At 31.3% G+C, this 72,089-nt stretch overlaps 1 protein-coding gene across 2 annotated transcripts; it reads right to left on the reverse strand.

Annotated features, from left to right (window-relative positions):
- Positions 1 to 14,943: 14,943 nt before the first annotated feature.
- Positions 14,944 to 42,908, reverse strand: LOC134707925 (LIM homeobox transcription factor 1-alpha-like). 2 transcript variants are annotated; one of them, XM_063568094.1, is made up of 9 exons: positions 42,724 to 42,908; positions 30,692 to 30,880; positions 24,303 to 24,520; positions 23,667 to 23,815; positions 23,110 to 23,187; positions 20,575 to 20,695; positions 19,497 to 19,532; positions 18,331 to 18,405; positions 14,944 to 17,516 (listed from the first exon to the last, which is right to left on the reverse strand). In XM_063568094.1, exons 2-9 carry the CDS (start codon positions 30,874 to 30,876, stop codon positions 17,332 to 17,334), a joined length of 1,047 nt encoding a protein of 348 aa, XP_063424164.1. In that variant the 5' UTR covers positions 30,877 to 30,880; positions 42,724 to 42,908; the 3' UTR covers positions 14,944 to 17,331. The 2 variants fall into 2 exon arrangements, with proteins under 2 accessions (XP_063424164.1, XP_063424165.1); XM_063568095.1 differs by having other exon boundaries at positions 23,667 to 23,803; positions 42,724 to 42,905.
- Positions 42,909 to 72,089: the final 29,181 nt, after the last annotated feature.

Genomic DNA, 72,089 nt, shown 5'->3' on the forward strand with positions numbered 1-72,089 from the left:
GTACTCAGAAAGAACACCAAGTTGAACCTTGAGCAGGGAAAATGGCGACCCCTGTCAATTAAGATCAAAATCAAAAACACCTCGCTCCGAACTTAAAACCTAAGAAGAAAAAAAAGGAAAACAACCAGAGATTTTTGCATAAATTATCCATACTAGGGAGATCATTCGTGATTTCCCAAATTTATAATTTGGTACCTGTTCCAATACCTGGCTGTATTCTCTGATACAGTGAAACCTGGCTAAACCGAATCCTGCATAAACCGAAAACCTGTATAAACCAAACATGTTTATATAAAGCACCGTATAAAACCGCACATCGGAGAAAACCGAACAAAATTTACAGGTTTCACTGAATGCGTTTTTCCATACTCGCACTTACGCACCGAGCCACTAGATGATTATTGCAATTGAGTGGTAACTGTCTATAAGCAGATGTCTCGACACTTTGATAATTATGATATTTTCAATGTCACCATGCACAAGTTTTATTAGCTGGCATACAAGCAGTTTAAGTCAAACTGCACTGTAAAAGTAGAAATTAAAGCAAAACATCTTACATTGCAAACAAAGGGACGAATTGGCGTAATAATCTATTATTATATCTGTGATATAAAGCCTTTTGTTATTAAACATGATTGACAAAGTTAACGTTTCAATGTGCACAGATTTATTGGAAATGTATGCAGAGAAAATATCAAAGAAGCATTTTCATATTAGATAATACATAATTCTAGTATTGCACGTTATTATTGCATATTATTTTCAGTAATTAAACCAAGAAGTAAAAAACATATCAAAGATTGATTCCAAATAACATGAAGACTCTAGATGAACCAAGTTATAAATCATTGTACGACGATTTATTTCTTTTGATTTTTACAATTTCTTACATCTCATTACTCTGACAAGCCAATACACAAGGGAAACCCGCCTCTCGTAAAATCACGCGGAGACTGTTTTGGCGTGAGATATCTCTTTTGTCATTTCCATATGTTTTTATAACGGCTCTCTAGCTTCACTATTTAAATTGATCCTTTAAGACAATCCACTTGAACATGTCGACTTGATAAATTATGTTCTTTCACAGAAAACAAAACATTATTTCACTCTCGATTTTTATAGAGCAGAAAAAGTATTTAATTGATTGTATTATAGCCGATTAGAAGTGGTCATTTGCATAAGGACAAATACGGGAGACTTAAAAAAACAGAAATGTCTTAAATAAATAGTTCAATTACCTCAGTTATTAGGACAATTATGTGTTTTGTTGAAAAAGCTATCACACGTGCAAAGTTTATCATTAAGTTCAAATTGTATGCTTTATGTGCTTCGTCTAGCAGACATAATTCTGCCAAAAACAAATGATGGTAGCTGATTTTCATTGAAACAAATATTTCAACGAACCGTTATGTTTTGAGGATAAAAGAAAATGTATCAAAACATTTTCGTCGTCATAAAGTAAAAGCTTGTCCAAAAAGAAGTACGTGCTATCAAAGTAATGTAAGGCATGAACATTGCAAGTAGTTATTTATTTTTTATGATGGCAATATAGTATCGCCTTACAGTGAAGCGTTACCCCTATACGTCAATAAGACTGTCGGTTTGTGTCTCAATAAAAATCATATCACATCTACTAATGTCTACAGTTATATATATATATATATATATGAACAAGTCTAAATTGACAACTACGTTCAAACCTATGCATGCGTTGGATAAAAACCGCAATTTTTAAACGTGTGCATGTAAAACAAATTTCGATGAAGAAGGGTCCAAATACAGCACATACAACATTTTCAAAAATACCACAAAAGTTAAAAAGTATATTTAAACAAAACGCATTTGACTAACAGGTCGAACAACTGATGTTCGTTAACCCTGCTGACTGCCATTGGCGATTGCCAAATAAAATTGATCACAAGATGTAACAAAATGGATTTTAATATAAATTTTAAATATGTATATAAGATCTAACTTGTTCACGGACTGGTTATCTCAACTCTGAAATGATCAAACTTACACTGATGTCCAGGTTAGCTCGTACGATATACTGGTGAACTCACATTAACGTATTTCGACAATGATATAAGTAAACTCAAACCAACAGACTCCTTAGCTCAACTCTAGGGTATAGTAAATGTATTCATAATACAATCTTGATGTTTGTATGATTCAAATTATTCATATTTTTTTTAACTCTACAGTAATAAAGAATCAACCAAGTTACTATCTTCTGTTTCTTTTTACTCAGGTACGCAACATATACTTTTATAAAATGGTCATTAAAAAGGTAACATATGGACATAAACTATAAATCATTTTACCCATCATACATCTGAAAATAAAGCAGTTGTCATGAATAAATTTTGAAAGACATTATTCTTGTCCTAATACGATTTTAAAGACATGGCACAAGACCTTAAATGCAAAGTAAATGAAGCGGAAGTGCTCGTCAAGATTTAAATACACAGCAATGCTACTGTTACGTGTCTCTTCAACACATCATTACAGAATAATTGTATGGAAATATCCAATTCAATAGACTTTTATTTTTTGAATAAGAATACGATTTAGAAATATAAATTATTTAATCGTTAGGGCTTGCATAGCGAACGGAATAGAAGGTCAATATGAATTTAATCCGGGTACTTCATTGTCATCCGGGCAATGGATTTGTCAGTTGTCATCAACAATGTATTGATCTGTTGACTTTCCATCAGTAGGTGGAACACAAATGTCGTCTGCTCAGTGAAGTAGTTCGGGTGCAGGGTAATTTTATTCATGTAACCAATTTGTGGAAGATACGTTGCAGCTGAAAATGCATACTTTTTGTGACGGAAAGCAAGAAAAACCACGAAGTGCGATTGTTTAAAAGAGTCTCATTTGATGAATATTAAATCAAATAAATTAGTAGTTTCTAATTTGGAAGCATATGATTCTAATTTTTTATCCGCTTTTAAGGGAAATCTTATAATGCTGTCTAAGTCAAAGGCGGTTTTGGTTTGTCAATAACTTTTGAAGAATTGTACTTTTTTTAACTTTTGGTCACAAGCACAAATTGGTATCGTTAGTGTATTAACTACAGCAGAGACGATACTGTTGCTTAAGCTTATATTGTTTTATATTTATCCGTGCTCGTACCCACCTGTCCTAAGTCACAAATATTATGTACAAATGTACAGTATTTGTCGTTTGTTTATGTAGTTTATACATGTTTCTCGTTTCTCGTTTTTTAATATAGATTAGGCCGTTGGTTTTCCCGTTTGAATGGTTTTACATTTGTAATTTTTGGGGCTCTTTATAACTTGTTGTTCAGTGTGAGCCAATGCTCCGTGTTGAAGGCCGTTCCTTGACCTATAATGGTTGACTATTATAAATTGTTATTTGGATGGAGAGTTGTCTCATTGGCACTCATACCACATCTTCCTATACCTATCTATACATTAGATTGTTGGTTTTCCCGTTTGAATGGTTTTACACTAGTCATTTTGGGGGCTCTTTATAGCTTGCTGTTCGGTGTGAGCCAAGACTCCGTGTTGAAGGCCGTACCTTGGCCTATAATGGTTTACTTTTATGGATTGTTACTTGGATGGTGAGTTGTCTCATTGGCACTCATACCACATCTTCCTCAGTATACCTACATGTATCTATACATTAGATTGTTGTTTTCCCGTTTGAATGGTTTCAAACTAGTCATTTTTGGGGCTCTTTATAGCTTGCTGTTCGGTGTGAGGCAAGGCTCCGTGTTGAAGGCCGTACCTTGACCTATAATGGTTGACAATTATAAATTGTTATTTGGATGGAGAGTTGTCTCATTGGCACTCATACCACATCTTCCTATACCTATCTTTACATTAGACTTTTGGTTTTCCCGTTTGAATGGTTTTACACTAGTCATTTTGGGGGCTCTTTATAGCTTGCTGTTCTCGGTGTGAGCCAAGACTCCGTGTTGAAGGCCGTACCTTTACCTATAATGGTTTACTTTTATGGATTGTTACTTGGATGGTGAGTTGTCTCATTGGCACTCATATCTTTAATTATCTATCTGATTGAAACAAATTGAAAGACCGGTGAATAAAGGGAAATGAATAAAACACAACTGCAGATGATAATTGTACACAACCATTATTTTGGATATACTAATGGTTATATAAAAACAAACCCCACTGGAGACCAAAGATTGTTCTCTTGCTCTGCAAAGTGCGTCCGTCTGGTAAAATTCAAATTATTTACACCTTAAGCAATGCTATAGATTGGGAAGGAAGTAACTGTATATATTTTGAGGTACATTTCGAATGAAATATTTGTTATCATAGAACCAGTTAAGATGTTCACACATTATTTCCCTTAAAATAATAACACAATTTCCATATTTTTATTCTGTTTGTTGTCATTTAGACGTTTTAATTGTTACTATAGTACAAAATTGGTTTTACAGTTCTCATACACGGTGATAATTGTATGTTTATGTTTCAAAACACCACGAACCATATAATCCTTTACAGAAGTATGGCAGATTCATTAATTATGCATGCATTAATCTCTTGGTTGTTTCCTTTTACATTTATAACTAATCGGAACCCAATGTTTAACAACTACCGGAAGTCGTCATCACAGAATTTTTCATTATAAATCATTGGAGAAAATATTTTCCACCGACATAAAAAGACTGGAAACGATCAATGCGCAGTACGTCTCTAGGAAATTTAGCAGTAATGACAATAGCTGCCATTGTCATCGAATCGTTTTACGACACTCACGTGCAAACTGTTAAGTATAAAAGCGATAAATATCGCAACCAAATCGATTATATCAACAATTACAAATATAAGTGAACCGATGGAAAATAAAATTATTTAGTTCGCCTGCTTTGACAAAAACAGTACTTTAAGTCTTAAAAATGTTTATGCAATTGTATATATTTGTGCCAATGCAAACAATTATAGTTTATAAATGAAACTTTTCGGCAATTTTAGATTGAAATTATATCATAACTAACCATATTGCAATTGATAAATTTTCTTCATAAACAATTTTTTCAAACCCGTAGAGTTTAAATATCTCATGACCATTGTTGTTTTTGGTAATTTTATCTCCATTTTGGTTTCAAGACTAACTTTGTCTGCATACATGTATATTCCTTTTAAGGTTTGCCCCGGAACGCACAAGAGAAACGATAATGATTTGATGTGGTGTATTTACTCGTAGATTGAGTACAATTTTCCTCCATTTTGACTTTGAGAGTCCGTGAAAGAAATAAATATAGCGCTCGCACTATTCTAAATCATAGCATACTTCAATAATGGTTAAACAAAAATAACAGAAAAAACGAAGAAAGAAAAAAAGAAAAAAGAAAAGGTGACTTAGAAAATATTTTTTTAAAGAAATGTGTACACGGTTTTATGAAAATGATTTCCAGTAAAGCCATTTTGATGATTACATTTGATAAGGCGACGATGATCTGTAGAAAGAATGTCTTATTCTTATATTCAATCGATATGCTCTGATGAAAAATTACTACCTAATTTTCATCAAAGTATAGTGTCTGTTATAATCCCGTGACAGCTCAACAAAAGGGTAGGTTTTAAATGGGTTCCATCAATTTATCCACTAACTCATCAAATCTATATTCTACCAAGGAAAAGATGAACATAGTTTGATCTCTGGATATGGTAAATCGATGTCGATCACCCCGGATCAGGCATATGTGACAGATAACAATAAAAACGATGTAGGAGAAACCACGAAAAGACTTGTGTCAACAAATATTTCGCATCAGTCATTTTAAACTAATAATAATTTAAGAATGAAGATGAAATTTTAAAATAATTTGTCTTTGTCTATCAAATACATTGCCGGGTTTGACCAAGGGCCAAATGGAATTTTGAAAAGCGCAAGTGTCCCATCATGGTCGTTGCATTTTCGTGTTGTGTCGTAAGTTTCCTGTTTTATCATCATTAACAATCCAATGTTCACACAGTTGTAGATAAAACTAACTTTTCATCCATTTTTCACTTTCAGGGATAAATAAAATCAATGTCAAAGGATTGAGAGATTTTCCTGCCGAGATATTGTTATAGGACAAAATTCGTCTTTTGTTTTATCGGCTAATATTATCATTTAACCCAGATACTTCCCGATAATAACAAATGGATTAAGAAGAAAAAGCAGGAATGTCCTTGTTTATTTCGATTTCACATATTTGCGCATTTAATTAATAATAAAAAATGTTTTCAGGTTTGATATCATTTGGCATGCGTTATATACCTCAATTTGGTATTTCTGGTTACCGGAAATGTAGGACATAATTTAGACTGTTTTATGCTATATTACAGCTTTTCTAATGCTTAAAGACGGCGAACAGTTAGTGTCGTCTGTCGTGCCTGTGGTTTGTCAATGGCAGTAAAATAAAGTTGATGAAGGTAATAAGCATGAATTCAATATTATAGTCCCCCCAAACATCAAAAGGATGGAGGACGAGACCAACGACTCGTGCATCCGAAGCACTTTCCTTGATCCACCTTCATCAGTAACGCGCAAAATACGCAGATCTATGCGTTAGGAAGTAACTATATTACATGAGTATAATTGAATTGTATTTAAAGTCGACATAGTCTATAAACAAGGACATAATGAAATCTGTATTGAGCTTTTAAACTTCATCAAATTCCCCTGAGTTTGCATGTTTATATTTTAAAGAATATTGAAGCACAAATTAAAGAACCACATAGATTTGTAGATTTTGCAATGATACATTATTTACAAATAAACTCATTTTGGATTGAAATGTTTTGTATATGATGATACATTTTTCGTGGTTATAATTTTCGGATTTATATACAAAAAAATATATATATTGAAAAGAATTTGATTTTTACAGTTTGATGGACTTCTCCTGGTTGAATATGCCTTCGAGTTCGGCATTTTTGTTATACTCTACTAAAATAATTGTAAGAAATTTCAAATTGAGTACAATGAACTTATCATAAATACTAATGTCTAAATCATCAGTCTTTTGTTTTCTGTTGCCAATCATTTCATTGTTTTTGTGTTTATCATCTTTACCGTAAATAGTTTTCTCGTTTTGATTGTTTCACAAATTTTCATTCTGGCCGTAACTGCTTTCTATACTGTTTCGGTTTTTTTAATTCACGTCCCAAATTTAAGCTCTCACCGTCATTGGCAATCTCACCACATTTCCTAATTTTTGTTTAATTAAATGTTTAATCACTTATTTTATTATTTATAATTTACACAGTGTCATTTCATAAATTCTGCAATTGTTTGAAATATTTGCCATATTTTGTCATAACTACTTCAATAAACTGACCATTTAACAGGTGTATTTGGTCATTCTTTTCAGCAACTGACCTTAATTGAGCGATAATTCTTGTCAATTTGGTGAATTAAGTCTCTTTTATGACCAGAGCTTATGAGAGAAGCTACAAGGTATAAAACACCAATATGTGTGGCCAGAAAGGCTGTATCTTAAAAGAAGTATAATAAAATCTGATTATATGCCCCGCTCATTTTATAAGTAGTAGGAAAACACTATCCGTCAAAATATCTTGTTAAAAATAAAATTGATTGTCAAATCATTTTATTTTACTTGCATCTATTGTTAAATTTCAAATAAAACTAGAATGCCCATACTGCATGAATTCATTTTTTTGGAATAAATTAAAAGATGTAAGACACATGCACATGGATCATACAAGCAAAATATAGACCACACAAGGACGCGAGCGTTCAGATGTGAAAACATCATGAAACGGGCGTATAATCAGCCTAAATGTCAATCAAAGGACTGTAACTTCACAAACTTTAAATAATTTCAATTTCAAATTCATGCTAATAGCATGGGAAGTAAACACTATACAAGAAATCATTCTGTGTAGCATTATTATCTCTTGAATACAACCCGTGTTTCGCTTCTATAATATGATGTAAATCCGGAATTATTTATTGGAAAAACCAACTGGTCCATAAGTTAGTGAATAGTGGTTTTCGTTTTTAAAGCGCACACCTGATCAACGCTTTCACTGAAAAGCTTTTCAGGTTTTTTAACTAACAATATCGGTAAAGAAGACTGTCTTAAGGATGAATCTGATTGTAACTTATTTACCAAATAATTGTATAAATATACTGATTATTAGCATATATTAACTATTCATTTCGTGACAAATACTCTATAGCAACTCTCAGCTCTTTAAATAAATTTCCTTTGAAGTTTTTCCCAATACACACCCATTGACAATTACTAAGATTGCTCGACAACATACGTAGGGGAAAACTAATTACTTGCTCTAAGCCATCAGTTTAAAGATTTGCTTTAAAAAAACTACTTTAGCTTCATGAGAATATTTCGTAGACTTTGAAAGTTACGTATCATTCGGCTTCGTTTTGTTTTTATTTTTGTTATTTCTTTTTGTGACCCATTAAGACTTATCGATGTACATGTACGGTGTACCTTCACATACGGTTGGTCTAAAGTAGGGACAAGCTTACTATACTAGAACGTATACATAAATATTATTTAATGCAAAGCTCCATAGGCTAAGGAAGTCGAGTATAAAACGATTTAACAGTTATTTAAATTGATAGGTTGTTGGTTGCTCAACGTACAGTGGCAAATATTTCATGCAAGTTCAGGATTTTTAGCTATTAGAATGATACTCGTTTAGACTCGAATATCCATCCTGTATGAGGGGAAGGGGATATTTTTTTTGCCATTCTCTGGACAATATAGTTTATAACTTTGATAGAAAAAAAATCTTTCTTTCCACTCAAAGGAACACGAATTTGTTTGGTTTAAACCATGCTGATATCACTTTTTGTTATTTTTGAACTTTGCTTCGTTTTGTGATTGAGTCCACGACAAATATATACTGAAAAATCATTTATTTTTTTTGTTAACAATAACTTATAACGTGGAGCAGGATCTGCTTACCCTTCTGGAGCACACGAGATCGCCCGCAATTTTCGGTGGGGTTCGTTTTTAGTTTTCTATGTTGTCTATTCATTATTTTTTCTTAGCCATGGCGTTGTCTTTGTTTTCGACATTTGAGTGTGAATGTTCCTATGTTATATTTTATATAAAGTACCTACCAGTGCATCTGACGCGTATCAAATAAGTGATATTGGGGATAAAAGTTTCATAGCGGGTAATAACCGTCTGTCAAACATCATGCATTTAGATACATTGAAAACACCAAAGACCAGAAGAAAAAAGGAAAAAAAGCATCATATACTGCATGCGTTCAAAGTGCTTTTCTAGATTTACATTCGCCGAATATTTGTAAGCCGGGGCTGTATGAGATGTTTAAGAGGAATTTGACCAAAAAGAACCTATAATAGTTTTGTTATGCTAAGACAAAACATGCCAATAAAATTAAATGGCATCTTGGTGTAAATCAGTTTAAAATATTTTTAAGCAACTGTTTCAGTTTTATTTGGTACGGGAAGTAGATGTTAATCGATACATTTTCGAATATGTCCATACTTGTACAGGAAAATTAATTATAAAAACTGGTATCACTTTTTATCTATTTATATAGACATGATAGTTGTTTGTCAAGCCCGGTAACATTGCTCGTGACATATCCTTATCGCATTGTATAGGTAACCAGTAACATCCTGATTACATGTTGTCATTTTATCATGAGGATATATATCTACTTTTATCTTTAATCAAATATATAACGGAACCTTCACCTCGTAAATACTAACCGATCCAAGGCGGATCTAAGTGTTTTGAAATGGGAGGTTCCCGACATGATGGAATTGCATCATGCACAAGCTAATTAATGAAAATTAAATGTCTTGAGGCAACTAGAGATCGCTCCAAGATCACAAATGTGCCCAACTTCACCTACTTTTGAAAAAGGATGTCATTTATTTACTGAATATGCTGTCTTATATATACTGAACTATATATACAATTGAAGTCAAAATTGAATTATACATATCTATAAAGAAATCAAAATATGTTCGTGTATAATAATTCATATTTTAATTCGCTATCAATACAATATCAACATTTTGAATAACTATTCTTACTTAAACAATTCTCTTAGAGTAAATGTTGAATTTTACTTTATCGATTGAAAATTGCAAAAATGAAAAAAATACAAAAACAGAAAAGTGCAAACATTTTCCTGGGCTGAACTCAATGTCATAAATTATTTAAAGCTTAACTTTTGATCTGATGTTTCTTGCATTTAACACGCATTCTCCGTGTTTGTATAGCACTTATACTGAGAACTAATAAATGCAACAAATCTTGAAATTTTAAGAAAACTACCGTACAAGTTAAACAGACAACCAACGCGAAATTCATAAACTTTCCAAAACACCACTTTTGTATTGAAGCTGTAATCAAAATTATGGATTCATAAACAAAATTAAAGAGGAGAAAACAAATAAAACATTCTCTTTGATGTTTATAAAAGCTTGATATATAAAATTTCATCTGTTCCTTATAATGTCTTTTTACATAAGGTGTTAACTTGAGGCACAGATAAACGTGAAATATATGAGCCCTTTTGTAATGATCCCGTCCTCTTAATAGCAATAATAAGGAAGAGTTCTTTGAAGTTTTAAAGTCTGTAGGTTAAGACGGATTTTTCTTATGTTTGAATAAGTATTATTTAGATAGATGACCCTATACCTTAACCAGGAAACAGAAATTTACGGTGAAGGAGCACGCCTGGTCACCTTGTAGTGTATACTTTATCGTAATGATATAATTTATGACTTTAATATTATTTTTGGCTTATTGATTTTCATTTGAAGTGATTCGAATTACCTTCGACTCTCTACTACAAATAGTGAAATTATTTTCAATAATATCTACTTTCATTTTCACTTTACTCATTGTCAAAAGTTTTTACGGTCGCCCGAATAATGATACACTTAGATTGAGCGTACAATGTAATAGATAATAATAACAAAATTTAAAAAAGTTCACGCTCGCTTTAGACATTGTTTTTTTTTTGCCTTTCTTCGACTTCTTTTGTTATGATATTTTTTCTTAACTTTTTGGCAGAGAAGTGGCAATAGCACAGCTCTAAACAAAAATACATAAAAAACGTACTAGATGTTGAATTAATTGGAAAAGCTTGTTTTGAGACATTTACATATATACATATATGACGTTACGCGCGATGTTCGTACCTCATTGGAAAATCGGTGTAGTTGACATAATGCAAATCCAAAATATCTTATTTTGTGATATCATATTCATTGCTATTGTACGCATTTTGGACAAAAGTGGGTTTTTTTAAATAAAAAATAAAAATATTTGTTGAAACTATGTTTTATGCTGCATGCGACAAGCTTCAGTTTCGAACTCAACTCAAATTTACGTCAATTGTTTGCTTATCAGAGCTCTTATAATGGTAGAATTTTATTATTTTTCAAAATGTTGTTTTTCTTAATTTTTCAAAAATCTAAAGTACATCAATTTTCGATAAGTAGTAAAAACGCGTCGTTGATTTTGCGGAGTCGCACATGCTTAAGTTACGAAATATTCGCGACGTTATGTTACGCTTACATGTACGAACATCGCGCGTAACGTCTATATATTTGAGTGTTATTAAATAAATATTTTATTTTCAATACAACATTTTGAATACAATATAATTTCACAATTGTGACAAATAGGATTCAGAAACAAGCAACAATATCATATAACAATATAACAAGCTTTCTCTATTTTTAACTGGATACTATACTCAAACATGAATTGCTTACACGTTTATTGTTATCAGGATCTATATATATTTCGTTGCCGTGTCTTCAGGTTGATTTATAGCGAAAGGAAAACAAGGGGAAAAATAAGTATTGGTACCCATTAAAACATGAAAACCCGCTGCAGTTGTTTGCACCTGTCAGGAATCTGATGTTCAGTAGTTGTCGTTCGTTGGTGTGGTTCAAAAGTATTTCTCGTTTTTCATTTTTTATAAAAATGAGACTGCTGTTTTCCCGTTTAAATGGTTTCATACAAGTCCTGTTTGGGGCCCTCTGTAGCTTTTTGTTCGGTTGAGCCAATGCTCCGTGTTGAAGACCGTATGTTTACCTATAATGGTTTACTTTAATTTACAAATTGTGACTTAGATGGAAAACTGTCTCCTTATCACTCATACCACATCTTCTTATATCTGTTGAACATGGCATGTCTGCGCTAAAGCACATAATGTATATTTTATTGAAAATTATCATCAGTATATGCAATGGAATGCAAGTTGGTAGATACTATTGGCTTGTCTTGGAAGAGACACATATAAAAGTTATAGCGGATATGAAATATTGACAAAAATGAAGAAAACAGAAATATTTTTGAAATAAAACATCGTATCCTGCATCAAGTGAATAACTAAAAGAATTATCAAACATGTCAATAAATGAAATGATCATGATTACATTTATATATAAATATTGTGAAATCTGTCTTAAAATTAAGATACATTGTTCAAATTTAGAAACTTAAAATCTTTCTTTTCACCTTAACACTAGATAATCTATCTAATCCACTTAAATAACCCTCTCGACGTGTGATTCAGAAAAATTGAGGGAAAGTTAATTTATCATGGGTATTCTTAAACCATTTCACATTTATGAATGAGAGAATAAATGAATAGTTCCGTTTCTGACAACCTATTTCAACTTAACATTCACCCCTTCCGTCAGAGGTGTTATAACTGAATAGGAGATTCATCCGCGTGAAAACAACGACGTGTCGTTGTACAAACATTACAAATCCTCCGCTAAAGTTTTGTATTGAAATAGATCAGAAGAGTCATTTATCTCTGCCACAGGCTTACAGGACGTAAGGCAATTCGGACGAATAAGATATGCATTATCTAAAATTCGCGTGTTGGTATGGACTTTTATCGATTAAAATAGTTCACCATCTCATGTCGCGTTCGACGATTGAGGTGTAAACGCATAATGGCCCTGACAAGTATTCAGCAATTAATTTCATAAACAAAACCCATAAGTAAAGCGAAAAAGATAGGTCAATATGTCACCCTCATGAATTAAATAAACTTTTCCGTAACTAGTTTACAAGTAATCTACAAGTTAAGACTGTATAACCATTTAGTTCGTGTTGATATAAGCAGACATAAAGGGAACAGGGTTCACTTGAATACCAAGAAAGAAAAGGTTTAACACATGTCAACGTGCCCGTCTAAAGTCAAGAAGTGTATTATGATAATGTTTGAATTTTAATTGAATAGGAAAAGTTATACCTTTGGTCCGATTCTTTTGTGGTCTTTACCACAAATATGTTTATTCTTAACCAAGTCAAACGCATGTAATTCTATGGTTGTGGTTCTTTGTTTGTCTCATAAATCAGGAGAGTTATGCACCTTGGAAATATCAATTATATGGAAACTTGCATTGTACACAAAACTGTGTTTTCTCTCATACCTTCCGTTTTCTTAAGATATATCTAAAAATTTAAAAGAAAAAACTAAATAGATTTAGTATTTAATTTATTATCTTTTAGACAGATATAAAATGTACGATGCAGGGATCATTGGAACTCTGTTCTTTTATATATATTTATATATATATACAACTCGTCTAAACATCAACCCAACAATGTTAGATCTGTAAATTTGCTTTCGCAAATTTTTGGTTCTTCCCTCGCCAGGATTCGAACCCATGCTACTGTGATATCATGACACCAAATCGCCTGCACTGCAAGACCACACGACCACCTGGGCTCTCAAAAAAGAGCTATCGGTGGGCATGTGTTACCTTTCCAAGTCAGTTTTAATCTAGCGGCGTACTACAGTACATGATATATAAGGCATGAAGATGTTATTGTTAAAATCAGCTAAATTATCTATAGTAAAGGATCCTACAAATTAATGTAAGATACAGTCACAGAAAATAATTATATTCATAAGTACGTCTGAGTCAGTGACAACCCTACAACAGATATATATATATATATAAGTACGTTGAGCCAGTGACAACTTCTCAACAGATTGATCCATCGGATCACCAGCAGTGATGGTGATACATGGCTGTGTACATTATGTTGCTCATGTTATAACAAATCCGGTAAAGTGTCTAATTCGGTAAGTCACATTCATGAAAAGGAAGGGGATTGTAGTTACGACGTAAGGAACATATCCGATATCATCTGTGATACGGTTATTCCATAACAGTCAAACAACTCGTGATGGCGTCCGTAAAATTTACGAAGGGATGATTTCAACTTCACCATTTAGAACTCTTGGTTTATGAGCAGCAACCCTCTATCAAGAAAATCATGATAGGAAATACAAGCACGGGAATATCGTTTCAATTGGAAGATATATACCCAATATGCAGGTGCTGTTGGAATGTTGCTACTTAGAAATGGAAAGTTCACAATTGGAAAGCTGAAATCATTGCTTTTGTCGTAAAATTTTGTTTTCAACCGACCCTCATTGTCAATTTCTAGATGTAAGTCAAGATAGGAGGCCGAGTTACAAATTGACAATTTACGAATTAACAATTTTGAAATTACAAATATACAAGTTACAAACTGACAATTTGCGCATTAAGAATTTTGAAATTACACAGTTACAAGTTACGAATGAAGAATTTTGACCCCATTCTTTATTCACCGTCAACTATGAATGTGCATGTCAAAAGTTTTGAATAAGGTTAACTAGACATGTATATTGTTTCATGCTTAATGCTTTCATTTCACGCAAGCGCGTGCAGGATCATGTCATAATTTTAAACTTTCATTACGATATAAAAGATCTTTCTCCAAATAATAATTCGTATTATAAACTGGCAATCTAAATAGAGCATCTTCCATCTTTATACCATATAATTTTTTAATGTGTGTGATGACTCTTTGATAATGTCTTTGCTAAATGGCATTCATGCATTTAAGATACCATGAAGGTCTTCGGGATAACACAAAAAGCATAATAAAATATCAATTCTTTATTCAAATTTTCGTGACAACATTTGTATAACAATATAAAATAAATAAAGCACAATATAATTTTTATTTTCCAACACATTAAAACAAACCATACAAAATTAAGTCATTGGTTTAATTCAATGTCAAATACTAAACAAAAATCAGAACTTATGAAAAGCAAATATAGGATATAACATTATTGATCTGTTAGCTCATTGTTGACGGGTCTAAATATATCTTGTAAATTTTGTCTAATTTATACCCTTCCAGATGCCAGTTCCCTCAAAGTATGAAATATTTTAAAATTGTTTAGGCAGCAATCATTTTACTTCAAAAGAGGGGAGGGCTCACGGTTTTTTGTTTGGAATTTTTATATATATGAAAAAAGTAAAACCGCGAAATGCATTTTTAACTTCCATAATGTGTTTGATAACATAATTATTAGTCGAATGTACAATATTAAACAAAATGAAAATGCGTAGAAAACAAACTTCCAGGAATGAGATAATGTACATGGAAATTGATTTGTTCTTTCTTAAATAAATTTCAATGTAGTATATAGAAACGGACACATTGACGGGCACAGTGGCAGTAACTGAGGCGGCAACATCTATTAATAAGGAAGGGCAGAGGGTGATGTTCAAATTCGTAAAAAGAAAAAGCAGTAAGGCCACACTTAAAAATATTTTGGTTTGCCCAAACCCTACCCAAGGTCGAGACGTTGAGACAGTGAGTAGGTAGAAAGGCATTTTCTTTTTTTTCTTCAAAAAAAGAAATTGAAGTATCAGGTGTTTATTAGTCTTCATGCATATTTGATCAAAAAAAACTTTCTTTAAATCAGGACAATAAAAGAATTTGAGCAGGCAGCTTTTTTCTGGGTAGGTAGCGTTTGGGCAAACAAACCTATTATTTATTATGGCCTAATTTATTATTTTTTCTTAATTCATTTTTAAAAAAGACAAACAATTTTCGCTACGTCCGAAACTGACATTTGAATCTACCTTTATCATGGTCGCTGATAGCCAGATGTTTGATAGCATTTTACGTACATATTTATGATTAGTTAAAATGATCTGAGATTATGAAATATGAATTTGTATGCTAGCATTGTTTTAAAGCTTAGCTTCTAATACACCAAATAAAAGTGTTTTTTTTAAACAGCAATTAAAGAAACGGTATTGTTTTTATGCTTCAATTATAATGTAAACGGGTACATTCAAATGTCAAGAATGGGCAAAATACCTATGGAGTCTACACTTCAATATTTTAGCACATGGTACATAATAATAAATTCATTTCTTTATATCAATTTACTGGTCTGGCTTATTTCATGAGAAACCTTCGCGGACTACCAAGCTATAAAAACATCCGAAGAAAACTTTGAAAAAATTATTACTGCATTGAACATTGGAAAAGAAAACCATTGGAAGTTGCACCTCTATTTTTTTATGATTAGAGGATTCCGAATATCTGGCAAAATTCAAAAACAAGTCAAGAGGAGCGAACATCCGCAAGCAGAATTGATCAGAGTTACAAAGAAGCTTATTATGTGCCTATTAAACAAACATACTAGTGATTTGATACCTTAATCAAATTCTCACCTACTTAAATCTGAAGGACTAAGGACAATCTCATTGTTCTTACACCAAAATGAAAATAACGTTACGTTTTTGGTTGTTTTTCGATTGTTCAGTACCTTTTTTTTTTTTAAAGCATATCGCAACGTGTTGGTGTATGCCTTTGGATATAATAACCAGCTAGAATGCAATAAGCTCTGAAACCGCCTATTCAAAACTAAAAATCTAATGAAAAATACATTGTTGGAAACATTTTTGACTATTAGATTGAACATTTATTTTTTTGCTGGACAATTTTATTTTGATACAAAAAACTAGGACCACAATTGTTCATATAAATATTAATATCTGATGGGCACTGGCGAAAACCACTTGCAGTTCCGAAATATTTGTCTTTCGATACGATATTATTTCGACTTTTTTAGTATATATCGTTTATCGGTATAGTTGCACACATCTTAATAGGCTAGTGCATACACAAAATGTATAATATTTATAAAAGCGTCAATTTAAGCGTACACCAAAAACGTTGTGATTGGCTAACAGCGTCTTAAACAATTGGAATTCAACCAACGACATGTCGTAATTTCCATTTTGGGGTAAAAACATTGAAAGTACCTACAATCCTTTTGAGACAGAATATATCACATAATTGCACATTAATATCAAGATCATTATATTGCTTTTAACTGAATAAATACCCCCAGTTCTATAAAAACACAGAATCATTTGTCTTTAAAATAGTAAACTCGGAAGTCAACTACATGTATCTTCTTTTACCAAACATACAAATATATATCTTATCACAGTTCCATATCATTCAACACTAAAATACGAGTTTTGCATTGAATATAGTTTGTCAATAGGATTTAAGACATTGCCGGTATCCATAGCCGAATGTCCGTGTGAATCGGTCATGAACATTTGATCGATGCAATTGATATTGTCTTCCATGGCTTGCCGTACACTCCTCGAATCGTCCATTTCATCAAATCTTGATTCTAAAAAAATAGATAAAAAAATGTCGTTTAATTCAAGAGAATAGGTTGAATTGTTTTTCCTTTCATGCCAAGTAAGACATCTGGTTTAATTCTGTCATATTTACAGTAAGTGTTAAATTTATGCAAATTCTGATTTTTTACTGACTGAAAGTGGAATTACTTGATACTATGATATGTTTTCATTCCGTGCAGTTTGAAAACTACCCCCGATCATATCTTTGTTAGTTCTGTCTACCTAATAAACATTTTACACTATTTTGTGTTGCCCCCAATATTATCTCCACCTCCGTAGTCAATACTTCGACACTGACGTAAGTAATAACATAACAATCTCTTTTTAATTAACCATTGATGAATTTATAATTTTTGACAAAAAACTAAAGTTCCAGCTCCCTCATGCAATTTTTATCTATTATTGTGATTGATTTTTTTTATGTAATTGGATGGAAAGTTGTCTCATTATCACTCATACCACATCTTCCTATATCTATTGGATATTATATTTTCATGTCCCTTTTGGCCATATAGATCTTCGATTGCTTCGGTACCTATCCATCCTTGACTTAAATAATTTTGTCTTTTGGCACTTCTGATGAAGGTAAACCGAGAAAAGCGCTTCGATTGCATACACATTATTAGTGTTATTTTCATATTTATTGGATGCAATGCAATAACTTCAAACACATACCAAAACGAAATTAATTAATTTTGTTTAAAATAGACTTTGTTTTTAGAATAAGATTCAATATCATTCAACAATTTTTTTTTATACTCTATCATAGTTTTTAATCACGACAAAATCTGATATAATTACCCTGATATTCGCTGGCAGGCAATGGTGATATTTGTTCTGCGTTACCATGGTGATGTTTGTCTGAACTCATTGATACTAAAATAAAATGAGACATTTGAGATACAAGAAAAAGAACTGGCGTTATTATAGTTGAACAATCTAATTTTAGTGTCTGAACATTCATAATTTTGTTTGTAAAAATATTCTTAATAATATGGTTGTTTTTGTCTTGTATTTTTAAATGACTGCTGTTAAATTGAGCATGATGGTAGAAAATACATGAAATTAAATTTTTATTAGTTTATCAAAAAGTACGTCAACTGTTCCATAATAAAATAACGCCTGTACCAAGTCAGAAATATGAAAATTGATATCCATTCGTTTGATGTGTTTGAGATTTTATTTTGCCATTTGCTTAAGGAATTTCCGTTTAGAATTTTGCTCGGAGTTCTATATTTTTGTTATTTACTGTCTCATTGTTTTAAAACCCAATGTTTCCTTTGCATGACTTATATATTATTTTGAAGAAACATAAACGTAAGAATCGCCGCACAGTTCTTACAGTTATTTCACTGTATTACTTTATGCGAACAATCTAAATGGACATCAAGTGCCGTTCGCCTAATGTTCAAAATTGGTTTATTTTTAATTAAAGCACATTAATCCCATGTCCAGCAATATTGATGTACTAGTACTATACTGTTTCAATTTATAAACTTGTATTCTATTAGTTAAATAGATATAAACAAGTGAAACTGCGAGCTACTGCTCACTGATGATACCCCCGCCGCAAGTGGATAATACTAATAGTGTAAAAATATGCAAGTGTTCGGTAAACAGGAATTTGTCAAGTGATCAATCTGAAAACGCATCTCACGGTATAGCTGACTTAGATAAACCCTGAAACCAAATTTCAGAAATCCTTGTATTGTAGTTCCTGAGAAAATGCGACGAAAAATATTCATGGGACGGACGGACTGACGGAAGGACAGACAGCGGTAAAACAGTATATCCCCCTTTTTTTTTTAAAGCGGTGGTATAAAAAGAAGATGTGGTATGATTGCAAATGAGATAACTCTCCAAAAGAGACCAAATGACACAGAAATTAACAACTAAAGGTCACCGTACGGTCTTCAACAGAGTTCCTTTATTTTTGTTAACTTAATCCTGTAATTTGAGTTTCTTACCTATGGAATCAACGTCACACAGTCGACCATTACTATCTGTGTAAAATAAAAATAAATAGTTTTAGAGATTATCATTTAAGCAGATGCATAAAACAAAATTAATAATAATAATGATAATTTTAGGAATGAAATTAGTAAAAACAAATCAAATACTATTGAAATATTTAGTTTCTACCTGAATGCAGTTGTTATAATGCTTTAATCACGACTAATTCCCTATCACACTAGGACTTCTTTCCCTTTTTACATCCTGACAAATTTTGGAAGGCTTAGAAAGGTCACAGTGAGGACGTACCGAGGTCGACGTGGTCATGGAAGTCCACGAAGGACCAACTTTGAACATGCTTAAAACATTCGTAGACAAGTCGTAGCCAAAACTAGTCGTATTAGAAGCGTATTAAGGTCGTAGAAAAATCAGGGTGAGCGTAGAAGTATTGTTTGGGAAACATATGGCAAAAGTCACATGCAATTGGAAAGACAATAGAGGAGATTTCAGTGAAAACGCTGTATAGTTGTAGTTCGATCGTAGTAGACTAGTATCGAGATAGTAATGCGATCGAGAAGGTTTTGGTAGACGTGGGCAAAGATCATGTAAGTCGTTCTAATGACTTATAGAAGCAAAATTGTGACAATATCGTAACTAGAACGTGTTACTATCGTAGTGGAATGGGCTTGGTCTAGTGTGATTGGAATTTAACATAGCTTTATGGAGGTTTAAGTGCTTATAAACAAGTTTCCCCCGTTTGTGTATATAATCTAAGCAGGGGAACGAGGTCCAACGTTGTAGTTGGTTTCTGTCTGGCACGAACAGATGAAGAACTAAAATGACATTTTGCACCATTTTGAGTCTATCTACTACGTAGCAACTTTCCTTTTTAAGTGGGATTCGTACTGCTATTTTTGTTTTTAATTTTGTCATTGGTTTGTGTTTTTGTCAATAATTTTTTTGACATGGCGTTTTTGTGTTAGTTTTAATATTTCGGTTGTCCCACAGTACAGTAGCTGTATTTTGGACTGTTAAAAGAATAAGCAAAATTTAAGTTAACTACTTAAAATTATTTCCCCATGAATACTTTACCTGGATCACTATCATCGCTTTTATAACCTTCAGATTTTTCTTTCTTCGAATCGCCATTTTTGTTCTTATTGCCTTTACCACTACTGCCATCTTGGCTTTGTCTTCTCGCGATCTTTTTCACCTGAATTTTAAAGAGAATTTTAATTAGTTTTGAAATGATTAGAAATGCAGTAATCTTTTGGGGACAGGAATTCATATTTCCCTTAGATAAATATATATAGATATGTAAAAGTCAAATTATTGTCTAGCCTCAAATCTGTGACGTGACTTAAGGCAGGCACATATATGTATATATATATATATATAGCGCTCAATCCTCCCCTAAGCTAGGACCCTTGTGTAACAACACAAAATAATAACAAACTGTAAAAATCAGTTTGAAAAAGTTTTGACACATCGGATCGACACATAGCACATTTTCAGTTAACAAACGCAAGGATACAAATCTTTTTTTTATTGTTTGACCTTCAAGATGGAAAACACTTGATTTAGATTTTAGACACTGTATATATATTTAAGACTTTCATATATTATAGGTTATTCGGAATCAAAAGCCCGGATAATAATTATTGTATACTGGAGTGTCCTGGTTTCAACATTAATAACAATTCTGATATTCGTTTTTGTGGTTATTAACGACCTTGACTACCTGTGGTCGTTAAAAACCACCGTCGTCGAACGAAAACGAAGATCAGCATTCGTTAAATTTCACATTGGTGTATTGGCTCTTATACTACTACACAAACAAATTACAAGATAAGCTCTGTATAATATATTCATATGTTTAATTTTATTTTGATATTTAGAATAATTGCAAAAGTACAGGTAAGCTGAATATTAAATGTCATTAGTTCAACACATTAAGGTAACAAGGTACAGCGACCTTTAGCCGCTTACATCAAATTACGTTAGTCTCTGGTAGGTAGTTATCTCCTTGATTTTATATTTGTACTTTACAGAGTTGGTCTTTAGTAATTTTTATAGCACATTCATTGCTCAACTTTTCATTTTCTTTAAAAGTACTGTTCTTGTCCAGTTTTGTTTTACTGTACAAAAAAATCAAAATACAATGTATCTCTTGAACTATATTTCTGACAAATATATTTCATTTTCTCAAAGTTGTAATCTGCCTGTGTGTTTAAATTATATTTTCTCTCAAATGTTACGTCATGTATTAATATGTAAATTCATTGTGCTTTTCTGTTTCTAGTTGAAGGGAAATAAGAAAAAAAAATCCGATATGTCACTTTCTATGCACAATCTTGGATATATCCTTCACCATTGCTCACCAAAGAGAGATTAAACAACAATTAATTTGTCATAGGTTGCCAGAAGGAAGCTAAGAAAGGGTTTTAATTTTGTAATTGCGCCAGATGCGAGTTTCGTCTACAAAAGACTCACCAGTAGCGCTCGACTAAAAAAATTAACAAGGCCAAATAAAGTACAAAGTTAAAGAGCATTGCGGACCAACATTCCTAAAAGATTTGCCAAATACAGCTAAAGTAATCGATTCCTGGGGTAGAACAAACAGTCATAAACAAAATACAAGCATAACCATATTATCATTCACAAAATATCGCATCTAAAATTAAGGTTGCAACTCCCTAGGCAAAGGTGATCTTTAAAAATATTGAGGCCCATTTAGTTTTTTATGTTCAACAATTGTAATTTCTCAACTTTTGATCTGACCAACATTATGCTGGGTTAAGACACGTACACACATATCGCTTGCATGGAAATCGCAGTCAAATGTTAATTTTTCGAATGGCAATGTTCTACATGTAAACACTTTGAAACCGTACAATCATAGATGCAGATGGTCTTTTGTAAGTGTTAACTACAATGGCGATGTGGTCGCGACCGTAGCCTTTTTAGTATGGCATTATATACTATGAAATAGACATGTTGACCGATTGTACAAAACCAATCCCCTTATCATAGAATTGAAAAGTACATTTCTATTATGTAAACAAATGCTCGACTTCTATTGTTGTTTATAGTAGAATTGAGAAGTACATTTCTGTTTCTTCAAAAACAAAAACATAGTGGTCGGAATCTAGTTTTATTAATTTATGAAATGTGGAGTGTTGTTTTTATAATCGTAGTTTTCTTTTAAATAGATATAGGAAGATGTGGTGTGAGTGCCAATGAGACAACTCTCCATCCAAATAACAATTTAAAAAGTAAACCATTATAGGTTAAAGTACGGCCTTCAACACGGAGCCTTTTTAAGCATTGTTTACTTTATAACTTTTATGATGTTTTTTTATTGCACCATAGGTGCCTTTTTCTATTGCTTTTCTCTCTCTCCAGATGTAGCAAATATACCAATACTATATTCAGTTGTTAAAATGTATTCTTATTTGGTTAGTGCTATTTCCTATAAAAATTTGCTATCCTTCCACCTATGTTTAAACTTTAAAAACCCATTTCAAAACTTTGTGGATATTCAAATACTCAACATGTAATAACTTATCCAAACCTATTTATTTACAGACTACCGCTTAGCTATATACATTTGTGTTCTGTTCTTACCTTAGCACGTTGATTTTGAAACCACACTTGAACGACACGCACACTTAAACCGGTCTCTGCCGCTAGCTGTTCCCTCACCTAAAATTAAAAAAATAGACTCTAATAAAAAAATATTTGTTACTAATTTTGGGAATAAAAAAAAATCAAATATTCATTAGTACCTAAAATGAATCAGTACTTTAAAATATTAATCAGCATTTAAGTAAGTAAAATATATCAAATTTACACTTTCAGTTTACTAAAATAAAGAAGCGCTGCGGAACATCCTTTCGAGAGGGAAAGGGGAAGCGTGTCTGTGATACCTCAATGATCAGACCGGACTATTGAAAACAAAAGCATTCGTCTGTAATCATTATTTATTTGAACCCCTCAAACTGATTTGGCTGACATATTATGAAAATATGTGTTCCGTATGAAATGTGCACAGACATTACCGAGTGGACAATATGTATATTTTATATTTTTGAAGATTAGGAGAAAAAATATACATATTGTCATTTTCAATTAATTTATATAATCGTTTGTTCTATCGATGTTAATTTGTAAATAAATCTTACTTTTCGACAAGGTTTTGGGTTCATTTCAAAAGCTGATTTAAACTTTCTTCTTTGACTCGTTGTAAGAATTGTCCGTGGTCTTTTTGGGTGTTTACCTCCATCGCTTTCCCCGTCATCATAATCATCGCTATCGTCACCTAAAATGTAACCTGTTTTAACTCATTTTATAGTGTGCAAATGACCTGTTTTATACTTTCCACAGCACAGAAAACATAAAATTATTAAAGGAGATTTATTGATGTATATGTTAATTAAAAACTTCAAAAACGACACAAAAAACAAAAAAAAGCCTTTATAATTTAGTTATGGATTCGGTAATAACTCAAAATTAACATGGGCAGATAATCTAAATACATGAATTTGAAACCGAGACTGACTTTGCACATGGTAGTCAGGACTAAAATGTCAGCTGCAACCTTAATCCAGTATCATAGTACACTTGTTGATATTGTTTATTGTCATTTTGATATGCGTCACATACATCATATACATAATGTAATGGCAATAAAGCCGGATAAGAATTGAATGTATAACCATATATAAGTTTTTAAAATGATACTCTTCTAATGTAGTATATAAAAAAAGAAGGTTGACTAAAAACTATACAATCACCAGAATTTTGTTTACATAACTTACTTTTCGGACTCATGGAATACATATGGAATTCTTTTTCAAAGTCCAGGCGACAGAAGAGCTGGCCATCCCGAATGACAAAGTAATCTCCCCTTTGTAATGGCTGACCACATTCTATACAAACGAAGCACTGTAGATGATAAACGTATCCTTGAGCTCTCATTACTAGTTCATTTGGAGAAATGTGCAATCCACACCCATTGCACGCTCCACGAAATAATCTGAAATTAACAAATCAAGGTTTATAGAAATAATAAAACCTATGACCATTAAACAACATAGAATAATGTGTCTGAAATGGACAAATATTCGAAGTTGCAATACATATTGACTTATAAATGCAGATGTCTGCATCTTCTTATTCACCCGGAATAAAACACCTATGTAAGCATTGTTATGTTGTTAAAACGTCCAAACGATTTTTACAATGTAATAGTTTGTCTTGAGTTTTTTTTTTGCAATCCCGCAACCTTACAAATATGGAACAAACTTGCACGTATGTTTTACAACGAAAATAATGTCCGATAGTTAGTTTGATCGAAACACTCATGTTCATAGAATTAAAAAAAACCGGCATCCGATGACCAAAAATTCAGGGAATAAGATCGTTCACTATGAAACAGTATTTAAAAAAATTTCTGACATGTATTCTTCCTTTCACCACAAAGAGTGTTTAGTGCAAAAAGAGACCTTGTTGCTTTAAACAAAATGATTTTTATAACTACAAAAAAATAATATTTGCGTTTCGTGTTATATTTTTTTAATCATTCTTGTCATGGTTTTCAAGAGTTATATTTTTTTGTTATAGTATTTTTCTATTCCACACAAAGCATGTCAAAGTCCCTATTTTGTTCCTCTTGGTCCAATTGATGGTATCAGTTTCCAAGTGACTGAACAACTCTGATCTCGTTCTAACCTCTCTGATTGCTCTTTTCAGGGATTTAATGAATGACTGGCGTTGAATTTGACAAATTATGCTAACCGATTAAGCTTTAATTCTTTTATTATTTTCAAAAACTATTGGAGATGTAAAAAAATCAATGACAACCATTTCGCATCATTTAAGCCACAGCACACAAATTCTATTCATTTGCATTTGAACATCAAAAGACGTGATGCAATAGATTTACCATAACAGAGAAAAAAATAAAAATTCAAAAACAACAAAATACGTACAAATGATCTGAACGCCCGCAGTCTTAACGAACTGGAAAGCGTTTCTAGAAAATTAAGCAATTTCAATCAAGCTTTTATGTGAGACCGAATCATTTTTGCATTTAGTTTTAACGTACGAATAGCTTAGACAACGTTTTTTACTCACACTGAAACAGTAAAACGGAAGTAAATCGCAGGAATCTATTGCTAGCTTTTCAATGTAACTTTCTAACTAAAAGCTCTCGTTCTTGTTTATCAGGCTAAAGTAAGCCGATTTCTACAATTTTCTTTGTTCTTTGTCAATACTAAATGGTTCGATCAACTAACTGTGAATAACAAATTCAAGCAGTATTTATTTCTGTCATAGAAAAGAACAATCAGAGTCGTAATGATCAGCCATTGAAATCCTGCAAATGTTCCGGAAACTCAAATGTCCGCCATTGTTCTTCAGTGAAAAGGCGTGAACGGATTAGCGTGTTTTGTAATAGAGACAAGTTTTAAGGTGTTTGATACGGAAAATGAAGGAATTATGTTATTCAAGAGACTTAAAACTTCTGAATAAGACTAATTATGTTTCAGAGATAAATGTGCTCTAATTTAGGGTGCATCTCGTTTCTAACTTTTATTCTTTGTATGCCAGAGATTTGGTACGGTGTATTTGCTTAATCGTCAAATTAGATAACATGTTATATACATTTAACTAAATAAAAAGCATTATGGTCTGTGAATTTAGCTGTCATTTAATAGATTGAGTCAACCTAATCTCACGAATAATTTCCATCTTCACAGGAAAACTACACCTTAATACGAAAGTACTAAATAACACTGCCCATTTACATAAGTGAAAAATTTACTAGAGAATATTTCTTGAAATTTTTAAACAATATTTAAGGTACATTGTAATTTTAATTTCATTCGTACAATTCTTTTTTGTACATGCAATAAATGATAAAATAAAACAATAAATGAACCAAATGTATCAACTTAAAGCACATAGACAAGATAAAATTGAATTCCTGTTATTATTTTGGTTTGCCTTTCGACGCCTAATGTATTTGAATGTAGTGAAATTAATCTTCCAATAGATACGCAATTGGAATCTGGGTATTTGCAAGTAGAACTCAAAGCTTAACTATAAAAAAACAATGCATACACATTTTATCACTTCCAATTTTAATGAAAAAGTATTGTTTCGTTTGCTGTACAGAAACATTGACTATGCTGGTGTACAGGAATAAAGTCATGTTTTTGGGTTAACTTCACATTTTAAGGTTGTTTAAATAAATAAATAAATACACTAATTATTTTGTTTCAAAATTTCGATTGTCGCAGTGAGCTTCATTGTATATTTCACAGTTTGTTTGTTGATTGCAAAAATATCAGAAACGGCGAAGTTATTTCACGATTATGCCAGCTGTTTTTCATCCTACGATGTTTGTCTTCATGCAGTCATTTCAACTGCAATTTAACCTATATTGTTGTTTCACACATATGTAGCTATACTTAAAAGTATAAATGACATTAACCAAAAAATATATCAAAGCACACTACTAGACTCGTTATGTAGTTTTATTGTGTATTCATGATTATTTACAATACACAATAAAACTACATTAAAAAAAATGAAATATCTATAACTTAAAAGTCTTAAATTCTGACCAGTTTACTATAAAAATTATACACATTCCTTGTTATTCAGCCAGGCTGAAAGGGGGATCTAGTTTTATACGGCTTTATTGTCATCCTATAGCGACAAACTCCAAAATACCAAAAGCTATACCCTAACTTGAAAATATATGTGGATGATGATAAAGAATGGTTTCCTATATTAAAAAAAAAACTACCAATGACGTCTAGCTTTTAAAACAATCTATTTTGATTTCTGTGTATCATAATTTAAAATTGTCAATGATTCCCGGTCTTAATATATTCTAGGAAAAAACAATTAAGACTCGAGTAACAAAAGCCAAGACGAAAAGAATCCAATATGCTTCTTCAATATTGCGACTATTTTTCTTCAGGCCTTCAGAACCTCTAGAATTTATTAAACATTTTTTATACCGTTTTCCCATTTTCCATTATTAATCGAGTCAGAACAAAGACGGAGTGGAAACGTTAAGTAATCCGACGTTGTTTAAGTTATAAAGACATGCAAAAAAGAAAGAGGTAGAAATATTAAATGAATAAACCGGTAATGTACTAAGATTAATTATAGAAATACCAATTGATTCGAGAATTATTCAAATTAAAACAACAATGGAAAACAGGTAATACACCTTTAATTAAAAGATGAATAATATAAAAATCTTGAAAACGATAGTTTTAGTCTTAAGAATAATGAAGGATGGTGCGGATGGGTTGTCTTCATTTCTTTATTAATATTTTTTTTTGCCATTTTTCTCTGATTTTTATTATTTAACATATTATTCCCTACTCTTAACATTTTACAACCTCGCTATTTTTTTATTTTTATTCTTTAATTATTTTTGCCCTTATTTTGTCTTTTTTTAAAATTTATTAGGCAAATTATTCGCTATTTTGTAAAAACGCAATCCAGACCCTTGTCAATAACAATATCAGATATTGTACATGCGTAGAAAATCCTGTCATATAATGCAATGATATCCATGTAACAAAATCTTCTAACAATATCTCTCTTAAACTTAAATATAAATATAAGGAGATGTAGTATGATTGCCAATGAGACGACTGGCTATCCATCTAATTTCAAATTGAGTGGATGTTCGCAATTATAGGTAACCATATAGCCTTCAACAAGGAGAAAAACCCATACGACACAGTAGTCTATAAAAGGCTCTGACATTGAAACTATGAAACTATTAAATTGAGAAAACTAACGATCTAATGTATAACAAACCGAATAATACGAAAACAAACATGGCAGACATTTGTTGTAACATACTGAATTAACAGTGAATAAACTGGTAGTCGACTTACGGGAATAGATTAACCAAAAGACTTAGCCGAGTACTGCATGAAAAGGATAATATAAAAAAGAAGATGTGGTAAGATTGCCAATGAGACAACTCTCCACAAGAGACCAAATGACACATAATTATTTTTTGTTTTTGTTTGAAATGATCTTGGTTTTTGTTATTTTTAATCAATCATATAATTTTACCAAAATCTATGAAAATGCCGATTTTGCATCTATTACTTAGTTACATGTTCAAATTAACGACATCAAGTTTTATAACCCAAAAACACACACAAACAGCTGTGAGGTTTGAAATTTGGAATCAATTTTGAAAGATTAAAAAATGAACCGAGTATGAAATAAATTTTAACTCAGTACCAGATATCGTGAAGAAAACCTGTATTGTGTGTGAAATGGAGCAAAATGGAGTATTTATGTATGGTGCAAATGAAATATAACCTTGTGGCGCTATTAAACTACAACCTTGTGGCGCAAATGAAATACAACCTTGTGGCGAATATGGGAGGATTGATTTTTTTTCTAAAATTGGCGTAGATGCAATACGCCCGCACCGATATATGTTTGCATCGTGATGCGTACACATATGACTTATCATACGATTTATTGTTAGAAACCTTCCAATTGTGTGGGTTTTTTTCCTTCACTTTTCAATACCCTAAGCGCTACACAACAAAATTGAAAGAAATTGATTATCATTTAAATTAGCTGTAACATATTGAATTTAATTTAACTGTTATTCATCGGGTGGTCTACGTACAGGTACAGATTACGACAGAAGCCTCAGTAAATACATGGTAATGAATATCACGGAAGTCCATGTGTTTAAAATTGCTTTATTTGAAGAGTAAAACGTATCACTACAGAACAAACTCGTTATTAAAGTAAAAGGTCACTTTCACGAATATGTCTGCATAAACCAATAGGACGGTGTCATTTTTATGACCATTTACTTAACTCTTCGTGTTAATTTTATTAAAAATTGATCATATATACATTGGTTTAAAGAAACATTAGTTTCGAGCCCTTTCAATATTTAGATATTGACTAGCTATCATTTCCTTAGATATAAAAATGCGCAGCTTAATAATTTTTACTGAATATCTCTTACAGTAAACCGATTTATTGGCTGAAAGATAATTTGTTGATAGAGGTTTTGATATCCGGTAATTTTTAATCGATGGTGTCCCAACAGAGATTCCGGGATTTATGCAATACGTCGATAAAGCAGTTTAATAACTTTTACCAGATGTCGCGTGCCAAATTTGCCCTTATTAACATTAATAAATTCCCAAACAATTACTCTAACTTGTTACAAACATAGTTCGTACAATTTGTTCTCAGATCATACACCAAACCTTTAATTGAATCGACAAACATTACTTCTTAGTCTGGGTTACCGTGACGTTTGAATCGTTGGTTTCGTAGGAGTCTGTTAGCAGCGTTGACAGGGAAATTGCTATGAAATCATGTCAACGTCGCTTGCAGAGTTTGTTATTTGACTTTTTGTGATTAATCAACATCAAAATTGAATAAAAATGGCAACATTATGCGTATAAAAACAATCAGATATTCCAAGCTGTAGCAAAATGTCGTAAAATGGAATGGTTAGAACGACAGTTTGAGTGAGTCTTGGAAAAGAATCGACAAATAAATTATTTTTCTACCCATAATCAATTATATTTTCAAAAGAAGTCTTCAAATCGCCCATATAATTATTGAAACTATCATCTTTAGTTTGTATGTAGAGAAGTATTATTATTTTTCTAGGTGTTTCAAAGTTTTGGGTTTCAGACATTTCGCATAACAATCATTATATTTGTCATAGATCCAATAGTTACAAATACAAATTGTCTTGTTATTCGGCATAATTTTTGGGGGATTTATTACTTGTCTGCTTATGATTATTTTAACTTTTTAAAAGAACATAATACAGAGGGAAAGTTTTTTAGGCCTGTTAAGTTAAGTTTTAACAGAATTGGTCAAAGTTTAAAATAGGGTTTTTCGGAAACATCATATGGAACGATAATTTATCTCCAAGGGGGTAATGTTTTTTTTTCTAATTTAAAAAAAATTGCCAAGCAGATGACAGAAAACAAAGCCACTTTAAGTCAAATGGTTGCTCCCTTAACTAATAGACGACAAGACAGACATACTGGTTTATACATGACATGCGTTCAATTTACTAACGACGACAGATAGCAATATGACTGAAATATATATTTGGAATAAAATGAATATTGGTAAATATATTAATATAGGCTATTTAAATTTTCCTTACTTTTGGTAATCAACTTTACAGTAGAGCTTCCGGTTTCTTGAAAAGCATGAATTGGTAAGAGCCATCTGACACATACAACAGCGTACACATTGTTCATGCCAATAACAGTCCATAAGTTTCATCAAAAATCTATCTTCGATTGGATGCTGACATCCTGGACAGATCTCTTTGTGTGCTGCTGGCATTCCTCTGAAAAAAAGGAAAAAAAACCACACATGTTAAAATTTATGTAATTCAACACTCGTTCTTGTTAACGGTTCATCTAATTTTGCATCCACGTATGATTTAGCGGCTTTATTAATTAGGAATTTGTATTTCTATAAAATCGCTATTGAGAGTAGTTCCATCATAATACACAGCCATTTTCGGTTCCCAAAACACGTATCCCTTGACTTTGAATCCGGTTCTTCTTAACCTCTGTTCTTAAAAACCTAGAGGACAATTGTTTCTTTTTTTCAGAAATTGTTCTGGATATAAAACAAATGCTATTCGTACGGCAAGGATGAAATTTCAGTAAATTTTGCTTATCCTTAAAATTTTAAAACAAAAATTGTTATGAAAATTATTAAGGAAAAAAAATAATGTAAAGTTTTTATGCTCCTATAACAAAAGCAGTTTTCATTTACTTCTAAACATATAAACAATGTTTTGTCGATCGATTTATAATGTTTTCCCTAATCGCTTAATTCAATTAGATTTTTAAGAGAGAGATGAGGTGAAAAACATTTGTTTTATTTCATTTCATAATGCATCTTAACATTATAATATTTGCACTGTCTTAAGAAAGTTTTGGTGTTTTAAAAATCAAATAAACAATTCATTATTCAAATTATCCCATCTGTTTTGTAAAAATAAAATTAAATCAAAATTAAAAAAAACATAGGTTACCATTAACTGTTACAGTATAACTATACTGTTTGAAAATGTGAAAATTGAATTCCCATAAACAAACAAAGAAGGCTTAAATTGACAAAACGAATTTTTGAAACAAGTTGTTTATCAACAGAACATGAAATAAAAAGCTTAAAATGTGGACGTCAAAGATTACAAGGTGCTCTTCATGACACGTCAAAAATAAACAAACAATAACAAAGAGATTATCCTAAACATCGCGAGAAGTGACCGTGATTTAACGAGAACACATTTTTGGTTGGTCAGTTTTACATAATGTAAAATTAGTGTGAGATCGTTAAATTAAAAATCACAAGAAAAGATATTGCACTGCTTGCCCAACCTTGATAAGTTATTTCAAGGTTTATTGAGAATTGTCAAATTGAATTGATTGAACTTAGAAATCGTTTATGCTTTAAATTTGAGAAAAAAAGTAATCAAGTATGCAACAGCTTTGCACCCAAGACACGATGACCTGCAAAACTTTAGAGAGCATGCAAATCATTAAACAATGTCATAAGAATTCAAAAATCCAACTCGAACGTTTTGAAAATGGTAAAGACAATGACCGAAAAAAAGAAATATAAGTAATATTAAGAACAGACAAACAAGAACGTTAAAAAAAGCGTATTAATCCGAACAGTAAGTAAACAATAAAATTTCTAGAAAGATCAAACAGGTTGTCAAATACGGTTTTACAATTTCAATTGTTTTTATGATTTCAGAAAATTAAAACGAGGACTTAAGCGAAATTACTTGTTTTCAATCCCTTTTTTTGAGAAACAAAAGATAGTGAAACCATTTTTAGAAACTATGAGATTCAGAAAATTTAATATTTGTTAAACAAACTATTGTAACTCTGTAAGTCTCTCCAAAAATGTATAAAGATGAAAGTTCCAAGATCATATTTCTTGTCCGAATTCTAAAGTGTCTTTATATTCTCTTATCGAGGTATATGGTTATAATTGTCTGAGGATACAAAAGCAGAATTTAGCAGGGATAGAGATGTGGTTTATTTATTTTAATAAACGAACTATTGTCTTTTATTATTAAGTTATTGAAAATCTTGAAAAAAATAAGAATAAATTAAGTGATTTCAGCAAAGAGCCTTTATTTTCAACAAACCACTTTTCATCATGTAGTTTTATTTTAGTAGTTGTAAGGTAAGAACATAAGGTGAAACAGTGTAACAAGTACAACGGTTTGCACTTAAAATAAGTTGTAAATTTTAGAGATTTGCGAGGCTGTTTAACGTCATTAAAACGTAATTTTTGTTTATTGAAAAGGTATAAAATATCGTGAGACAGTTATTCCCCTAATGATCCATGTAGATGCATAATAAGGTTATAGATGATTAGATGCTATACAAAACGAATATTTTCCTCGAATAATTGAAGCATTACGTTGCATAAGACTGATTAAATATTATGAATTTTCAAACGGACACCACCCAGCTAACGGGAACACCTCCTCATATTCTTCACTGCGCACCAAAATATTGACACTTCTGCAGTTGTGAAGATCAAAAAACTTTTTCTTTTCACCTTGTGTGGTCATAATTTTTCAAAGTTCAGTTCATGATTTTGTGATAATATGAGAATAATATCCAAGTTTATTCACTGTAAAAGGTAAAGAGTGAAGTGTATGAGTCTCGGCGAGCTTCCGTCGACGATTATCAACTCCCAGGCAACGCGATTGCTCCGAGATGAAAATTACCTCGGAACTTGGGTACACTGCTTTTGGGTTGTCATGACATTTGCTACGAACTGTGAGATTCGAATAATCACCGTTCTGAAAAGGGTATGAATTCAACAATATTTATATCAAAGACGACTGAAATATGTAAAAATAATTGAGAACGGTCATAAACATCGGTTGTTTGGGTTATCGTCTGCTTCTCCCACAATTATTCATCACAGTACAAATAGATCGCGTGGTTTTCTGTGATAATTCAGTAATTTAAAGTTAACATACAGTCTACTTAGTTATCCCAACAGAAGAAAAAATGAAAAAGAAACACAAAATAAAGCAAAACTGTAAGGGAATCTAATTAGATGCTCAGTCTGACAGAACACACGTTAAATTACTGTTGTCCTTTAATAAAATGTGAAACTTGAACAATAGCACAAAAAGATGAAAAAAAATTGTGCTATAAACAATTGAAATAAAAATAAGAGATTTAAAGACTGTTATTTGAAATCAGCAATCGATAAAAGGCTCTCAAAACTTTTTAACTATCTAATTGTCACAAGTACAAATGTATAACTCAGGGCATTTGTCATAAACAATATTGAACCCTCTGAGTGACGTTCCCTCTTAATAGCTAATCAATTCTCAAGTGCCTATCATGCACTCAAAACCATGTCAAAATTCTGACAAAGATTTTTCATAGCCCCATGAATTTCAGTAAATCTACTTTTGAAAATAACAACACGTGACAAAATCTTAGTCAGTTTTATTAGCATAATTTAAACCTGCATGATTTTGCAAATACAATAACGCCCGACAATGCACGTGCCACAATTCGCACGATTATTGCTCTTAAAGATTAATCTCTAATGCCACTACTTGAGGGGAGTGTCAAAATGACCATTGCATTAAACGCATTACCGACGAAAACTGTCATGACGCAGACGACAATGTTATTTGTCACATCGCACGTGTACTGATGGCGATTTGATTTGGTGTTATCGTAGGTTAGATATGATTAGGCTGAATTTGTAAAATGTTATGAATTATTAAGAATACATTTGGATCAATGGTAGAAATTATCACTGTCTTACAGACTTCTGTGATTACATGTTATTTGAAATTAATGACAAGTTTTATTTTATATTTGGGTTCATACACAGGTTATTCTACGCTTAGGTCGTTCTATGCATGTATGCAATATTTAGAAACTTTGATATTAAACTGAAACAAATCTCTCTTTCTGTAAAGACTCGCAATGATTAGAGCACACACCTCGTTCTATATAATTCCGAGAAAAAGAGTATACGCACTCATTCTCTCTCATACATAATGTACTGTGTCGAAAGCCTAGATTAAGACCTTATTTGCTTAGCGAGAGCCCAGTAAACCTAGTTGCCAATTGGTAGCAGGACACACTAAACGAAGTTTTACAGAAGCATTAGCTCATTTCACAGTGCGAGATGCAATTTTGTAAATATACAGCAGTATATATGGGTTTTGTGCATTGTTGAAGGCCGTACGGTGACCCATAGTTGTTAAAGTCTGTGTCATTTGGTCTCTTGTGGAGAGTTGTCTCATTGGCATTTATACCACATCGTTTTTATTATAGACACACACACACACTCTTATAAACTTATCATGTGTGACATAGATACGATACGTAACACCGTAAATTCTTCTCCTTAATCCATTATGAAAATAGTAAGAAAGGGGAATTTAAATATTTCGCACTTCATGATCCATATTCTTGCATCTGTAGCGGATATTGTTTGATTATTTGGAATAAGACGATTTGTATCATGCGAAACAGTGAGCATTTCATTTGCAAGTCATCATCACTTCAAAGTAAAACATATGCGTGAAAATCTTTACCTTTATACAATTTTAATCAGACGTGTAATTAAATGTTTTACGGAATTTGTTTGCTGGGTTACCACCACCGATGCTTGGGAAGGGTTAAGTAGTGTGTTCGTAGCTAGTAAAGTTAGTACGGGAACTTTTTAATATAACTTTAATGGTGTAAACACATTTGATCTTTTTGTATTGAATATGTACCAAAAACATGGTGTATGAGTACTTATTTCACAATAAGTATTAGTGTGGTATAAGAAAATAAAAACAAACAAAATTAACAATAGAGTGTGTTACTTTTATTTCAACTGTTTTAAGTAATTAATTATAAATATGCTAAATATACAATTAAAATCGATTTTTAGTTTGAAAAAAATGTTACAGGTACGTTTTGGTTGGTTTTTAAAAATTAGTAAAATTTATTATATACTTTTATTTTTTTGTATGAATTTTGAAACCTTACCTTTCGATTTTTTCATCAACATGATAATATTATTTTTGTTTGTATAGCTTAAATATGAATATTCGCTGTGCGTGTACTATTTTTCTCTGATGTATATATCGAATGAGTTGTTTGCTTTACTCATTGTGAGTCTTCTACAGTAAGAAACAGTTAATCAAACCAAACAACCATAAAAACGGAAAGGACACTTCCTTTAAAAATATATTATTTTTCCAGATTTGTAGATTTCACAATCACAATAAAATAATTCAAAGCATGGGAAAATATATATTTAAATAAAAAATATGTTCATTTCCGTGTGATTACGAAAATCTTGAAATGCAATGAGAATAAACGTATTTCATACGAAGAGACCAGGCGTTAAAGTGTGCACTTAGGTTTAAAATCGGACTTTTTTTGCATGTAATCGCGTGTTAAATTGTTGAGGTGCTTGCACAATAAATATAAATATTATGCTAATATTCTAGTCTATACTTCATGACTCTTTTTGATGGATTTTTTTTATTTAGGTTCAAAGAGTGCATGTATGTCTATTTCTTTTTTGACAAATCACTTTCAGAAAGAGTGCTTATAATGACAATCTGATATATATATATATATGCAACGATATGGTACCGCAACTGCAAACGAAACAGTTTCATAGATTAATATTTCCCAACATTTCCTGAAAAATATGCATGTGATTAAGAAAAAACACCTTTTTATAAAAATCGCAAGTCCAAATCGCGTTTTGGGATTCCCCTTCATCAGGAACACCCAATCCGAATATTTCAAACCCAAGGATACATATCAGAACCGAAACAGTTTGAATACTTTATGACCAAAAACGGTCTTAAAACATAGCCAAAAGCCATCTAAGGTTAACTCTGCCTCATTCATTTCTTTATAATTTCCAAATTTGAAAATTTTCGAAAGGTTTGTTATAAATCATGTTAGGACCGAGGTACTGACTCCTAAGTTGAAAATACCATTCGAATCTGATAGTCCAACAGCATACATTGTATTCATATATGTAAAATTGACACTGCATTTAAAAACAGAAAACTTTTAGAATATTTAAGAGCAGTATTACTGGTATTAATTTTACTGTACAGACACGGATACACAATTTGCATCGTTAAAGGCTATTTTAACCGATATGCATTTTTGTCAAAACTTGGACATTTTATCTGACGTTTTGTAGGAAACATATAGAAGCACAAGAGAAGAAAATGCGTAGAACTTTGAAAGACTTGTCCGGCCTCTAACTTGACTATTTGAAAAAAGATTCCGAACATATAACTACATACCATTCTAAGCTTAAATGATAAGTTGAAGAGAAATAACGTAAGGATTTTTTCTCCGTTAAAAAGGTGATAACAAATGATGCAGTAAATGTATAAACAGGTAATGTATAAACAGGTACTCTCAGATGTATGATAAACAAGACTATGATTTCTGGTGTGTTTTTCACACCCATCATTTGTACCTGTTGTTTTTTTTGGTTTTTGTTTTTATAAATTAACCATTTCATTTGCCCTACATCCTTTGCAGCGTACTCTCAGTGGTCAATAATTCGATACGGATAAATACAGCGGTAACAATAGTGACTATAATAATTTCTTTTTGTTTTTAATCTATTAAAGTCAATCAGAATCTACAAAAGAGTTTTCTTTGTGCTGATTATTTTCTCAAAATTCATAAAACTTAAACGATTCAGTCCTCTTCTCCCCTTTACACGTGGTTCATCGCTAGCCCACATCAAGCTTGATAAAAACATATTATTCAGCTATGATCCGTTGTTCATAAGAAACTGCGACGAAAAGTTCATATTGACCTCTGTTTCAGTAAATATAAGCATTCGGTTAAGGGATGGAGTCATGGAAAGGGTAAATAGACAGACAGGCGGACATACACAAACCAGAATACCTTTCTTTCGAAGCTTGGTAGAAATAGCCTTTTCAATGTAGCAATCAGTTATGATAAGAACAAAATCGTTATAATATACATTCTTTATTGTCATTTAAGTAAAATGATAATTGTGACATAAAAATAAAAAAAAAAAAAAAAAGAAGCTAATTTGGACACAGAGTTTCCCTGAAAGCTAAACGGTTAATGTAAGTACCGTGTGAATCAAAATTATTTTGAGTTAGTATGCTCAAAATAAAAATTAAAAAAATCAAAACCAAACAATATGAATACAAATGGAAGATTTAGGAGGAACAAAATGTTCTTTAATTTTCTCTATTCCATTTTTTTGGACAATTTTTCTTTATTTTCTGGACTTATTGTTCTCTATTCTGTAGAACTTTCCACATTCTAACATACTAGTACATAGCATCAAAGTTTAATTAATTGCCCGAGTGGAGCTTTCTGTTGTATAAAATGATTTTTTTCTTCTTTGGGAGGATGTGGATTGGAGGTGGTGGCATACTCTATCTACTATTCTCTTCTTTCAATTTAATTTTGAACCTATCCGCTTTCGTTTTGTATATTCTTTGCCATTTAACTATTTACTTTATGTCTTTTTCATTTTCTTCTCTGGTTTACTTAAATTTTAAGAAGATGTGCATGTATATAGAGTTTAATTTAAAAAAAAAAAACACTTCCGTATAAATATAAATGTGTTCGAAGACTTCTTATTTCGCCATTTCGAGTTAAAATAAGTTTCGGCAGCTGTGAGTATGATAATAGGTTGACCTTGTAACTTCCTTAAAAATCCGTTTGTTAAAAAAAGTCCTAATGCGAAACTAATCTTCCAATCTTATATAATAAAATAAGAAAGTACAGGCAATAATAGTAATTCATATACTAGTTTAGTTTGAAACACATCAACTTTATTCTTCATTGAAAATCTAAAAAAAAAAAAATTATTTCTGTTCCTACTTGCCCGTTTAAGTACCCTTTATCTTGTTCGAACTATTAAATGTAGGATCAAACAAAATAATCTACTCTAATGGTTATGTATTCTGCTATATTATTCCCGTATGTAGTTAAAATATACAAGCATTACCGACGTCTCCAAATAGCATATAATTTGTATACAGAAGTCGAGCAGACGTCATGCAGATTGCCGATACAGCACAAAGAAGCAGCTATTTATGGTCTTTTGAATACATCTTCAACGGCTTGTAAACACGCGGTAATATTTCATGACCATATTTACAAAGTCTCATTCTACATTAACATATTTCAGGATTAGATCTTAATCCTCATTACTTGGTTGAAAGTCACAATAAACGGTCAAAAGTCGTGTAAGAAGTTCATCTTTTAAAAGTTTTCATGGCTACAATTAGGCTTTAACACTGCAGCAAGACTTCAGTCCTGTCACAGCGACAAAGCATTGAAAGTTAAATTCTTAAGCATATAAAAGGATCAAATACTAAACGAAAGACAGATGCAAGTCAAATTTAGTGATTGAATAATCACTCTGAAATGAATTACATGCTTTTGTAACATTCTATTAGATAATATAATTCAAAAATGACTTCAAGAGTAGACCAGTCTTTTTAAGTTTTTATTCGGCCTTAAATTGTAAAATAAAATAAAATAAAAATCAATATGTAAATAAATTGTGGTCTCTTGTTGATAATATACTTTGTACCAGATCGTCTTATTTTTATACTGATAGTATTTGTATGTAATATTTCAGATCTTTAATTGGTTATGGCAAACAAGAGTAAAAACTAATAGTTCTTTAATAAACCGACACAGAATAAAACAGAACATTATATGTTTGACGTTTCTGGTCACCATATTTCCATAACCAGATGTTAGAGCCATCTCCGGATTCAAAATTTCAATGTTCTACCTTTTTTTTGAACGAAAAGACAAAAAACAAAAATAGCTATGAAGGAAAGAAATTATTATATATATTTTGAAGTTTAGTACATGACGTCCCATTTTCACTGAACTAGTACACAATTTTGTGTAGAGGACCGACTCCGGGTGCTGGATTTTCTTGCTGTGTTGAAAACCCATTAGTGGCCTTCGGCTTTTAAATGGTCGGGTTGTTGTCTCGTTAGCATATACTCAAGTTCCATTCTCAGTTTTTTTTTGGGGTTAAAGTCAACGAGACAGACACAAATACAAAATACCAAAAAGAAGTTCACAATACTGATTTTCCTTGGAATCATGAAGCATCTGATGAGTGGATTGATAGACTGTTGGAGCTTTAAGGCAATCTTCACCAAAACTTAACATATTTGGAGCATAATACAAAAAAATAAAAATGATACGAAAAGAAAAAAGGCATTATCCGCTCACGATATTATGTGTTTTTGATTTTTTTTTAAAATTATTTGAAATATGTTCAAAACCCTTCAAACGTTTCCACAAAATGATTAATTGCCAAAATGTCAACCAATTATTGAGAGAATGCGAATTAGCATGGAGTAAATATATGATGAATATAGGGGTATACGTCTTTGACAATTTGATTTTGAAATTATAGAAAAATCTGATTTGCTTGTTCAAAATAAGGAGCCAATATTATTTCGACAGAATTATGACTTGAACTGTTATCGGAATGAGAAAAATATCAAAGTTAAACTGACTATAATTGCATGTCATGTGTGCAGTGATAGTCGAAGCAACCTCATTTTCAGTAGACTTTTAGGCGTAGATTGAAGACAATCTAGATAAATAGAATCGGATTTTCAAATGTACTACATTACAAAAAACGACCTGCCTTCAGTCAATGCTTTCGAAAAGTAAACACCACAGCTTTTTTTTTTAAGAAATAATAATAATAATAATAATAATAATAATAATAATAATAATAATAATAATAATAATAATAATAATAAAAATAATTATAACTAACAACAAAAGGGAATATGCTGAGAAAAAATAATTCATTGTAATGCTTATTATGTGCAGTAATAAAAAATAAAATAAAATCATAAATGTTTTCGGGGAGTTTATGAAATATAAATTACATGCAAGCATACGGACTTAAATGTTTATCGCCGTTTTATTTCGTTTGCTTACATGTATGATAAACATTTAAAAATTCCATGTACAACTCTATTCGAGGAGTTCACAGTAGCGGTGATTAAGAAAAATTAGCAAACTGCTAACTGCTAACCGAGTTGTTTAACTGTTTAATTCATCATTTAAAGTACGCGAACGGAAAATATAATATTATTTTTATCAAAAGATAGTACTATCAAAGTGGCATATTTATAACCTATAGATGGAAATTCTAACGTAGAACACCTGATAACATTGTTAGGTCGGAAAATACTGTAATTGCAATTAGAACTTTCCTATCGACAAAGGTACGGTTAAACACCGATAAGGATACTATGACATGCAATTCACTAATTGAACGGACACTCTGGTTAAACATTTTATGCAAATTGTATGTTTGATTAGGATGCACAAAGTTTATTTTGAAAATTAACAAATATTTACATACTTTCATGATATGAGGTGAAAATTGCAATTATTTGAATTTGTTCATTTTCCTATTTCTGTCAAACATGGAAGCAAGTTGTTTCGTTTGATTTTCATGCCATAAAATATGACAAGTGATTAAAAGGCCATTTAGATGATAAAATGAACTATTCAATGGTAAATATCATTTTGTTCATTTCATCGATGAAATAGAGATTGCATCTTAAAATTAATTACTGTAAAATGTTCAATAACTATTAGTTAAGTGTTCCGACACCCGATTGTATTCTCCCGTTAGTAGAATGACTGCTATGAATTATTTTAAAATCATTGTAAATTGGGAATTCCAAAAATTCAACCGAATAAATAAAACCGTTATTTGAACACTCACATATTGTGATATTTCTTGGATAATGGGTAACGCAACAACTGTATTTACTAGTGATATTTCTTCACCGCTTAATATTGGTACATTAAATTAGTATTTTAAACATTATAATACTATCTTAAAAAATTTGAAAATGCTTTTGACTATAACATAGAAACATAATTTCCACACTTTTAAATATATAAAAACAAAATACACTTCAACTTGCAAGAAATCATATCAGCAGTCATACCGTTTTTTGACCGATTGATATTCATCGCTTTCATGTTTGGCGAGGAAACACACACACACACCACGACGCAGAGGATGCAAGCTTGCATATCTAACATTTTTTATATCAAATTTCAGACGAAGTACATGGAATAAAAAGTTTATACACTGGAAGATATATCCAGGAAATTTTTTTGGAAAAAAACGAGTGGATTTTTTTCTTCTCCATGTGTTTATCACGTTATAATCGAGAACTGTTTGACTTATAAATAAACGAATAAAGATTATGACTCTTTATACATTTGTCATTAGTATAAAATATTTTGTTTCTGTACTGTATATTCTTTTGCATATTTTATTTACTTTTTTTTCATTTTATTCCAGAGGATTTTATATCAATGTGTTTCGTGTATGTAGGTTTGAATACTATGTAATATAACTAAACTTTTAAATATACAATTTGCTGCTGAATAAATTTAAGATCATAGATCTTCAGAACAGTTGTAAACAACATAGTTAATTTTAAGTTATTTTAATTCATTTTAATTTTCAAACGGTTTAATAGTAAACTATTAACAAGTCGACATCAATATAAACTGGTGGTAATTGAATTTAATGTCGGATCCACAACTTCACCAAACTTGTTACTTTTTGATTTAACAATTATATTAAACACGGCATTATTTTAACACACAATTTGTCTCTTCAGCTTTTATACAATTTGAAACAAAAGTGTGTCATGATAAAAAAAAAATAAACATATAAAAATACAGTAAATATGAAAAATTATTTAAATAATATTAAATTGAGGCAAATATTTTATTTTTTTCAAATTGGGTGTTTAAACCTTACCATTATATTTTCTTAATGAATAATTAAAGCAGTACTTTTAATATCATCTGTATCAGGATTTATTGTTTGCGATTCATCATTTTTTTCTTAAAAAGTAATAGAAAGACAAACTTAACCAAACATATAGAAATAAGCAAAAAATATTCCAGTCTGTTTCCAGAAACAGATAAACAAAATATCTTTTAACTTGTTTTAATTTTTTGTTACATTTCTAAGTTTATTTTTTTTCCTATAAAACAATCAATTGAAACAGTGCATTAAAATGCATCTTCAGGATAAAATATTTAAAAAGAAAAAGATATTTACCTGCAAATTGTTGAAGTATGCTCCAGGGTAAATTTCTTGAATTATTTACTACAGAATCTGTTTGAAATTTTTATCCGAGGTCAATTTTTCGTCTTGTCAAAGAATGTTTATTTCGGAAATGTGAAATCTAATTGAATCTGACGACTAGTTGTCAATCAATCTGCCCATGTGTGATCGACAGGTACTGGAGCTCTTCCTTTAAAGGAGATAGAAAAGCTATTGGCCATTTGCTTTATCAAAGGTGTTTATTGATTACAAATAGAAAGCAGTGATTTGTTGACACACAGATGGATTATCATCGTCAAGTTTGTCACTGGTTCGATGTTGTGTGATTATTTTCACACCGTTTTCATTTTCTCCTTTTTTCATGGGAAAATGCAGAAAAATATTTACGATATTAGCACTCAAAGTATTTTCTATTACTGAAGATGCTTATCATGTCCCAAAAAAATCACATAAACAAAGAAATGAAATAAATAAATATTAAACGTACGCAATCATATATAGCCTGTATCAAATAAATAATTGAATCTTGCGTTAAAGGTATAGGTCTGTATCATAATGATATTAGAAGAAAATAAAAAAATAAAAACTTGCTGTTTTTTTTTACTTGTGTTACTCTTAAAAGAAGTATAGCGATAATAAAAAGCCAACATTTGAAATAAAAAAAATGCCTAAAATTAAAGTAAAAATTTTACATTTAAAATTGATTTATATGCATAGAGAATGATTAAATTATATTAAGCAAATTGATTTACTGACCAAACAAGCGTAATATGCAATTCTGGTTGCTAAAGTTTTAGGTGGAAGATGAAAACAAGAGAGAAAGAATGTTTGTCATGATTACGACTCCTTTATGCAATGAAGTAAGTTTTTCTTATTATGATTTCAGTTTTCTTTTCTTTTTTCTTCTTACTGTTTGTGCAATTGAAATTGTCTGTGTAGTGATAATTTTCCAAGAAAATCAAAAATGATGAAAAAAGAAATACCACTTTCAATATTATCTTAAGCCATTTAGAAACTTGTCTCTTAATTTTTTAACTCCATATATACATCGTATAAATAAATAAATATTACAAAAGGAAAATTGTTTTTTTTTGTATTATTTCCGCTTTCTTTTCTTTTTAATTCTTTCTGTATGTGCAAATGAAATTGACTGTGTAGTAAGTGATGATTCTCCAAGAAAATCAAAATTAATGTAAATATAAATTACACTATCATTATCTTTAAGTCGTTTAAAAACATAGTGTATATAAATTCATATATATACATGGTTTCATATTAAGCATATTTAAAGAGGAATTTGCAAAAACACTGGACAAAACAACTGACCAATGCTACTCCGAGAAAAACACCCCAGACATACGCACAAGTAAAATAACAGCGAACAGCAAGGTTCAAAATAGCCCGACTCGTTACAGAAACAACACATGGTGGTGTTAAGTTGAAATTACTTACGTACTACCACAATTCCTTTACTATACCATATGTGGTTAAAGACGAACACAATTACAAAACTACACAGTCCTAATACCAACGGAAGGATTACTAATTTGAAGAATGATGTTTAGGGGTATTTTTGGTTGTTGTAAAGGCCATTTATAAGAGAGAAGTCTCTGCAACCAAAATTCTTAAATGGGATCTCAAAATCCTGTTTATTGGTTCCTAAATCATTTTTGGACTCAAAATACTTTGAGCTTTTCGTTTATTCATTTTGGTAAATATGCATTTCAGTTTATTTCCATGAAAGCATATCATTTAAAAATCAGAAATAGTATACTGTATTATAGCTTTGGGATAATAATAGTTGAATTTCTATTTTCATTCATTTTGATTTTCTCAGTAAATGATCACTACATAGTCAATTTCATCTGCACAAAGAAGAAAAAATAACGAAACCGGCAACTATAAAATACTTCATATTAATGGGCTTTTAATGCAGTATGAACTTTGGTCAATGTCGAAGACCGTAAAGGGACCTATAGCTACTTATTTCTGTGTCATTTTGTCTATTTTGAAGAGTTGACAAATTTGCACAATCTTCTTATGTGATATAAAGTTATTTTTACATACTCGCAGGTGCAGTCTTGTAAGTTGCAAGTTAATTCACAATTGACATTTGACTGAACCATTGATCATAACAATAAGGATACTATAGAAACGCATCACCGATAGAAAACAGTTGATGAAAGGTAACTAAAACTGGGTGCTAGACAGTCTGAAGTCAGAAACCTCTTCAGCAGCAATGTACCCACTGGTTATTGACATGTTGCAGCTACCTTGAACTGTATATATAAAAAAAGAAGATGTGGGATGATCGCAATGAGAAAAATCTCCACAAGAGACCAAATGACATCGAAATTAACAACTACAGGTCACCATACGGCCATCAATAACAAGCAAAGCTAGTCTGTTTTGCTCTACTGTTTATGTCCTTTTGGTCAAATAGCTCTTAACGTTGTAGCATTTCTGCCTTACCTGTTTAGGTTTGAACGGCCCTGATGAATGATAACCAGAAAAAAACCGCTCTGGACGCTCAAAATTTATAAAGTGTCGATTTTATTTCTATCACTGGGTCGATACAACTGCTTGTGGAGTTTTAGGTTCAGAGAGTATTGTCAGGTTAGGAGTCAATGCTTCGTTTCTGGCACGATTTATAAAAAGTAAAATAACAGTAATGCTGAACTCCGAAGACAATTCTAAACGGAAGTCTCGATTCAAATAGCAAATTCAAAAACCCTAAAACATCAAACGATTATATACTAAGTTAGTTTCCCTGTCATAGATTTCAAAATTACAGCTCAGAAATAAAGGCTGAAACTCTCAGAAAAAGGTAATCTTAGTTGAATTTCTCTTTTCTGTTAGGTCCTTTATTGATTATATAGTTCCAATAGTGGAACCCTATTCATGCATCATAGGCTTAATGAAGGTAAGTTAACTCTTTTGACTCACGAAATTTAAGTGTTTATTTTATTTGCAGTTACATATATTTTAAGTGTATCTTATTGGCGGATATATACAAAAATGTTGTGTAATTCCAAGGGACAATGCTTAAAATTTGCCTTTTTTACGATATGGGACGGTTGAATTTATCATGTGGCTGAAAATTTTGCAAGCAGGTAACTTAAAAGTATTTAACTTTAAAATTCAACTTACAAGGTGTTTCCGTATATGCGGACAAAAATTAACACTATCTTCATAATTTTTGTTTTAAATCTTGCTTTTTTACGATTTTTATTCTATTTTCGACATAGGAATTTGAAAATTGACATTTTTATCCAAGGGGCATATATAATCCTATTTTAATTGGCGCACTACGTTTGCGCGCATCTAGGAATTAAAAAGTTTTACGTTTGCGCGCAAAAAATATAAATATATTGTAAATTCGCCTTTATATCTTTAAAGTTAATTTGACATTAATTTATCAATAAATAATTTTAAGAATATTTGTTAATTCAAATTATATATAACCGTTCATATTGAATTCGAAAACCAAGTACGAAGTATTAGGGAATACATGTAACGTCATTCAGAAGAAGAACTCTTATTTAAAACGACCTGAATATTTTGACCATAACTATTTACCGAAAAGGGCTCAAGGATAACCCAACTCTAGAGATGACGTTCAAAACACTAGGGATGTCTTAGAATTGAAAGCCAACAAAAAGAAATTATGTATGTATATATTTAGTGCTTGTGCTAATAAAACGGACTTATCCTGCTCCAAATAACACTTCACCTCTTCGTTCGATAGCAGAGAATTTAGAATTATGAAAGGGATACTTATACTTGTAAATAATTGAACATATTAATAAATAAATAAGTATTATTACCTGTATTTTACCTCAGTTTACCTGTATTTTACATAAGTGTACCTGTCAAAAAATGCGCGCAAATGTAATCAAAAGCTGCGCGCAAACGTAATGATTTTTGCGCGCAAATGTAATGGTAATGCGCGCAAACGTAATGCACCGATTTTAATTGCTGCCGTCATGATAATGCAAAATGGCTACTATGCAAACTAGCAAGGTACCCCAAATTTTGCCAAATTGGTTGTTTTTTGCTCTTTGGTCTCTTAAGCCCATTTCCCATATCCTTTCTCAATTTTAATTTCATAAATATTTCGACTAAATAGTAATTTGGCACAAAAAACGTCAAACACTATTTTATTAGGGGAATAAGTACATAATACACTCACTCCAAAGAAAAAACAACAGCCGAAGGCCATCAATGAATTTTCAACGTAGCGAGAAAATCCAGCACTCGGAGTTGGTCCTCAGCTGGTCCCTAAATAAAATTGTGTACTAGTTCAGTGAAAATGGACACTAAGCTCAAAAACATTTAAATGAACTATGATTAAAAAAATATATAACACTAACAAAGACCAGAGGCTCCTAACTTGGGGCAGGCGCATACTATAGTAAATTAAAAAAAGAAGGCTGAAACTCACTCAGAAAAAGGAGACCTGAGTTGAATTTCTCTTTTTCTGTTAGGTCCTTTATTGATTATATAGTTCCAATAGTGGAACCCTATCCGTGCATCATAGGCTTAATGAAGGTAAGTTAACTCTTTGGACGCAAAGTGTTTATTTCATTTGCAGTTACATATATTTTCTATCTTATGTTTAAATGTTGTAAATTCTCCTTTGTATTATAATTTATAGAAAATATACTAATTCATGAACGATAAACGTAAAGATATATCATGATCATATACACGCAAATTTTGTTTGCCATTTTTGGAAAAGAAGCTGCTACCCGTCCAATGAAATCGGAGTCTTAGGCACTTGAGTGAACTTATGACGTTCTTCGTGTTTTCATCTCCACAGTTAATGCAATTAGCTCCAAGGCAGCATGCTTAAAATACGCGGTACACCAGGAAGCCTGTGACGTAAATATAATTCAAAAGGTCAAGGACGAACCGTACTGGTTTCTTATTTTGCAAAATATGATCAAAATTTAATATTGTAGTTTGAAGATATTAGTTAACAAGCACATTTTTAGTCTTATCTTAGACCTGTGAATTAACAGAAAATAATGATAAAAAAATATGTTAGTCATTATAAATCATTTTTTTAGCTTCTAAAGTAAGGACTCACACAATATGACAATTAATTTTGCTATTTGTTGAATTTGAAAACTGACATTTTAAAGATTTTTTAGTAAAAGTTGTATAATTTCACAAAATTGTAAAGGGGCCAGCTAACCTCCGGTATGGGATTTTGTCGCTGAAGACCCATTGGTGGCCTTGGACTGTTTTCTGCTCTTTGAACGGGTTGTTGCTTTCCTTTACATATTCCCTCTATCCATTCTCAATTTATATTTCATGAATATTTCGGCTAAATTGTTATTGAGCACAAATGAGGCCACACATTTATTAGGGGAATAAGCATATAATACACTCACTTATTGATATTGTTTTGTGTGGCTGTTTTTTATATTTTGATATGAACTAGCTTGTGCTGGTCTAACAGTCAAAATTTTACGTTATAAAATAGAAATTTTGCTGATCAACTTAATTTAGTGACTACACAACCTTGCAAAGTGTATATTTTCTAACAAGTTGGAGTGTTTTATTAAAGAACGTAGATTCAAAAGGAGAAGGTTAAGTGAGGGTTTATTTTTTGCCTCACGAATTTGAATACCAAATAGTATTATTAATGTAGCGAATATTATCTTCAAATATAATTCAGAAGTTATCAACATGACAACTATCAGTATTTATAATTTAGAATCTTACATTTATTTTAAAATTTAGAATGGAAATGGGGAATATGTAAAAAACCCAGCAACCCGACCAATAAGCAGACAACAGTCCGGCAAAGGCCACTAATGGGTCTTCAACACAGCGAGAAAATCCCGCAACAGGATGTGGTCCTCAGCTGGCCCCTAAATAAAATTGTGTACTAATTCAGTGAATATGGACGTCACACTATAGTCCAAAACATTTAAATTAACTAAATTTAAAAAAAAACAAACCATACAAGACTAACAAAGGCCAGAGGCTCCTGACTTGGAACAGGCGCAAAAATGTGGCAGGGTTAAACAAGTCTTTTGAAATCTCAACCTTCCCCTATGCCTCTAACCAATGTAGAATAAAGAAACACATAGCAATACTCACAGTAAAACTCAGTTTAAAAGAAGTCCGAGTCCTATGTAAGAAAATTTAACAAGAGACAATAACAAAGGACAGTTACTGATATGCCACCTCTAGACCTCAATTAGAGTGATTGAAAGATTATGTATTTATTATATGAATATCATAGTATTATACCATCATAAGATATATGAGAAGAACATAACTCGTATCATGCCAAAATCTAGGTTGAGAATAAATGTGTTTCTTTCCAATGCAAAGAACCTATTAAGCGAATCAATATTAATAACAAAATATGCAATCCTTAATGACGTGACAACAGTTAGCTTTTGAGGTGAATGTCGACATTTTTGTGCTTTGTAAAGATTTTAGCCATAAAATATTGAATGCGAAATACTTAAACGTATAAGATGTCTTCATGTTGATTTATATTTACGAATGACGTCCTTGTATCGATGCTAAAGAGGTTGAATGTGGTTTGACTAGTTTGTGACATCGAAAACTGTGATGTTATAATTTTTTAAGTAATACAGAGATTTCCTTCATTTAAATCAAATACGTTTTTACATACAGTGTACACGAGCGAATCTAACAAATTGAGATATATAAACACCATAAGATGGTGACAAGGAAAGCGTCACCATTTAAAATTTGATAATTAACAATAGGAAATGAGAAATTATCTGTTTTATCATAAATTCTGAAATTAAGCTCCTCGTTTAAGGTAAAGATATCAAGATCCAGGAAAAGACAGTGTTCATAGTTAGTATTTGCTTTATTTAATAAAAGTCAGTTCGGCAGGATAAATCTCTTTAGTGTATACACTGAATCCGTCATTACTGAGAGCCAATATATCATCTAAATATCTAAAAGTGTTATTAAATTGCTGTTTCGATGGGTCTTTGCTGATTCTAGCCATATATTGTAACTCATAACGATACATTAATAAGGGGTGCAGGGTTTAGTCTTATGTAGACGAAACGCGCGTCTGGCGTAAATATAAAATTTAACCCTGGTATCTATGATGAGTTTATTAGTCTCTGTTACCTGACGAAATACGGAATCTCCATAGCGAACAAAACTGTTATCTAGTTAAAAATTAAGGGCATTCCTAGTATCAAAGCAGTTTCAATTGACATAGTTCTCTTGTTTGTTGTTACTAAAATGACATAAAAGAGAGCGAACATATATATTCGCATTCCGTTTTTTAAAATGCCTATATAATCAGATGTGTAATTGTTTTTCTTAACTTGATAATGAGGCAAAGTCGTAAATGGGGTAGAAAAATCAAAACTTGTGAACAGTTTTGAAATCATCAAGTACTTTCAACGATTTTTTAACACTCTAAAAGTACTTAATTTCATTATTTTTAAAGGCCTTATTTTAACAACTTATTAACAGTTTTTTTCTATTGTAGAAAGTGAACTAGTAAGTAGAGAATTTAGTTTAGAAGTGGAACAAAGGCTTGAAAACGAACTAAATATATATTTGTAAGGAGTTTTGCAGTTTTGGAAGCCAGTACATAGTAGGAACTTTCATTGTATTTTTTTCTGCTTGTAAAGAGGTAGCTAAAAGTTTATGTTTGTTACAGATGTCATTTTCCGAAAATGAAGTCAGTTAGAATGTCGGTGAATTCGTTATTTCCTTTTGTAGAACCTCAATGTGAAATTTACAATAACGTTATTTTAAGCAGCCTTATACGTCAGGGCAAAAACAAATTCCTTGGCGAGTTCGTTTTGCTTGATATGAGAAACTATTTATATAGTTGTTGTTAGGAGTAAAATGATCTTTAAAATGTTGATTACCAATATCACCTATGTTAATTGCCGAATTTAAAAAGAATCTAATGATTTCTAGTCAGCCTTTTCTCGCTCGTTTTGTGCATTTAGAGCAGTAAGTACGATCGTCGCGGACGATGTTACGACATTCTTTCCAATAAATAATGACGGGTGACGATATTTAGGTCCTGAACTGAGGAATGATTTCAACATTCGGTCACGAACGATTTAAAGGTCTCCTGTTATAAAATGGGAACTGGAGCCATAAATGTATTCGGAATTCCTGCAATTTCATGAGATAGGTGTATTGTCATATTTGCATTAAAGTTTCAAATTGTTGAATTTGGTGCAAAACTACAAAAACTACCGAAATTACCTCATTTTTAAGTCATCAATATTTAGATATTGTGCAACACAATTCATTTTTTAAGATGTTTATATTGGTATAATACCTTTTTGTATAAGGCAGTTTCTCATATCTACTCTCAGAAAACATCTGTATAAAATGTATGTCAATATTTATAATTTATAATTTTACATTTCAGTTTTGTATAACAGTTTCAAATATCTTGTATTTAGTTCAAAATTGACTTATACTAAAGTCTTGTCATTAATACTTAGATATTCTGCAATAAAACACAATGCATTATTCAAAGATGTTTATGTTGGTAGTAAATACCCTTTTTTGCACATATCTACTTTCAGAAAACGTATCTGTAAAATGTCACTTTTTTGTGTGATAAAATATATGTCAATTTTGACATGTATAATTATGACGCCATAGTGCCACAATTCGAGCCTATTTTTGACGCAAAGAATTAGTAGTATATATAGACAGTTTATAAAATATATCATATATAAAGTAGGTCATTATTTCATATAAAAAGTATTTTGACCTTTCTTCTGGTGAGTAAGAAATATAAAAAATAGTATTTCTTTTTACTTTATTGTGATTAGTATGGACATATATAGTAGGTTTATTATTTTGTACGCCGTACGCACGTTGTAAATGCACGTTTGACTATTTTTATCCGTGGTTGAAAATTTTTCTTGGTAGTTCTATTTTTGAAAAATATGCTACACACTGCACTACAAAACAATGACGCTAGTGAATGCGGTCCGAATTCGATCAATTTCTCTTTTAATCTGTACACATGCTGTAAGATACATGTATGCACAAGAAATAAGGTTATTATGAGTCATTGTTAACCTTGCACATAGGCCTGTCTAAAATCAGGATCACTCTGGACACTCCAAATTCAGAAAGTGTTGTTTGTTTATATAGCCTTTGGTCGCTATCACCAATGGTAATACCAGCTTAATAATCAGAATGTCGGTACTAAAAACAAAGGCAGTAGTATACCCTGTTCAAAAGCCAAGAAAAAAAATTAATATTTCCGGTTTACAAACTTGCACGAGGGGAAACCCATTAACTGTAAGAGAAAAACGCTGCAATGAAACAAAAACAAACGCCAATGCAACATAAATAGAAACAAACTATTAGATAAAAACTGGCAACACATGCACAGCCGTTTAAAATTCCCAGTTGAAAAATCCGCAATTATTGAAACAAACTTATGTATCATCTCCCTAAGGCAAAGACGAATTTTTGCCATATGAACGATTTTTATTATTATTAAACGTCCATGGTTTTCAAATATTTAGTTTTATATGTTCTCAGTGAAGGTAAAGTCAGAAAAAATTTCACATCCAAATGTTTAAGGATTTTGATTGTAATTCTTCCATAGAAGGTGCCGTATGAGTCTGTTTTAAAGAAGACACGTAAGTTGTTATTGTGCCTTGCATTCAAATGAAGACATTGATTGGTTTTAAATTTTTATTGAGTTTCTTACTTTTTTTTTAAAAGCGGTAATAACTCACAGAAAGATAGTTTACTACACATTGATTTTCATCTGTAGCCAAAAAAAAGGAGTAAAGTCACCCTCTTTCGTTCATAATATTTTCTGAAAAAGGTTCAACATTCTCATTTACAATTCTTTATAAACTTGCAAAAATATGCGAATTTCGAACAGCATTAACTTTAAAGCAAGCTGGATGAAAATTCGCTTCGCATTATATTATAGAAACAGCTCGGTATAAGCTACTTTTTGGCAAAGCATTATTAGTAATCAAAGGTACCAGGATTATAATTAAAACAAAAATAAGCCGTATTCTTTGTCAATACTGTAGGAAGTATTTATTTTAAAACAATACATGTTATTAGTACAACGAACACTAAAACCCATTACTTATCCTTCATAAAAATATTTATTTGTGATAATTGTAGTTGTAAATAGATATAGGAAGATGTGGTATGAGTGCCAATGAGACAACTCTCCATCCATGTCACAATTCATAAAAGTAAACCATTATAGGTCAATGTTCGGCTTTCAACACGGAGCCTCCGCTCACCCCGAACAGCAAGCTATAAAGGGCCCCCAAAAATATAGTGTTAAACCATTCGAACGGGAAAATCATCGGTCTAATCTATATAAAAACGAGAAACAGGTATGAACTACATAAACATACGACAACAGATTCCTGACTAAGAACTGGTGCAAACAATTGCAGCTGGATTAAACGTTTTAATGGTACCAAACCTTCTACATTTTCTGAAATAATAGTATAACATCACAACATAGTAAGACACACTATAAAATATCAATTGGAAGGTTTAACTCAATGCAAAAACGCAAATTAACACACAATCAACGAATAAATTTGATCTGTAATACCTAAATGCAAATACATAGTTTAAAATTAATAAAATATACAAGGGATAATAATTATGGTCAAAAGTAAATAAACAAGTTTAAAGAAAGTTAAAGTATGATACCACTGTGAAATGTACTATGGTTAATATTTTGTTTCATGAGGTATATTTTTCATAATGATAATTAATTTTCTATTTAATAGATCTACTTTTTTCAGAGTCAGATGATATTATCTAAATAACAGTGATTGAACGAAAAAGTGAAATGGAGACCACAAATAAGAAAAAAATCGGGATAAATGTGAATACATGACAAAAAGAGACTTCCTTTAAAGGCTTAATGGGTTTTAGTCCTTTCTCGTTCTTTTCTTTCAAGTCATTCTTATTGTTCTGATAATGAAAGATGGTATCTTTTTTTGTAAGTATCACTCTTTCGGTTGGTGCTATTTTAGCATCATCAGCGTTGACATAATGTATAACTAGTTATCTATTTATTTTAGTAGATGTTTGATTTGATGGTTTTCCGAAAGCAAATGAATCATTCTTTCAACATTTACCCAAACAATTCACGAGAATTGGTATCACACGATTACTAATGGATTAACAGTATCCATTTGTTTTCACCGCTATACCGACGTTTACACACATCTGCAAGGATAAAACATTAGTTTCTAGTAGTTATAGGTAAACGTTTCAAAGGTTCTTGTTTTTGAAAATTTTAATAGGAAGGTTAATAGTTAATGGGCTCATCATCGCCTCTCTATTAAAACTATCGGATAATTCTAATGGCTCTGTGGGATTCTTATTACAATTATTCCTAACTAGAAATTTATGAAGCCCTTACTATTATCCGAGAAAGTATGAGTTCGAAATGAAGGGAAACAACATAACTACAGAAACATAGAACTGCTACAATATCAAAAGCCAACATACATAGAAAAGGACTTTTCAATAACAACTTCCTGACTTGGTACAGGAAATTTTAAAATGGTTGGTTGAACCTGGATTTTTGGCTAGAAAAATCCTTCCGCCTATACGGCAATGTAACGAAAACTGTACCTTGGTAGTATAGTCAAAAGTAAAAAAGAAAAAGAAAAACAAATCTGAATATGGATTACGATTGATAAATTTCAATGTACTTTGATATACGGTTTTCTCAGTCAATCTTAAAGGTAATCTTTTGACAAATAATGTTTAAAGACAAGACAATGGTATCCATTTATTATATATACTTTTTGTGTACTTACCTTATGTTTTGAAGTTCTGATGTACTAGCATATAAAGAATGGTTTTGTCCTGGTAACGATTGACTTCGAGAATCTTGAGCACTCTTCATTAATCCGTCTTAAAATTGAAAAAAAGCATATCACGCTTCATAACATAGTCTCAACTTAACTACTATTAATGTTAAGATGTGTTCCAATAGCCCTACTTAAATATACTTACAACAAAATGGGTCATACAAAACTTCTGATTATAAGAGTTTTTAAAGATTGTTTGCATATATGCTTTTATAAATCATTGTCCTTTTTGGGCTATTTTTTTCTTCTTTTATGTCTTTCATAGTTTTAAATACATTTTGGACTATATCAGCCTCAATCATCACAATCAACCATGAAATGTTATATTTTGTTATTACCAACTTTTGGCCCCGGATTACATAATTGTTCGAGATTACATACTCTGTTGTAGGAGATCCTGATACCTGGCCAAGTAAGAGCAACAACAAAAAAAGAAAAATCAAATATATAATCGGTAAAATGGGGGAGAAGAGAGTTGAACTTTTCCCGATAATTTTGCGATGTATAAAAAACATAAAACAGGTAATTCTCCCTCCCCTTCCTGTACTAACTGTCAGCTTGAGTTTACTTCATGAAATACATCTTACTTGACTTTATTCCACAAAGAGGGTAAACGGTCGAAAAAAATTGACACTTCGGGGTAAAAAAGTAATATGAAGTTAGTCTATTGCGATTTTGTTCATCAATTGTCTCTCCTATAACAAATATATTATTTAATCCTTGAATCTATGATGAGTTTATTCATACTAAAAATTACTCACCTGTTCTGTTCTTTGAATTTTCAAACTTATCATCTTGCTGTATTCCAGTAAATATACGATCCATTGGATGTCCATCTATACTACATAAACGTTTTAACATCATTTTTCTCTCAACATCTCTGCAGTTACTACTTAACAATATGGCGTTGTTCGCTTCTTTCATATCTAATAAAAGGCCAACATTAAAATCATTTCAAGATAGGTTTTGTTTACAGTGTTTAATTCCTAAAAATTTATAGGTAACACCTTCAATAATGAACAATATTACAAATTTACATAAAACCTATACATATACTAAAACAAACATAACGACTCTGCAAATCTTCAATCAGAAAGTAGTCTGTCGACTAGTTCATTTGATTCAAACCATGAAACATAATGTTGACTGCTGTATTTTTGACATTTTTACCTATTATTTCTGTTTGTTTTGTTCGAGCATCGTTGTCAATATAATGGAATTTAATGAGACTCTCATATAAGTGAGATGTTTAGCTAGTTATAAAACAAGGTTCAATCCACTATTTTCTACATAAGAAAATACCTGTACCATGTCCGGAATACGACAGTTTTTATCCATTCGTTTGATGCGTTTTAGATTTTTATATTGCCATTTGATTTTCAATTTTGAAGTTTTCCTCGGAGTTCATTATTTTTGTGATATTACTTTTTACCGCCATTAACCTTCTTCTGCAAGATGATTTTTTTTAAATGGACAAACATTATGCTACACCTCACATCGACCGATGTGGAATTTCATGGAATCATAAAATATATATGGTATATATTGTGCTAATTTCCTCAACGCAAATATCACAATGTAGATAGAAAATCATAATGAAATATTTGCAATTATGCCTATCACCTATAAATTTCACTTGGTGTGAAGCAAGTAAACCAATTAACTAACCCGTCTGGTGCTTTGCTCGTTCCAACTGTGTACCTTGTCTTTCTGTGAATATATCATTTTCATACTGTCCATCCATACTAGTGATATATTTTGACATCTTTCCCGTCTTAACATCTGTAGAGTTGTTTGCATCAGTATCTATTAAAAGACCCAAAATTATATCTTGAAACAGGAGTTTATTTTACAGAGTTTCCTATTGTTATCTTAATGAGAAGTATGCCCGAAGTACTGAGATATGCTACATTTTTACATTACCAGTCTACATGTTCTTTTTTGTACACCATCATGAAAAATAAGTGTATCAAGCGAAATCCCTTTGACTGTTAATTTTTTTTTATGATCAGTCTTTTGCTTTTTTCATGGGTGTAATTATTTGAATTATTATACCTTCACGTTTTTTATAGGAATTTTACTTTTCTTTATTCGCGTAAGCATTTCATTTATAATATATCCATCTGTATGGCTAATATCTTGAGATATTATATTCCAAATGTCAAGAAGATTGTAACTATTTCACCTCATTCAGCCATTGGACGGATAACTAATCTGATACTAATACAACAGGAGATCTATTTTTATATCATGTGCGTAAAAAAGTAAATATCATTTTGATTTATTCACCAGTTCGTTGATTTATTTGCCTCTCATCTTTGTCTTGTCATATCTCTTTTTGAAGTTTTATAGCAATCAAGTTTATGTTATTTTTTAAATAGGGGAAAGAAAAGGAACATGTGATTTTGCAACAATTTTTTTAAAGTGACACTGTCAGTGTTGTCAAAGAACAACCAGCAAAATGTAACAACATTAAATGAATATAGACCCCATCAAATTATAACCTTTTTTATCCGTGCACATAGTACGTAAATGAATTGCAACTGGAAATTCAAACAGATTTCATGTGGAATCAAAATTAGAACTGAGATTACCTCCTCTGTCAATGGATTTTAAAGAAAATTATTGAAATATTGTTTTAAGAAAGGATCTAACTTTAAAGATAAAAAAATAATAATTATCATTTTGATTTGTTCACCAGTTCGTTGATTTATTTGCCTCTCATCTCTTTTGAAATTTTATGACAGTCTGTCGTGTTAACTAGTTTTATATTTTGACATCATCTATTCAATACTTTTTTCAGTTTTTCTTTATAAATTTGTTATATATCTCTCTGAGCAACACGACGTGGTCCATATGTGGAGCAAGATCAGCTCACCCTTTCAGAGTACCATCGGTTATTTTTTTTTCGGGTTATTGATGCTCGGTCGTTGAATTTTCTACGTCGGGTTTTGTGTTCTGGTGCTTGCATTTCGCCGTTTTTGCCATGGTGTTGTCAGTTTGCCTTCGATTTGAGAAGAGTTTGAATATAACTTATCTCACTTTTGTGTTAAGAAACGTGAAGGTTAACAATGTCTTCGTATATTAAACTAATTATGTATTCTCAAGGAATCTAGCTCATTGGATTCCGTAACAGATGCACTTTTGCAAAAACATATACGTACACGCACATTGTTTAGTATTTTGCATATTTCTGTCTTGATGTATTCCCTTCAATGTGCTGTCATCAATGTTCCGTTCATTTATATAGTCTTCACAGCGAAACTGTATATGTACTTTGTCTATTTGAGTCTTTCTCATGTCCATGGGTAACTTAGTTACTTCGTTTTCTGCAAAAAAAGATTAAAAAGTAAAATAACAAAAATATTGAACAGCAAAAACAATTCAAACGGAATTGCAAAATCAAAAGCTCAAACACAGCAAACGACTTGAACATAAATGTTATTTAAGACCGTGTACTCACTCAGTTTCATGTTTTTGAAAGGTGCTTTTTCATCAGACCTCTTTCAAACAACTTTTTAGACAAACACTAAGTTTGATGCAAAGTTTTCTCCCTTCGCATTGGAAATCTTCCATATGACTTATATGAAAAGACATTAATTTGCAAAAGAAACAAGAAAATGAAGGTAGTTAATGAAATGAATTAGATAACAATAATTGTTAAGTGCTTTTGTTTTGTTTGCAGGTTTGGCGAGTTATTTGTGAAAAAGTCCACTTTTGTGTACAAACAGATTTGTAGCTTGAAGAATTTCACGTGTTTCAGACAGACAATGAGACCAGAATCATTAACACCAGGCTTTTGGCAAATATTGATAATAATCTACGTGTCTCTAAATTCAGATTCAACCAAATAATTCATATATTAAACAGTATTGTTTAAAGTAAAATAACAAAAATACCGATCTCCCCAAAAAACAATCAAAATGGAAATTCTCTTATCAATAGCCAATCAAAAGCTATAACACATCGATTGATAATAAGCTGTCATATTCTTGACTTGGTACAACTTTTAAGTGTAGAAACACGAGCATTAAAACAGAAAACCTGTCAGAAAAAAATGTAAGGGTCCACGAATGAATTAAAATGAAAAGGCTTAAAAATATAAAGTTAAGCACAAGGTGAAGCACTCGAAACATTTTGAATTTATGATTTAAATAAATATTTAAAATTGTTTTTGATATATCTGCCATTGAAAATTTGGCGAGACATAATTCTCTCTAGATGTTTTTTACACTTAACATGGGCCTTTTTTCTTTCAAAGTGATGAAAAATGAAAATGAGATTTTAAACTATATATAATCAAATCATGGCAAGAAATTATGGAGAGAAAAGAAGGGGTAAGCGGGCATTTTTTTTTAATTGAAAAAAATATATTCAAAAACAAGAAGAGCGAGCTTTCTGAACGCAATCTATGTCTGGAGAATAAACATTTTTGAGTTTCGAATTATTCAACTTAAAAAAAACCCAGTAGATTAAGGGAAACAAACCTATCGATACTTTATGTATAAACAAAAATCGCGATTAACATACCTCCTTGCAACATGTCCTGGAAAATGTCATCTACAGTGTGTCCATCAAATTGGTGTAGACTACTTGGCATGCTGTTAAAGCCATCCTTGTTTCTAGCCATAATCAAAGACCTTTTACCGACTCGTGTTTCTTTAAAAAAAAAAAAAAAATGCAAAAAAGCATATAAAATTGTTTTTATTTATTAAACGTCTTAAGCATACCACATCTTCTTTTTTATATTAGCAATGCATTGTTAATTAATAGTTATAAAAATTTTCTAACTGTGTAAAGTTTTTTTTCATGATGTCGTCCATAGTCTTTTACTCCAAATGAGTGAGACATAGATGCTCCAACGTTACTCACTATAATAAAGATTTTAATTAACATATGTTTTGGTCGTCGAGGGACAAAGTGTATGCTAAGTTGGTGCGTAAAAAAATTGATACAGTTTTAAAAAGTTTTTCCCATTTGATTTCTAATACTTTACATTGTAGTTGTATTCAATTTAAAGAAGCTCACAACTTGATAAAAACGCGTTCCAATGTCTCCTGTGACTCTAAAGGGGCAATATCTCAAAACGTGTTTTATGTTTTATTTTCAAACTCTTTCATTATATCCTACATACAATATATTTATAAAATTAATAAGTTAAACGATATTTTTTTTCTTATAATTTCAATTTTTAAGAAGCATAACTTCTGAAAAAATTATTGGTCGGTACTTTTGTCCAAGCCATTCGCTGGTATATATCTTTTATTCAAATATAACAATCCCACAAGAAATGTAGTGAGAGTGCTTACAGTGCAATAATCTATACAATTTGTTTTCTCATATAATATATTTTTCAAAACAGCATAACTCCTTCAAAAAACTTTGGATATAACTTTCTTTTAAGAGACATTTTGAATGTAAATCAATAATACCAAGTTCATAAAACTTGGGAAGTATTATGCATATTATATAGTGGCAAGTAAAAATTGTGTATTTTTCAGATTAGCCATATTTTGTCTGTCGTAAAGAATGATAAACATTTACCATGCCGCCATATGGTAACTATCAATAAAATAGACATTTAAGCTGACTATATCGTCACCGATACCAATACTGACCAGAGAAATATATGGACTGTATTAACAAAATATAATTAAAAGATATTCTCGTAAAACTTGGACTCAGCAGAGACAAAAATGTAAATTCATCTTTTTTTACTTTGCATATTTTTCATTGCGATCTAAACTAAAAACTCCAAGTACTTTAACTTGCTTTGGAATTCTTTTAATGAGAAATTAATAATATTCAAACTGTACCAAAGGTCAAATCATACTGATTGATCTACTTAGAGCAGTAATTCCCAATTTATGTAAATGATATTTTATAAAATGAAAAAAATGCAACAATCTTATCAAAAGAAAAACGAGTACGCCGTATTAAAGCGTGTTTCAGTCAACTGTTGTAAAACTGAAACTAAAACTTTTTTTTAATGTGTTATCTATTGTAATTATTCTTCGTCCTCTGCAAATGTGTAGTCTACACTTCAATAAAATTCCCCCATAATTTAAAACAAAAATGTATAAAATTGAAAAGAGGTAAACCTTAATGCCAACAACAGACCCAAAGATATATACAAATCCATTTAGGATCAACCTTGTCTGGTGAAGTTTTAACCTTGGTTTCATTTTAATTTTTAAATTATTAACGAACAAGTTAAGAATTTTTTTTTGTCTGTATGTTTATAATTGACAAGAGTTATACTGAGCGTATTCCCTTTGTTAAATTTTATGAAGATGTCATAGTGTAATCAGATGCACTAACCTTTATGATTGGCACGCACATCTTCAACGCGTTGTTGCATTTCATGAAATTCGTCCTCAATATTATGTCCGTCCATCTGAGGTAGACCTTTAAACATTATGGAAATGTTGTCTTGTCTCTAAATGTTTCTGTAAGATATACCAAATGGTGTTTCACGTTTCTTTGTATATTATACTACGGTTGTCTCGAGCTCTATATTTGTATTGTTTTCGATTTGAAGGACGATAAGAGTGCCGTCTAGATAATCAGAGATTTCAACTCTGTGTGATGGATGCTGTGAACTGTTTTTATTAAATTCAAGATAAAGGAAATGTCAAAAACCTACTGTTTAGCGGTAGTTGGCCATATTTGTTATATTAACCTTTTAATTTCTTCAAGCAAATGTAAACACCTTGTGATGTGTTTTATATATTGTTTGCAATGTAACTATCACTTATGATCATAATACATTACAAGAACAGTTGTTGGTTATAACATCTTTTTTTAATCTCAGAGGTATGGAGAAAAAACATCTTAAGTTTTAAAAATCTTTATACAAGAGAGTGAAAGACAATAGAAAACAGTCGATTTTACGATATACATTTTGGGCAAGATGGACAAGAAATTTAAACTTTTGGAAAGACATATCAATTTTCCTAAAAACATGTACTTGTAAACTGTAAACTCTTTTATGATATTTTCCCTCTAGGTAGAAGTTTCTGCTGTTCTCCATACATTCATAAGATCATGTTTTTGGATCACATTGTTCGATTCGATATATTATAAAAAAAACAACATAAAAGAAGTGGTTTAATTGCTAATGTAAAAGATCTTTCCTAGATACCAAATGACAAACCATCAAGCAACTATAAACGTCCAAAAACAATGAGATAAACATAAACCGAATAGCAAGCAATAAAAAGCCCCAAATAACAAATGCCAAATCAACTATTTGGAGAGAAAAAATAATAATGTAAAAATGAGAAGATGTAGTATTGGAATTGAGACTACTAGCTAGATACAAATTAACACAGTAAACATTAACTCTATAGAGCTCTTGACATACTTGATATTTAAAAACAAATAACAAACTATAAGCCAATGTAATAGACTACACATACAAATAAAACACATGCATAATATAATATCTAAGTAAACATGCATACATTAGAGCAAGCAAGCTTAAAAGAAAAGAAAACCAAATTTTGCTTTAACTGGCACAAAGATACACTCAAATCTGAAACTCAGATGTGCCATACCTTGTAGCTTTATGTTGTGGTAAATCAACTGAGTTTATATCTATAACTAGATGAGTTATGTTTAAAATTTAATATATTGTGTAAGAACTCAGGCTTGGATTTTGACACAATTTTGTCAGTTTCTAATGCCACGAACTCTTATGCCAAGAGAAAAAATGTCACAAAAATGTACAACTATGGGTCACCGTACGGCCTTCAAAAACATACCGCATAGTCAACTATAAAAGCACTGAAATGACAAATATAAAACCCTGGTGTTGTAATAATACAACATAAGAACTAACTATAAAAATCGGTTTAAAAGGTCTTAACTCATCAATGGATGGATATCATACATATATTTATGAAAAAAAAAAACATGGCAGAGAAATGATACATTCCTACAACAAAACTACATTTAGATAAATAAAAAAAAAGAGAGTACCCGCAAAATCGAATATCCAAATCAAATAAAACTGATAAAAATAATCATTCATCTAAGACTAAAATATCAAACAATACACATCCAAAATCCAATAGATTTAGTATAAAGACGTCTTTACAATGCAACAGTTAGACACAACGTGATCTTGTTCAATGCCAAGATCAGGTATCAACACATTGAAAAGCCATGAGTGTGTACATGTATTTCAAAATAATAAGAAAAGGGAGAATTGAAATAGGGATTATGTCAAAGAGACAATAACAAAAATTCAACCATTTGGTCATCACCGCAGAGAGAAAGCACCAAGAGTTGGTCATCAGCTAGCCCCTAGAAAAAAGTGTACTAGTTCAGTGAACATTGACGTCATACTAAATTCCTTAACATATACATGAACTAAAATTTAAAAAAAATATACCATATCAACAAAGGCCATACGTTGACCTATAATTGTTTTGACTTGTAACAAACGCAAAATGGGGGTTGATTTTAATCAAGGACTTATACGTCCCTGTTTTAATTTACTCATATCAACATCAATATAAATTTCAATCAAACAAAATTCAAAGATCTAATGATAGTGTTGAATTTGTAGACTTTTAGAATAAGTGATTTTAATGGATCGATAAGTTTATCCGAAACGTATCTACATTACCAAGATCGGTAAACAACTGCTTTGTGTAAATCAGGATGTGCTATCCCCTATAACCTATTAATAGCTTGAACTGTGATTTTAAAAGACTTTACAGCCTTAAGTTCTAAAATACGCTGGTGCTAATGAGTACAGAATAACTTACAAAAGGATTAAGGACGTTATATATACTATAAGGAAAAAAAATTATACAACGCCAACGTCAACTGCTATATTTCTAGTTTTATTAACACTTTTTTTTTTATCTTCATAGGGATATGAAATGATTGGAATCTTCTCATTTCAATAAATATTATTTGTGCTAATATCAAATTTTGGTACAAGATGATAAACAAAAGTACAAAATTAATAAGCTATAACCTTGTTAGTTCATTTTCGAAATCACGAAGTGTTAGATGTTCGCCAAGAAGTACGTAACATTTCAAATTGTCAAACCCCCAGGTTAAATGTGTTAAATTCATAATCATAAAATACTGGGTTAAGCTTTTTAGACTCATTACTATTAAGTTATATACTGGGCAATATAAGACTGTTAAGTATGACCTTTTAAAATGTTTAAGCAACTGAATGCTGTTTCACCGAAGTAATAAAAATAATTCTGATTATATAGGAACCAATCTTATGCAAAAATAAAAATGCCTGTACCAAATCAAGAATATGACAGTTGTTATCCATTTGATTGATGTGTTTGATCTTTTGATTTTGCAATTTGATTGGGGTCTTTCCGTTTGGAATTTTCCTCAAAGTTCAGTATTTTTATGAATTTACTTTGTATATGAATTTTATCATAGAGACTGAAATGGAATTTTATTTAATTCTATAAATCAAAATCTTTATGCTTTATAAAAGCACAAAAACAAATGCATGCATTTTTCATAGAATTTATTTTGGCAACAAATTCCATCGTTCGCACATGATAACTCAATTTCAGGTTGGGAGTGTACTTAAACAGGAACACCGAGGACTATATAAGTAAAATAAGCCTTTTTGTGGAATCGTCGCATTAACCAGCAGAATTAGTTGTTCTGTCTGTGTTATTTAAACAGGAAGCTAGATTGATATATTGAGTTTTGTGTACAAACATATATATGATTTCGAGAGAAAGGAAATTATTTGTAAATTATAGAAAACAGTTCCATTGTGTAATAGGTGAACACATCAAATCAATTTAATTTTTGAGTTATAAAATATTCTTTTCCCTTTAGTTCAATTATAATTAGATATATTTGTTTAGTAAATTATTTCATCATAGATACCAGGATTGAAGTTTTGTATTTGCTCCAGACGCGCGTTTTGACTTCAAAAGACTCATCAGTAACGCTCAAATCAATTTAAGTTAAAAAGGCCAAGAAAAAAATTGTTAAATACAGCTACGGTAATCTATAGTTATTAACATAAACAGAACCAACTTTTCTGCACCAGATGAGCATTTTGACAATGAATGTCTCTTCAGTAATGCCAAGGCCAAAATGTTTGAAAAATCAAAAGTTTATTAAAGGATGAAGAGCTATAATTCAAAAAGTATAACCAGAGCACAAGGAATCAAAGCTTTGCATAAGAGAAATACATCCCTCAATTTAAATAATTTCAAACATTTTATAACAAAAACATTTAATTACAAAAGATCCGCATATTCATGTAATACTGAAGTACTGTCTACTGGGCTGTCGAAACCCTCGGGGACTAACAATTCACCCGCAGAGATAATAATTTTTGCATTTGCCAGAAAGTTAAAACAAATACTTTTATTTTATTTGAAAGAAATGGTAATTAAACTGCTCAAGCGCACCAAAGGTGGATCATCAGTAACAATGCCAAGATGCAATCCACAAAATGATGCAAAGTTCCTTTTCAACAACAGCATTATTCATACATTTTCATTTTCTTTGCACTGAAATGTCATGAAATGTTTTTTTGATAAAACTTATTTATTATATTCAAAATGTCATGCAATATTTTCTAGTAAAACTTATATATCATTTCAATCGTGTCATGAATATTTTTTAAATAAAACTATTTCTTATATCCAGCATGAGATGATTTTTTTAGTGAAACTTATTTACTATATCCAACATGTCATGAAATATTTTTTTATAACTCTTATTCAGTATATCCAAGGTATTGTCAAAAAATATTTTTGTATAAAAATTAGAAATCTGAAGCGAAATGATATTTTCCTTTTTTCTTTATATAACTTGTAAAGACACCCGAATGTTAGGACTATTATATATTGATCTTGTTACTTATACATTGTTTTTATGAAATATTTGACGTTACATAACACAAACAGTAAGAGAAATAGAGGTAATATTGAAATAAAAAAAAAGAACTTAATTACAGAAATCGAATTAGTTTACAAATATTTAGTTTAAGTTCAGCTTATTTGAAAACAATAATAAAAAAGTATAGTTCACTGATGAGTTAAAAGGATATGTCAATTTCAATACAATAAATGAATTTTTTCACCAAAGGGAGGTAATTAGGAGCTTTTTCAATGATATAAAAATTTAAAAGTCATCTGGGGCCACACAAATTGATTTGTTAGTTGATTTTTGTACCATTTCATAAAGGAACAACTAATAGTGAAAAAAAAAAAATTTGAAATGAAAATGTTTAAATATTTGCGGAAATTTTTGTACCCTCGAGCCTCCTTAATCAATATTTTTGTGTTCATCTTTATTTTGAAAAAAAACATTCTTATCCATATTGGCGATTTCAACATCAGATAAGTTTTAAAATGATTATTTAACTAATAAGGAAAATGTTTGGGGTTTTGTGTCTCGTTATTTTGATTGATAATGATTAAGAATATAATTCAGCGATGACTGCTGTACCCCATTTTTTTTTTACATTTTTATCTATTATATCTGTTTATTTTGATGAAACTTTTTCCTAATTCATTGCACTTCTATGCAACAACAATAAAAGAGAAGGATTTTACCTAGCTATTAAACCAATTTTATTCCACTATTTTCTACATAAGGAAATGACTGTCACAAATTAGGAGTATGACAGTTCTTTTCATTTGTTTGAGGTGTTTGAGGTATTGATTTTGCCATTTGAAAAGGGATTTTTTTTTAAATTTATTTCATTTTTTTTACAAGAAAGTTTAACTGTTTCTTACATAATTTTTTTTTTTTTAAAGTTGAACAACATGATAGCTGTTGTTAAAAAAGAAAATCACAAATTACTGAACTCCGAGAAAAATTCAAACGGTAAGTCCTTAATCAAGTGGCTTAATCAAAAACTCAAACACATCAAATGAATGAATAACAACTGTCATATTTCTGACTTGATACAGGCGTTTTCCTATGTAAAAAATGGTGAGTTGAACCTGGTTTTATAGCGCTATTACTCTCACATGTATGAAAGTCGCATCAAATTCAATTTTATTGAGTGACAACCATCCGTGAACAAAGCAAACAGATATAATAGGTAAAAAGTTCTAAATAGGGGTACATAAAGGCAACAGTAGTATACCGCTGTTCAAAACTCGTAACAGCAGTCAAAACCGTGTCATAATCTCAATCAATTGAGATATTTTAAGTACTGGGACCGAACGGTTAGATAAATATTAACTCTGGTGTAAAATCGCGCGTTTTACGTCAGAATGTTAACGTCACACAGGTAGAGATATAGAATAATTTTGTCGTTCAAAGTATTCAACAATTGTAAAATAACAATAGCACAATGGCGGGATGTTTAAAGTACAATGTCCGTGAGGTTGATACGGAATATTTATCAACAAAGTCTTGGTTATTTTCAGATGATCTTTTTAAGAAAAAGGACCAGACGTACTTTGACATACCCCTGGTCTTCAACTTTCTTCTCAGACACTGGTGACGTTTTACGAAGTCTTAGTAGGAGCTGCAAGCTCTTGAATACTGCATAAGTTGCGAAATGTATACTGATATCCCATATGCAGGTGAAGTTGGTATATTGCAACTAAGATGGGGGAAATTCATAATTTCAAGATCAAATTCATCTCGTTTGTCATAGAATCTGATATTAAGATGACTGTGTAGGTCAAATTCGAGGTATAAATCTAAAAATGTAATATATCAAATGTTTAAATGAAATATTTTGTAGCAATCATTTATTTTTTGTTCGGAGTTACAACTTCAAGTTTACATTTCATTTTGATTTTAAAGGTTGATTTCAGAATGAAGCGAAATTGCTGTTAGCTTATTAAATTAACGTATTATAACGAAACATACATATCACGTTCTAATATCAAGTTAGATTGCAGTTGGTCACTAATCACAAAAATGGAAATAAACTATTATTTTGTCGGGTGCTAATTTGTAACAATACCTGGCGTTGCCCAGGCGGACTAAAACAAATTTCGCATTTCTCTCCAATTTACCCACAGGGTGTTAATAAATTGATAATAGTCATTCGGAAAGATAGATTCAATTGGTTTTGTCCAATGTACATCTATGATCAGTAATTTACACGATCACGATAACTGTAATAAATAACGAACAAATATATATATATACCAATTAAACTATCATTAACGCAAGCGATCTTCTGACAACTTACAGAGGACTTCGTTGTCATAACTGTAGTTACCATTGTCTCTATTGTTGTCGCTTTTATAGAATAATGATAGGAGGTAATTTTATTTACATGATAACATCCATTTAGTTTTTATAACACTTTAATAATGTTTTTTTACATTAATCCCCTCTCTCTCTCTCTCTCTCTCTCTCTCTCTCTCTCTCTCTCTCTCTCATATCTTATTTACATGGCAGCATCCATTTAGTTTTTTTTAGCGCGTTAATCATGTTTTTTTTTACAATAATCCCTCTTCTTTATCTCTCTCTCTCTGTCTGTCTCTGTCTCTCTCTCTCTCTCTCTCTCTCTCTCTCTCTGTCGCTCTCTCTCTCTCTGGTACACATACACCCATTTCGAGTGTTGCTTTGTATGAATGAGTTACGCAAGTTTACCGATTTAAATCAATGTAAATGACGTAATATGACTATCTGATTTACTGTAACGCAATAACATAAGCATTGCGACGTAAGAAACACTCGGGAAAGGACACAACATTCATATACATTGACAGAACTGTTGCAATAGCATGAATTGTTCTACTTAGTATATAATAAGAATGTTCTTATCCCGGGCATAAAAACAATGCCGTATTTGGCGAAACCTTTTCAACTTTTGATCTTCAGTGCTGTACAACTTTGTACTTTTTTCACTTTCGATCTTTTATATCTGGGCGTCACTGTTGATTTTTGTGTGCGTTTTTGGCGTATTGTATTTTAAACCTGATGCTTTTTGTTATCTATTAATCATGTTTTTCTTTGTCTAATATGTTCTCCTATTTATTTGTATTGTAGTCTTGTAATATTATGTTGTCATCTCAATGTTATATTTAACTTTGCCATTAAAGTGCGAGGTTTGGCATGCCACAAAACCAGGTTTAACCCACCACTTTTATTCCCCTTTAAAAGTGTCCTGTACCAAGTCAGGAAGATGGCCATTGTTATATTATTGTTCGTTTATGTGTGTGTTGCATTTTAACGTTGAGTCGTTTGTGTTTTCTCTTATTTTTGAGATATTGAGATGAGACGTGGCACGGTACTTGTCTATCCCAAATTCATGTATTTGGTTTTCATGTTATATTTGTTATTCTCGTGGTGTTTTGTCTGATGCTTGATCCGTTTCTCTGTGTGTGTTACGTTTCGGTGTTATGTCGTTGGTCTCCTCTTATATTCAATGCGTTTCCCTCGGTTTTAGTTTGTTACCCCGATTTTGTTTTTTGTCCATGGATTTATGAGTTTTGAACAGCGGTATACTACTGTTGCCTTTACTTTATTCAGAATTATATGCAACTTGATTAGTTGCCTATATCACGCTCCAATGGGCTATTCAATGACGAGAAAATATCAAACGATATTCGCTTCTATTATTGTTTACGCCTCGCCTTATTGCAAGTAACGGTGCCTTATGCGCAGTATTCATTACATTAATACAATTTATATGAAACACATTTCTTATCAATCCAAACGGAGGAACTAGCCACATTGTTCATAGTGTTGATGTCATGCCTTATAGAGAAAATCAGAACCAAACGAGTAGGCCACAGAAGTGCAGTATCAAGATTAATCAAAATGACACAAGTGCTAATTTTTTTATCATAACGGCAGTTACAATTGTCTAGATTGTTATCGAAGCTTTAATAAATATAATGATAGGATGTAATTGTATCTAAACGATAACATCCATTTTTTTATTTTATTTTACATGCTTGAACATGATTATGTTTTATTTGACAATCAAATACAACATAAAAGTCCCAGGAGAAGAAGCGATACGTTGTTCATAAGTTGGACACTCAGATATTGACTTAATTGGAGTTGACGACATATTACAGACATAAGTCGTGTTATCAACCAGAGTTAACTTATAGTTACAGATAGTTTCGGAACATTAAGGTGGAATGAGGTAGTTAAGTTCGGTTAACTCCATGTAGCTACCGATTAGACCTGTTTTTGTCTACCTAAGGATTTTTATGAAATACGTCCATAAGAAAATTATAAATTATTTCAAAACCATACCCTGGAATTTTTGTTAAAACTCAAAATGTTTTAACTATATGTGTCACAGTGACACGAATGGCCCCGTCCCAAAAAAATTGAAAAATCTGCAATTTCAATATAAACACATGTGGACACAAACATGATTGAAGTCTTACATATAAAAAAATCAGCTCAAACTCGTGAGGGGAATAGAGAAAAAAAACGTATTACTGTGATTTTGAATAATTTATCAAAGTTCAGAGTACAGAGCGAAACGAAACTTAAGCTTGACCTTTAACTCATCATGGTTAACTCACATACCAAAAATCAGCCCAATATCTGAAAGCGTTTAGAAAAAAAGTACGTATAACTGTGATTTTCAACAATTTCTCAAAGTCCAAAGCCCGTAATTTCGGCAAAAATTAGTGGAGCGAAATGAAAATTAAACTTGATTTGTTACTCATCATAGTTCACTTACATACCAAAAATCAGCCCAATATCTGAAGGCGTTTAGAAAAAAAATCTGTATAACTGTGTTTTTCAACAATTTCTCAAAGTCCTAAGCCAGTAATTTGGCAAAAATTAGTGGAGCAGAACGAAACTGAAACTTGACCTGTAACTCATAATGGTTAACTCACATACCAAAAAACAGCCCAATATCTGAAAGCGTTTAGAAAAAAAGTCCGTATTACTGTGATATTCAACAATTTCTCAAAGTCCGAAGCCCGTAATTTCGGCAAAATTAGTGGAACGAAACGAAAATTAACTTGATCTGTAACTCATCATAGTTAATTCACAAACAACAAATCAGCCAAATATCTGATGACGTTTAGAAAAAAACTCCGTATACCTGTGATTTTCAACAATGTCTCAAAGTCCAAAGCCCGTAATATCGGCAAAAATTAGTGGAGCGGAACGAAACTTAAACTTGATCTTTAATTCATCATGGTTAACTCACAAACCAAAAAACAGCCCAAATTCTGAAGGCGTTTAGGAAAAAACCTCTATATAATGGTTTGTTGCGGAATGACGGAATGACGGGAAGACGGAATTCGGACAAGGGTAAAACTAAATGGCACCGACAACTTCGTTGAGGGGCCATAAAAATGAAACAAATTGAATATGTTTATTTATCATGTGGTTCTCAAGATTCCCTCTTTAATGTTCAATGTCATACTAAAATGAGAATGGAAACGGGCAATGTGAGAAATCAAGTCGACCCAAGAGCAGAAAATGTTCAAGGAAACTGTTTGGACTTCAACACCGCGAGAAAATTCCGAACACAAAGGCGGGCTTGATCTGGACCATAAACAAAAATGTATTCTTTTCAGCGAAATCACCGAAACATATATTCAATCAAAATTAGAAACAAAATATGTCTTTTAAAGGGGACCGGAGATTTCTGAATTGGTTAAGCTTTAAAATGCGGCGGTATTAAGTTAATATCATTCACTATTAAATAATACGATTGTTTTGAGTTTTCTTATAAGGTTTTTGATTATAACACTTATTTTTCCTTAAAGCAATTCCCTATATCTAATAAGCGTAATTGTAGAATTTACATATAACAATACAAATTCTTTTACTTGTAAGCCAACTTAAATACAAAATATTTACATATATGAAACTATTAATAGATAATCAAGTATTTTAGAAGGTATGCTTGATTAGGTTTACACAGTGAGGTTTTGTTTAAGGGGAATGCTAAAAGGCTCTACATGAACTCCTATAAGAATATCATTGGTTTAAAGTGAACACATGGAGACCGTTTACATATAATATTTAGTCAGTGGGCATGTTTTATTCGAATACACGGTTATTAGTATAGTACGTCACTTTATAGAGACAACATCGCTTTCAGGAAAAATCCGACACGCTTCGTCATTGGGGTATTTAGTTTAAAAAATGTGTCCGGTGACACGGCCAACCAATCAAGATGGCCGCAATGGCTAAAAATAGAACATAGGGGTAAAATGCAGTTTTTGGCTTATAACTCAAAAACCAAAGCATTTAAAGGAACTCTGACATGGGGTTTAATTGTTTATCAGGTCAAAATCTATCTGCCCATAAATTTTCAGATGAATCGGACAACCCGTTGTTGCGTTGCTGCCCCTAAATTGGTAATTTTAAGGAATTTATGCTGTTTTTGGTTATTATCTTGAATATTTTTATACATAGTGATAAACTGTAAACACCAATAATGTTCAGCAAGAGAAGAGGGACGAAAGATACCAAAGAGACAGCCAAACTCATAAATCTAAAACAAACTGACAACGCCATGGCTAAAAATGAAAAAGACAAACAGAAAAACAA

This window comes from Mytilus trossulus, chromosome 2 (assembly GCF_036588685.1).
Source record: "Mytilus trossulus isolate FHL-02 chromosome 2, PNRI_Mtr1.1.1.hap1, whole genome shotgun sequence".
NCBI classification, from domain to species: domain Eukaryota; kingdom Metazoa; phylum Mollusca; class Bivalvia; order Mytilida; family Mytilidae; genus Mytilus; species Mytilus trossulus.

Excerpts from the sequence above, each read along its gene's own strand:
- LOC134707925 (XM_063568094.1), bottom strand. The coding sequence starts at position 30,876 with ATGCCAGCAGCACACAAAGAGATCTGTCCAGGATGTCAGCATCCAATC. Across the intron at positions 23,816-24,302 it reads GTATTCCATGAGTCCGAAAA|GTTACATTTTAGGTGACGAT; the intron begins GTAAGTTATGTA and ends GAGTTAAAACAG. Across the intron at positions 20,696-23,109 it reads TTCAAAATCAACGTGCTAAG|GTGAAAAAGATCGCGAGAAG; the intron begins GTAAGAACAGAA and ends TTTAAAATTCAG.